At 42.6% G+C, this 66,787-nt stretch overlaps 6 protein-coding genes and 4 pseudogenes across 10 annotated transcripts; all 10 read left to right on the top strand.

Moving 5' to 3' along the window:
- Positions 1 to 10,562: 10,562 nt before the first annotated feature.
- Positions 10,563 to 12,046, top strand: LOC308296107 (zinc finger protein ZIC 2-A-like; the record flags this gene model as incomplete). Its single annotated transcript, XM_080739234.1, has 3 exons — positions 10,563 to 11,400; positions 11,521 to 11,684; positions 11,870 to 12,046. The coding sequence occupies 3 exons, from the start codon at positions 10,563 to 10,565 to the stop codon at positions 12,044 to 12,046; spliced, it is 1,179 nt and encodes a 392-aa protein (XP_080595360.1).
- Positions 12,047 to 31,059: 19,013 nt separating this feature from the next.
- LOC308296098 (uncharacterized protein) lies at positions 31,060 to 32,112 on the top strand (the record flags this gene model as incomplete). Its single annotated transcript, XM_080739225.1, has 3 exons — positions 31,060 to 31,438; positions 31,593 to 31,756; positions 31,945 to 32,112. 3 exons carry the CDS (start codon positions 31,060 to 31,062, stop codon positions 32,110 to 32,112), a joined length of 711 nt encoding a protein of 236 aa, XP_080595351.1.
- A 2,782-nt stretch (positions 32,113 to 34,894) lies between these two features.
- Positions 34,895 to 36,372, top strand: LOC308296089 (zinc finger protein ZIC 1-like; annotated as a pseudogene). The gene is made up of 3 exons: positions 34,895 to 35,732; positions 35,853 to 36,015; positions 36,196 to 36,372. The product of its transcript is annotated as a zinc finger protein ZIC 1-like (transcript).
- A 1,357-nt stretch (positions 36,373 to 37,729) lies between these two features.
- Positions 37,730 to 39,207, top strand: LOC308296080 (zinc finger protein ZIC 1-like; annotated as a pseudogene). Its single transcript has 3 exons — positions 37,730 to 38,567; positions 38,688 to 38,850; positions 39,031 to 39,207. The product of its transcript is annotated as a zinc finger protein ZIC 1-like (transcript).
- Positions 39,208 to 41,996: 2,789 nt separating this feature from the next.
- On the top strand, positions 41,997 to 43,474 carry LOC308296071 (zinc finger protein ZIC 1-like; annotated as a pseudogene). Its single transcript has 3 exons — positions 41,997 to 42,834; positions 42,955 to 43,117; positions 43,298 to 43,474. The product of its transcript is annotated as a zinc finger protein ZIC 1-like (transcript).
- Positions 43,475 to 46,880: 3,406 nt separating this feature from the next.
- LOC308296060 (zinc finger protein ZIC 1-like) lies at positions 46,881 to 48,358 on the top strand (annotated as a pseudogene). Its single transcript has 3 exons — positions 46,881 to 47,718; positions 47,839 to 48,001; positions 48,182 to 48,358. The product of its transcript is annotated as a zinc finger protein ZIC 1-like (transcript).
- Positions 48,359 to 51,147: 2,789 nt separating this feature from the next.
- LOC308296050 (zinc finger protein ZIC 1-like) lies at positions 51,148 to 52,629 on the top strand (the record flags this gene model as incomplete). The annotated part of the gene is made up of 3 exons (XM_080739167.1): positions 51,148 to 51,985; positions 52,106 to 52,269; positions 52,453 to 52,629. 3 exons carry the CDS (start codon positions 51,148 to 51,150, stop codon positions 52,627 to 52,629), a joined length of 1,179 nt encoding a protein of 392 aa, XP_080595293.1.
- A 2,766-nt stretch (positions 52,630 to 55,395) lies between these two features.
- LOC308296040 (zinc finger protein ZIC 1-like) lies at positions 55,396 to 56,877 on the top strand (the record flags this gene model as incomplete). The annotated part of the gene is made up of 3 exons (XM_080739156.1): positions 55,396 to 56,233; positions 56,354 to 56,517; positions 56,701 to 56,877. 3 exons carry the CDS (start codon positions 55,396 to 55,398, stop codon positions 56,875 to 56,877), a joined length of 1,179 nt encoding a protein of 392 aa, XP_080595282.1.
- A 2,766-nt stretch (positions 56,878 to 59,643) lies between these two features.
- On the top strand, positions 59,644 to 61,124 carry LOC308296030 (zinc finger protein ZIC 1-like; the record flags this gene model as incomplete). The annotated part of the gene is made up of 3 exons (XM_080739144.1): positions 59,644 to 60,481; positions 60,602 to 60,765; positions 60,948 to 61,124. The coding sequence occupies 3 exons, from the start codon at positions 59,644 to 59,646 to the stop codon at positions 61,122 to 61,124; spliced, it is 1,179 nt and encodes a 392-aa protein (XP_080595270.1).
- Positions 61,125 to 63,890: 2,766 nt separating this feature from the next.
- Positions 63,891 to 65,372, top strand: LOC308296021 (zinc finger protein ZIC 1-like; the record flags this gene model as incomplete). Its single annotated transcript, XM_080739132.1, has 3 exons — positions 63,891 to 64,728; positions 64,849 to 65,012; positions 65,196 to 65,372. The coding sequence occupies 3 exons, from the start codon at positions 63,891 to 63,893 to the stop codon at positions 65,370 to 65,372; spliced, it is 1,179 nt and encodes a 392-aa protein (XP_080595258.1).
- Positions 65,373 to 66,787: the final 1,415 nt, after the last annotated feature.

Here is a 66,787-nt window from a genome sequence, read left to right as displayed (position 1 = left end):
GACAGAGAGTCCGGCGTCTTCATGGATTTTAACATGCCGCTTCACATGGGTGCCGCGCCTGCCTTCAAACTCAGCCCCGAGCACCACATGATCTCCCCCCAGGACCACAGCGCAGCAGCGTTTGCGGCCCAGGGCACATCGTACGCGGCCTCATACGCGAGCTCCGCTCGGGATTTCCTGATGAGGAACCACCGTGGCTTTGTGGGCGAGTCCTATGCAGCGGGACCGGCTGGTGACCACCAGGTCCACCAGCAACACCTCTTCAGGACCATGGCGGGCTCTCTGCAGCAGCACCACCACACTGGCGCAGACGCCCAGGGCCATGGGCACCTCATGTATCCCGGTCACCACGAGCAAGCACTTGGAGGCAGGCTCGCCGGAGTGGGAGAACAGTTCCACCATGGAGCGAGAGGCGACCCTTATTGCCAGTACGGTGTGGCCAACATGGGGACAGGCATGGCCCACCACCACCCCGAGACCTTCTTCCGCTACACCCGGCAACAGTGCATCAAGCAGGAGATGGTGTGCAAGTGGATCGACCCAGAGCAGAGCGACCAGAGGATCTGCGGCCAGACCTACGGCACCATGCACGAGCTGGTCGCGCACGTCTCGGTGGAGCACGTGGGGGGTCCGGAACATAGCAGACATGTGTGCAGCTGGGAGGAATGCCCGCGTGAAACCAAGCCCTTCAAGGCCAAATACAAGCTGGTCAACCACATGGTGCTCAGTAGTTTTCATGGAGCCAACTTCAGTGAATGGTACGTCTGAAACGACACCAGCGAAGGGAAGGACAGCGCAAGTGATTCTCGGAACCCAGAGACAATTAGGAGTGACGACTGCTGCGCCAAATGCAGACAAAAGCCTTATTTATTTTTTACACTGGAGAGGCAGACTTCTTCAGCCAAACGGATGCTTCACGCGGTGTTGATAGCAATTATTTCCAATAAGCCATGTAAAAAAATAACCATAGTGTGTTTTATAATGTTCTGTTATAAAACACATCTGTCAGTATTATTAGCTATAGTCCAAATTTTGGCCAAGCATGTTGTGACAGAGCATTGTTATATATATATATATTTGTAACTGTATTATGATTCACAGTGTAAATAAAAGGAATTTACTGAATTCATCTGTTCTTGTTTGCTTCTCTTGCATTTGCAATGTTCTATTGATTGGGCTTGTTTATCACACCACATTTGAAAAGAGAAATAGGCCTAGTATAAATACATTTCAGCCATGCTGGTTATTATTTCCCCAGTACACGATTGTGTCCTAAAATGGATTCAAGGTTTTGTTTTTGGGGAGTAAACATATTTGGTTTTGGTAATCACTGTATCCTCATTGTGTAATATAAAACAGACAAATATTCTACAAGTTTTAAATAGGTTGCAATAGAAAAGTGTAATTCTATTCTAACTATTTGTAAGCAAAACATATTCAACTGGCAGCCTCAAATTGTGTGTAGCCTAATGTATAGGATATAGGTCAACACAATTAGATGTGGGAGTCCATGACAAAGCGCATAATGTCCTGTCTGGTCACACAAACTTTCGCACTTATAGGCTATTTATATGTAAAGCATGTAGGCTAATTGTTTGAAAACAAACAAAAAACTAAACAATTAGAACTTCAAATCTACAGTGTTCCAGGTTATAGCTTTTTTTTTTTTTCATCTCTTCCAATTTAATTTATTGTATGTAGTCCTATATGGTATATAGTCCTATGTACATAGTAATACAGTCAAGCCCCACAGTTATTGTGGGGAAAGTAAACAACTTAAATAGTTAAAGGAGGTGAACCACATGTAGTTTGATAACTGTCCTGTAAGGACAGGGTTTTCAGAGAGTTATCAATCCTCAAATCAATATATTTATTGTCCCCCTGTATGACTCCTCATGTGTCTATTCAGATTACCTTTGTTAATATAGCCTTTGCCACAAACCATATATGTAAAGCGTGTATGTGTTTTTAGATGACTAATTTGACCGCAGCCTCTACCACAAACTGTACAAGTAAAGGGTTTTTCCCCTGTATGTTTCATCATGTGTATTTTAGATGACTATTTTGACTACAGCCTTTGCCACACAGTGTACAGGTAAATGGGTAATTCCCCTGTATGTATCATCATTTGTGTTCTAAGATTACTAATTTGACCAAAACCGTTGCTTCAAACCACTTCCTAACCAGTACAAAATAATAATTTTTACTGTGTAGCATCATGGGAAAGTAAAGTTTCAGAAAGATATTGCATGCATTGATTATAAACATATTTTAGCACATCTAAGCTTCTTAAAGAAAGAGATGGGAACCGTAACCCTAACCGCCTTCAGCCCAATCTGAAGATTTCCCAACAAACCAAACAAAAGGTGTTAACAATGCATTGTGTCCAATGTCTACCTATTAACACGCTCACCCATGTTAACATGCACACTCACTGTCTGATGGTCAGGTTTAGCATACTAAAAGTGGGTTATTATCATATGGATGGAATGGAATGTTTCTCTCATTCCATTGCCTGTCTGAGATTCTTCCAAAACCAGCACTGCCATGAGCTGAACATCCCCTGTGGCATCAATATGCATCAATATGCCACGGGGGATAAACATGCATGTGTTGTGCATGTCAACATGGGCGTGCATGTTAATAAGTAGAGATATTGGACACAATGCATTGTTAACACCTTACGTTTTGCTTGTTAGTCCAGGGATTTTATGCAAAAATGGGTGCAACAAATTGCAACAAAACCAAACTCAGTTGATGTTGTATCCTTAATATGTCCCGAATGACAAATAAAAAGTCGCAAAGAATCTTATGAAGGGAAAGTTTAGAAAATAGCCTAAGTATGGCCCTACCAGATAGCCTATACCAGATATATGTTTTGCGAGGGACCCCTGTTTATAGGCTACGTATATATGCCTACAAAACATTGCAACTTTGATTAATAACTTGCAACTAAGTAGCCTAGTGTGTGACTCAAAACAATCACACACATTCCCAACTTTGTAAAACCTTGCATTTATTTGCTGACCTTTTCTTTAAAAGAGCCTAGAAATTGTTCCTAATTTCATAGGCTATATTAAGTATATTGTTATTGTTTGTAGTAGCTAGTCTATACATTAATGCCTTAACAGTTATTGATTGATTGATTGAAGGCTTTATTAGAAGTTTGCATAGGAAAATGTACAGATTCATGACGGTACAGTTCACTGGTACAAGGTCTACTAAAAGGAGATCCATGAAAAGACTAAGCTTATTTCAACAGGAAACCATTAAAGTATCTCATATAACATTGAATGACAGACAAATAGAACACAGTACTATGCAGTAGATATGTAAAGAAAAAAAGAAAACAGTAGGTCTATACAATCAGTAAGTACAGTATATACAATATATACAAGGAAGGGGCAGGTAACAGTAAGTCTAAACAATCAGTATGTACAGTATATACAAGGAAGGGGCAGGGAGGGTAGGGTTGGGCTAGGTTTTTACCAGTTGTGAACGGCTGCTGCCTGTAAGTGGTTTTTTAGGGCAATTTTAAAGGATGCTAGTGATCCACACTCCTTTATGGCCTTCGGTAAGGCATTCCACATTTTTGTGGTGTAGCAGAAGAACGAGTTCGACCCTTTCTTTGAGTTGACTCTGGGTTGAACGTGATCTGTGGCACTGCCTCTGGTGTTGTAATTATGGACATCCTTAACGTTTTTAAAGTATTTTGACAGGTACTTGGGTATCATAGTGGTGTAGTGTATCTTGTACACCAGGCCCATTGCAAGTTGCTGTACTCTGTCATCTACTCTGAGCCACCCCACTCTTAACTGGTGAGTAGCGGTGAGGTGAGTCTGATTGGGAAGGTTAAGCAGGACCCTAATTAGTTTATTTTGGGCTGTTTGGAGTTTAGTTTTTAGGGCTTGTGGGGCGTCACGATACCATACGTGGACTCCATAGTCAAAGAGGGGCTGGATTATTGCACCAGCTATGGTCTTCAGTGTGTTGAAGTTGACCATTGGGGCGATCCTCTGTAGGAAACGAGTTCGTTGGTTGATTTTTTGTATTACTTTTGAAGTCATCTTTTCGCTGGAAAGATTAGCTTCAAGGATACATCCTAAGTAGGAGATTTCGTTTTTTCGTGTTATGACCTTGTCACCCACTTTGATTGTGAAGTTCTCTACCTTTTTGAGGTTATGATTTGATCCAAAGAGGATGGACTCGGTTTTGCCCAGGTGAATTGATAATTTGTTGTCGTTAAGCCATGTGCAGATCTTACTCAGTTCAGAGTTAAGTGTCTTTTCAACCTGCAAGTGGTCCTTGCCCGAGACTAGGAGAGCCGAGTCATCCGCGAACAGGAACAGGTTGCAGTCGCAAGCAGATGCCATGTCGTTCACGTATATTAGGAACAACAGAGGTCCCAGTATGCTACCTTGGGGAACTCCACAGCTTACTGGGAGGGGGGGGGACAGGGTACCGTTAATCTCCACCACCTGTTCCCTCCCCACCAGGTAAGATTGCATCCAGCTCACTGCTGCGCTGTCAAGACCGATGGCTTTTAGTTTCTCAATCAGAATAGCATGATCCACGGTGTCAAATGCCTTCTGGAGGTCCATCATGACCATGCCACTATACTTGCCCTGATCCGCTTCGCGTTTGATTTGGTCAGTCAAATAGAGAAGGCATGTGTCAGTGGAATGGGATTTTCTGAATCCAGATTGGAACTCGTAAATCAGATTATTCTCATCGAGATATCTTGCAATCTGTTCGTAGACTATTTTCTCCATGACTTTGGATATGGAGCTAAGAATGGAAACGGGGCGGTAGTTTCCAGGGTCTAGTTTGCTACCTTTTTTATGCAGGGGGGTTACTTTTGCTAGTTTGAAGTCCTGGGGGACATGACCCTGTTCGATGGAAAGGTTAATTATGTGGGTAATGATTGGAGCAATGGTGGCGGCTGAATCTCTGAGAAATCTAGCTGGGATTTTATCAAGGCCAGTGGCCTTGTGTTGAGGTAGGGCGCTCAATTTTTTAAACACTTCATCAGTTGTCACTGTGGAAAGTTTAAAGCTGTCTTTACTGACGCCCAGTTTTTTGTAGAATGTATTAACAAATTCTTCACCATACCGCCCAGATGGGGCGACCAGTCTTTTGACCAGTGAACGGGCTGTGGTGGTAAAGGTTTTGTTAAAATGGGTAGCCACTTCACCTTTGTCAGAAATGAGAGCGGCGTCCGTTTTGATGTTTATGTTGTGGCATATGGTTTTTGATTTTAAGCCTAATTGGTTGTTAAGCAACTTCCATAGGTCTCGTGGGTTGTTTTTGTATTCATCGATTTTGTCGTCGATGTAGTTTTTTTTGGCGGATCTAACTAGGGCGGTTGTCTGGTTTCTAAGTCTCTTGCATTGAGCAGTAAGATGCTCAATGTGTTTTTTGAGGTCATGGTTGAATTTTTTCTTGAGCTTTTTGCAGCACTTTCGTTTTTCATCGTATTTTTTGTCTCTGAGTCTAGCTGATTCTGCAATATCTGAGTTATACCATGGCTCTTGGCGGGCTTTAACCCTGGTGGTATTCAAGGGGGCCACGTCGTCTAGAGCATCGGTCAATTTGGTTTTAAAACCGCACCATGCTTCCTCGACATCTGTACACTGCAGCTCTGGGGAAAAGTCTACACCCGCTAGTTTGATATTAAAAGCCTCACTGGAGTAGTTCTTCAGGCTTCTAGCAACGACAGTTCTGTGGCCACTAGCTTTGGGTTTGTGTATTTTTCGGGTAGAGTAGATCATATAATGATCACTAAGACCGCATACAATAGCCCCGCTAGCGGTGACTTTGGACTTGTCAGTGGTTACGACGAGATCTATGAGGGTTTGAGAGTGCTCTGTCACCCTGGTGGGTACTGTGACAAGCTGAGTGCGGCTGTATTGCTGCACTCAGCTTACACAATTTAAATGGTTTTCAGTAGACTAAAGAAGTCCTGATAAATTTGTGTTGCCGCTGAAATGTAAAATAGTTCTTGCCCAGGGCTTTTTCAGGTCATGAGGCTACTTTCCCTGTCCTCCAAAGTCACACTGGGCGGAGTTCTATGCTAATAACATAGTACACATACCTTATTGGCTCTCACAGACACAGGGCATTTGTGGGCATGGCCAATCAGACACGTCTGTGGGACCCCCGTTTGTTGTAAAAGGAGAGGACAGAGGTCCAAGAAGTTAGTTAATTACTCAAGCATAGACAGATATACACACAACTGAACTGAAGAGTATTCTCTGAGGCACACTGTGTTTTGTCTTGCCTTGATTTGATCTAGTAAACTTGAGTAACATCTTGATTTGGACTTGACACCTGCTTTTACCTTTTTTATTCGAGTTTTTATATTGCGACAGCTTTGTGCTGCGTAAGGCGCGGTTTACAGTAGGCCTACAGCTTAAACTAACCTCGGTATTTGAAGTAGGCCTACGATTCACGAGACAATGCAACACCAGATGGACAGAGAGTCCGGCGTCTTCATGGATTTTAACATGCCGCTTCACATGGGTGCCGCGCCTGCCTTCAAACTCAGCCCCGAGCACCACATGATCTCCCCCCAGGACCACAGCGCAGCAGCGTTTGCGGCCCAGGGCACATCGTACGCGGCCTCATACGCGAGCTCCGCTCGGGATTTCCTGATGAGGAACCACCGTGGCTTTGTGGGCGAGTCCCATGCAGCGGGACCGGCTGGTGACCACCAGGTCCACCAGCAACACCTCTTCAGGACCATGGCGGGCTCTCTGCAGCAGCACCACCACACTGGCGCAGACGCCCAGGGCCATGGGCACCTCATGTATCCCGGTCACCACGAGCAAGCACTTGGAGGCAGGCTCGCCGGAGTGGGAGAACAGTTCCACCATGGAGCGAGAGGCGACCCTTATTGCCAGTACGGTGTGGCCAACATGGGGACAGGCATGGCCCACCACCACCCCGAGACCTTCTTCCGCTACACCCGGCAACAGTGCATCAAGCAGGAGATGGTGTGCAAGTGGATCGACCCAGAGCAGAGCGACCAGAGGATCTGCGGCCAGACCTACGGCACCATGCACGAGCTGGTCGCGCACGTCTCGGTGGAGCACGTGGGGGGTCCGGAACATAGCAGACATGTGTGCAGCTGGGAGGAATGCCCGCGTGAAACCAAGCCCTTCAAGGCCAAATACAAGCTGGTCAACCACATGGTGCTCAGTAGTTTTCATGGAGCCAACTTCAGTGAATGGTACGTCTGAAACGACACCAGCGAAGGGAAGGACAGCGCAAGTGATTCTCGGAACCCAGAGACAATTAGGAGTGACGACTGCTGCGCCAAATGCAGACAAAAGCCTTATTTATTTTTTACACTGGAGAGGCAGACTTCTTCAGCCAAACGGATGCTTCACGCGGTGTTGATAGCAATTATTTCCAATAAGCCATGTAAAAAAGTGTGTTTTATAATGTTCTGTTGTCAGTATTATTAGCTATAGTCCAAATTTTGGCCAAGCATGTTGTGACAGAGCATTGTTATATATATATATATTTGTAACTGTATTATGATTCACAGTGTAAATAAAAGGAATTTACTGAATTCATCTGTTCTTGTTTGCTTCTCTTGCATTTGCAATGTTCTATTGATTTGGCTTGTTTTATCACACCACATTTGAAAAGAGAAATAGGCCTAGTATAAATACATTTCAGCCATGCTGGTTATTATTTCCCCAGTACACGATTGTGTCCTAAAATGGATTCAAGGTTTTGTTTTTGGGGAGTAAACATATTTGGTTTTGGTAATCACTGTATCCTCATTGTGTAATATAAAACAGACACATATTCTACAAGTTTTAAATAGGTTGCAATAGAAAAGTGTAATTCTATTCTAACTATTTGTAAGCAAAACATATTCAACTGGCAGCCTCAAATTGTGTGTAGCCTAATGTATAGGATATAGGTCAACACAATTAGATGTGGGAGTCCATGACAAAGCGCATAATGTCCTGTCTGGTCACACAAACTTTCGCACTTATAGGCTATTTATATGTAAAGCATGTAGGCTAATTGTTTGAAAACAAACAAAAAACTAAACAATTAGAACTTCAAATCTACAGTGTTCCAGGTTATAGCTTTTTTTTTTTTCATCTCTTCCAATTTAATTTATTGTATGTAGTCCTATATGGTATATAGTCCTACAATTTCGTATTTGATTGCTGCAATGTTTAGCACGTTATGTTGCACATATAGTATAATTAAACAAAACATAGATACATTATAAACTCAACCATGAGTACCCAGTTTGACTGGGTTTGCTGTTATATTGTTTAACGAAACAGAGCCAAACGCCTAACCATCTAAAAAACTCACTATACTTTCACATCATTGACAGGATAATTAATTAATAACTAATCCAATAATTAATTCAACAAAGTGAACATTCTGTTTAACAGAGTGACATTCAAAAGAATAAAAGTCTGCACAGTTCAAAAGAATAAAAGTCTGCACAACAGCATTGCTCCTAAATTGTTTAGTTTACTTTAAAACAGAACAAATTACAATGTTTGGCCACAGTTATTCATTGGTTGTCTGATTGGCCAGTCTTCACTTTTACTGGCAGTTCTGCCTTGGTGCCGTATGCCATGTACATAGTAATACAGTCAAGCCCCACAGTTATTGTGGGGAAAGTAAACAACTTAAATAGTTAAAGGAGGTGAACCACATGTAGTTTGATAACTGTCCTGTAAGGACAGGGTTTTCAGAGAGTTATCAATCCTCAAATCAATATATTTATTGTCCCCCTGTATGACTCCTCATGTGTCTATTCAGATTACCTTTGTTAATATAGCCTTTGCCACAAACCATATATGTAAAGCGTGTATGTGTTTTTAGATGACTAATTTGACCGCAGCCTCTACCACAAACTGTACAAGTAAAGGGTTTTTCCCCTGTATGTTTCATCATGTGTATTTTAGATGACTATTTTGACTACAGCCTTTGCCACACAGTGTACAGGTAAATGGGTAATTCCCCTGTATGTATCATCATTTGTGTTCTAAGATTACTAATTTGACCAAAACCGTTGCTTCAAACCACTTCCTAACCAGTACAAAATAATAATTTTTACTGTGTAGCATCATGGGAAAGTAAAGTTTCAGAAAGATATTGCATGCATTGATTATAAACATATTTTAGCACATCTAAGCTTCTTAAAGAAAGAGATGGGAACCGTAACCCTAACCGCCTTCAGCCCAATCTGAAGATTTCCCAACAAACCAAACAAAAGGTGTTAACAATGCATTGTGTCCAATGTCTACCTATTAACACGCTCACCCATGTTAACATGCACACTCACTGTCTGATGGTCAGGTTTAGCATACTAAAAGTGGGTTATTATCATATGGATGGAATGGAATGTTTCTCTCATTCCATTGCCTGTCTGAGATTCTTCCAAAACCAGCACTGCCATGAGCTGAACATCCCCCGTGGCATCAATATGCATCAATATGCCACGGGGGATAAACATGCATGTGTTGTGCATGTCAACATGGGCGTGCATGTTAATAAGTAGAGATATTGGACACAATGCATTGTTAACACCTTACGTTTTGCTTGTTAGTCCAGGGATTTTATGCAAAAATGGGTGCAACAAATTGCAACAAAACCAAACTCAGTTGATGTTGTATCCTTAATATGTCCCGAATGACAAATAAAAAGTCGCAAAGAATCTTATGAAGGGAAAGTTTAGAAAATAGCCTAAGTATGGCCCTACCAGATAGCCTATACCAGATATATGTTTTGCGAGGGACCCCTGTTTATAGGCTACGTATATATGCCTACAAAACATTGCAACTTTGATTAATAACTTGCAACTAAGTAGCCTAGTGTGTGACTCAAAACAATCACACACATTCCCAACTTTGTAAAACCTTGCATTTATTTGCTGACCTTTTCTTTAAAAGAGCCTAGAAATTGTTCCTAATTTCATAGGCTATATTAAGTATATTGTTATTGTTTGTAGTAGCTAGTCTATACATTAATGCCTTAACAGTTACACAATTTAAATGGTTTTCAGTAGACTAAAGAAGTCCTGATAAATTTGTGTTGCCGCTGAAATGTAAAATAGTTCTTGCCCAGGGCTTTTTCAGGTCATGAGGCTACTTTCCCTGTCCTCCAAAGTCACACTGGGCGGAGTTCTATGCTAATAACATAGTACACATACCTTATTGGCTCTCACAGACACAGGGCATTTGTGGGCATGACCAATCAGACACGTCTGTGGGACCCCCGTTTGTTGTAAAAGGAGAGGACAGAGGTCCAAGAAGTTAGTTAATTACTCAAGCATAGACAGATATACACACAACTGAACTGAAGAGTATTCTCTGAGGCACACTGTGTTTTGTCTTGCCTTGATTTGATCTAGTAAACTTGAGTAACATCTTGATTTGGACTTGACACCTGCTTTTACCTTTTTTATTCGAGTTTTTATATTGCGACAGCTTTGTGCTGCGTAAGGCGCGGTTTACAGTAGGCCTACAGCTTAAACTAACCTCGGTATTTGAGGTAGGCCTACGATTCACGAGACAATGCAACACCAGATGGACAGAGAGTCCGGCGTCTTCTTGGATTTTAACATGCCGCTTCACATGGGTGCCGCGCCTGCCTTCAAACTCAGCCCCGAGCACCACATGATCTCCCCCCAGGACCACAGCGCAGCAGCGTTTGCGGCCCAGGGCACATCGTACGCGGCCTCATACGCGAGCTCCGCTCGGGATTTCCTGATGAGGAACCACCGTGGCTTTGTGGGCGAGTCCCATGCAGCGGGACCGGCTGGTGACCACCAGGTCCACCAGCAACACCTCTTCAGGACCATGGCGGGCTCTCTGCAGCAGCACCACCACACTGGCGCAGACGCCCAGGGCCATGGGCACCTCATGTATCCCGGTCACCACGAGCAAGCACTTGGAGGCAGGCTCGCCGGAGTGGGAGAACAGTTCCACCATGGAGCGAGAGGCGACCCTTATTGCCAGTACGGTGTGGCCAACATGGGGACAGGCATGGCCCACCACCACCCCGAGACCTTCTTCCGCTACACCCGGCAACAGTGCATCAAGCAGGAGATGGTGTGCAAGTGGATCGACCCAGAGCAGAGCGACCAGAGGATCTGCGGCCAGACCTACGGCACCATGCACGAGCTGGTCGCGCACGTCTCGGTGGAGCACGTGGGGGGTCCGGAACATAGCAGACATGTGTGCAGCTGGGAGGAATGCCCGCGTGAAACCAAGCCCTTCAAGGCCAAATACAAGCTGGTCAACCACATCCGCACGCACACAGGGGAGAAGCCGTTCGCATGCCCGTTCCCCGGCTGCTGCAATGTGTTCGCCCGCTCGGAGAACCTCAAGATACACAAGCGAACGCATACAGGTGAGCACAGTTCTGATGCAGCCTCATTGTTTATTGCAATATATTTTGGATGCATATTTGGTCATTCATAAAAATTTTGAGCTTGCTGCATGATTCTAATGTTCTGTGTTTCTGTCTCAGGGGAAAAAACGTTTGTGTGTGACTACTTCAGCTGTGAGAGACGCTTCGCCAACAGCAGTGACCGCAAGAAACACATGCATGTTCATTCGTCTGAAAAGCCCTATGTGTGCAAGATGTGTGACAATTCCTACACCCATCCCAGCTCCCTCCGAAAACACATGAAGGTAAACAAGCTTTTTTTTTCTCTTTTACGCACAAGTTTCATCATTACGCACGGTTGTTCCGTAAGACAACTTAGACTTAACAGGACTGATGTATTGAACAGGGCTCCACTGCTGAACCTCAGTGTTCATTTAACTCTGATTGTGTACAAATAAACTAATCCGACTTCCTTCATTCTTTCACATAGCTTCACGACTCCACGTCCTCGAGGTCAATCTCTGATGCTTCTCCGGCGGCCAGCAGTGGCTACGATTCTTCCACTCCCACGGTGTCCCCGGGTTCGGACACGCATGGCGAAATGTCACCAGATTCTGTGGTGCTCAGTAGTTTTCATGGAGCCAACTTCAGTGAATGGTACGTCTGAAACGACACCAGCGAAGGGAAGGACAGCGCAAGTGATTCTCGGAACCCAGAGACAATTAGGAGTGACGACTGCTGCGCCAAATGCAGACAAAAGCCTTATTTATTTTTTACACTGGAGAGGCAGACTTCTTCAGCCAAACGGATGCTTCACGCGGTGTTGATAGCAATTATTTCCAATAAGCCATGTAAAAAAATAACCATAGTGTGTTTTATAATGTTCTGTTGTCAGTATTATTAGCTATAGTCCAAATTTTGGCCAAGCATGTTGTGACAGAGCATTGTTATATATATATTTTTGTAACTGTATTATGATTCACAGTGTAAATAAAAGGAATTTACTGAATTCATCTGTTCTTGTTTGCTTCTCTTGCATTTGCAATGTTCTATTGATTGGGCTTGTTTTATCACACCACATAGTTTGAAAAGAGAAATAGGCCTAGTATAAATACATTTCAGCCATGCTGGTTATTATTTCCCCAGTACATGATTGTGTCCTAAAATGGATTCAAGGTTTTGTTTTTGGGGAGTAAACATATTTGGTTTTGGTAATCACTGTATCCTCATTGTGTAATATAAAACAGACAAATATTCTACAAGTTTTAAATAGGTTGCAATAGAAACGTGTAATTCTATTCTAACTATTTGTAAGCAAAACATATTCAACTGGCAGCCTCAAATTGTGTGTAGCCTAATGTATAGGATATAGGTCAACACAATTAGATGTGGGAGTCCATGACAAAGTGCATAATGTCCTGTCTGGTCACACAAACTTTCGCACTTATAGGATATTAATATGTAAAGCATGTAGGCTAATTGTTTGAAAACAAACAAAAAACTAAACAATTAGAACTTCAAATCTACAGTGTTCCAGGTTATAGCTTTTTTTTTTTCATCTCTTCCAATTTAATTTATTGTATGTAGTCCTATATGGTATATAGTCCTACAATTTCGTATTTGATTGCTGCAATGTTTAGCACGTTATGTTGCACATATAGTATGATTAAACAAAACATAGATACATTATAAACTCAACCATGAGTACCCAGTTTGACTGGGTTTGCTGTTATATTGTTTAACGAAACAGAGCCAAACGCCTAACCATCTAAAAAACTCACTATACTTTCACATCATTGACAGGATAATTAATTAATAACTAATCCAATAATTAATTAAACAAAGTGAACATTCTGTTTAACAGAGTGACATTCAAAAGAATAAAAGTCTGCACAGTTCAAAAGAATAAAAGTCTGCACAACAGCATTGCTCCTAAATTGTTTAGTTTACTTTAAAACAGAACAAATTACAATGTTTGGCCACAGTTATTCATTGGTTGTCTGATTGGCCAGTCTTCACTTTTACTGGCAGTTCTGCCTTGGTGCCGTATGCCATGTACATAGTAATACAGTCAAGCCCCACAGTTATTGTGGGGAAAGTAAACAACTTAAATAGTTAAAGGAGGTGAACCACATGTAGTTTGATAACTGTCCTGTAAGGACAGGGTTTGCAGAGAGGTATCAATCCTCAAATCAATATATTTATTGTCCCCCTGTATGACTCCTCATGTGTCTATTCAGATTACCTTTGTTAATATAGCCTTTGCCACAAACCATATATGTAAAGCGTTTATGTGTTTTTAGATGACTAATTTGACCGCAGCCTCTACCACAAACTGTACAAGTAAAGGGTTTTTCCCCTGTATGTTTCATCATGTGTATTTTAGATGACTATTTTGACTACAGCCTTTGCCACACAGTGTACAGGTAAATGGGTAATTCCCCTGTATGTATCATCATTTGTGTTCTAAGATTACTAATTTGACCAAAACCGTTGCTTCAAACCACTTCCTAACCAGTACAAAATAATCATTTTTACTGCGTAGCATCATGGGAAAGTAAAGTTTCAGAAAGATATTGCATGCATTGATTATAAACATATTTTAGCACATCTAAGCTTCTTAAAGAAAGAGATGGGAACCGTAACCCTAACCGCCTTCAGCCCAATCTGAAGATTTCCCAACAAACTAAACAAAAGGTGTTAACAATGCATTGTGTCCAATGTCTACCTATTAACACGCTCACCCATGTTAACATGCACACTCACTGTCTGATGGTCAGGTTTAGCATACTAAAAGTGGGTTATTATCATATGGATGGAATGGAATGTTTCTCTCATTCCATTGCCTGTCTGAGATTCTTCCAAAACCAGCACTGCCATGAGCTGAACATCCCCCGTGGCATCAATATGCATCAATATGCCACGGGGGATAAACATGCATGTGTTGTGCATGTCAACATGGGCGTGCATGTTAATAAGTAGAGATATTGGACACAATGCATTGTTAACACCTTACGTTTTGCTTGTTAGTCCAGGGATTTTATGCAAAAATGGGTGCAACAAATTGCAACAAAACCAAACTCAGTTGATGTTGTATCCTTAATATGTCCCGAATGACGAATAAAAAGTCGCAAAGAATCTTATGAAGGGAAAGTTTAGAAAATAGCCTAAGTATGGCCCTACCAGATAGCCTATACCAGATATATGTTTTGCGAGGGACCCCTGTTTATAGGCTACGTATATATGCCTACAAAACATTGCAACTTTGATTAATAACTTGCAACTAAGTAGCCTAGTGTGTGACTCAAAACAATCACACACATTCCCAACTTTGTAAAACCTTGCATTTATTTGCTGACCTTTTCTTTAAAAGAGCCTAGAAATTGTTCCTAATTTCATAGGCTATATTAAGTATATTGTTATTGTTTGTAGTAGCTAGTCTATACATTAATGCCTTAACAGTTACACAATTTAAATGGTTTTCAGTAGACTAAAGAAGTCCTGATAAATTTGTGTTGCCGCTGAAATGTAAAATAGTTCTTGCCCAGGGCTTTTTCAGGTCATGAGGCTACTTTCCCTGTCCTCCAAAGTCACACTGGGCGGAGTTCTATGCTAATAACATAGTACACATACCTTATTGGCTCTCACAGACACAGGGCATTTGTGGGCATGACCAATCAGACACGTCTGTGGGACCCCCGTTTGTTGTAAAAGGAGAGGACAGAGGTCCAAGAAGTTAGTTAATTACTCAAGCATAGACAGATATACACACAACTGAACTGAAGAGTATTCTCTGAGGCACACTGTGTTTTGTCTTGCCTTGATTTGATCTAGTAAACTTGAGTAACATCTTGATTTGGACTTGACACCTGCTTTTACCTTTTTTATTCGAGTTTTTATATTGCGACAGCTTTGTGCTGCGTAAGGCGCGGTTTACAGTAGGCCTACAGCTTAAACTAACCTCGGTATTTGAAGTAGGCCTACGATCCACGAGACAATGCAACACCAGATGGACAGAGAGTCCGGCGTCTTCATGGATTTTAACATGCCGCTTCACATGGGTGCCGCGCCTGCCTTCAAACTCAGCCCCGAGCACCACATGATCTCCCCCCAGGACCACAGCGCAGCAGCGTTTGCGGCCCAGGGCACATCGTACGCGGCCTCATACGCGAGCTCCGCTCGGGATTTCCTGATGAGGAACCACCGTGGCTTTGTGGGCGAGTCCCATGCAGCGGGACCGGCTGGTGACCACCAGGTCCATCAGCAACACTTCTTCAGGACCATGGCGGGCTCTCTGCAGCAGCACCACCACATTGGCGCAGACGCCCAGGGCCACGGGCACCTCATGTATCCCCAAATACAAGCTGGTCAACCACATCCGCACGCACACCGGGGAGAAGCCGTTCGCATGCCCGTTCCCCGGCTGCTGCAAAGTGTTCGCCCGCTCGGAGAACCTCAAGATACACAAGCGAACGCATACAGGTGAGCACAGTTCTGATGCAGCCTCATTGTTTAATGCAATATATTTTGGATGCATATTTGGTCATTCATATAAATGTTGAGCTTGCCGCATGGTTCTAATGTTCTGTGTTTCTGTCTCAGGGGAAAAAACGTTTGTGTGTGACTACTTCAGCTGTGAGAGACGCTTCGCCAACAGCAGTGACCGCAAGAAACACATGCACGTTCATTCGTCTGAAAAGCCCTATGTGTGCAAGATGTGTGACAATTCCTACACCCATCCCAGCTCCCTGCGAAAACACATGAAGGTAAACAAGCTTTTTTTTTTGCTCTTTTACGCACAAGTTTCATCATTACGCACGGTTGTTCCGTAAGACAACTTAGACTTAACGGGACTGATGTATTGAACAGGGCTCCACTGCTGAACCTCAGTGTTCATTTAACTCTGATTGTGTACAAATAAACTGATCCGACTTCCTTCATTCTTTCACATAGCTTCACGACTCCACGTCCTGGAGGTCAATCTCCGATGCTTCTCCAGGGGCCAGCAGTGGTTACGATTCTTCCACTCCCACGGTATCCCCAGGTTCGGACACGCATGGTGAAATGTCACCAGATTCTGTGGTGCTCAGTAGTTTTCATGGAGCCAACTTCAGTGAATGGTACGTCTGAAACGACACCAGCAAAGGGAAGGACAGCACAAGTGATTCTTGGAACCCAGAGACAATTAGGAGTCAGGACTGCTGCGCCAAATGGAGACAAAAGCCTTATTTATTTTTTACACTGGAGAGGCAGACTTCTTCAGCCAAACGGATGCTTCACGCGGTGTTGATAGCAATTATTTCCAATAAGCCATGTAAAAAAATAACCATAGTGTGTTTTATAATGTTCTGTTGTCAGTATTATTAGCTATAGTCCAAATTTTGGCCAAGCATGTTGTGACAGAGCATTGTTATATATATTTTTTGTAACCGTATTATGATTCACTGTGTAAATAAAAGTAATTTACTTCATTCATCTGTTCTTGTTTGCTTCTCTTGCATTTGCTGGAATGTTCTATTGATTGGGCTTGTTTTATCACACCAATTAGTTTGAAAAGAGAAATAGGCCAAGTATAAATACATTTCGGCCAAGCTGGTTATTTTTTTCCCCATTGGCTATATTGCGGGCCACAAACGTAACAGGTCTACACGATTGTGTCCTAAAATGGATTCAAGGTTTACATGTTTTCGGGAGTAAATATATTTGGTTGTGGTAATCACTGTATCCATAGTGTATATATACAACAGACAAATATTCTACAAGTTTTAAATAGGTTGCAATAGAATAGTGTAATTCTATTCTAACTATTTGTAAGCAAAACATATTCAACTGGCAGCCTCAAATTATGTGTAGCCTAATGTAGAGGTTATGTGTCAACACAATTAGATTTGGGAGTCCATGACAAAGCGCATAATGTCCTGTCTGGTCACACAAACGTTCACACTTACAGGCTAGATGTAAAGCATGTAGGCTAATTGTTTGAAAACAAACAAAAAACTTAACAATTAGAGCTTCAAATCTACAGTGTTCCAGGTTATAGCTTTTTTTGTTTTTGTTTTTTCCCGTTTCATCTCTTCCAATTTAATTTATTGTATGTAGTCCTATATGAGATCGAGATCTCCCCTGATTGGATAAAGTTTCCACCAGGAATCCGGACCCATTATGATGTTATTTCTGCTTATATTATTGTCCAATTTGTTTGTGCTTACCATATTAACATTGTTTCTGTTCAATTATGTTACATGTGCTACAAATGACCAAGAAAATCTGCAAAGCTTTTATTAACTAATTTATAAAAGGTGAGACCAACACCCAGTGATGTTCCATTCTCTGGCCATAAATATTTGGAAGGCAGTGAGATGTCATGCTTCTCATCCAACTATTGAATGTTGATTATACACCAACCTACATTAAAATTGTTGTTGTGAGTGACTCTAATCAAATTCAATAAGATTATTATTTCATGAAAGGTCAGACATCCCTGTTGAAGACCCCTACATTATACCGATGATCAGAATATTCAGAATGTGAATGTGGCTTTCTGAGAAAGTTTATAATGTTTTTTTCTCCAGTATTTAGCCACCATGTGGAGCTATTTCATTTTAATAACACAGGGCAAGAAATGTACATTTTGAATAAAACCTTAAAATAAGATTTACTTTGAAAACAACAATGGAACATGGAATTGCTGAGTCTTGGCCATGTAATCAAGACTGAACTTTTTCAAAATTCTACGACAGACAAACACAGATACACACATTTTTGGAATTGGACATGCAATTGTAGGTTATCAGGGTTTTATATTATATTTATCATTATATTAAAAAAATTACAAAACATAAAGACAAATATATATTTCTACATACATATACACAAACACAGACACACGTGACACACACACTTAATGCACCATGCAAGCAACTATATGTCGGGACTTACAACATACAGTACGCAAGCACAGCTTTCACGAGTGCATACATGGAAATTATTATTTTTCTCACTTTGTACCACAGACAAGTCTGATTGGTCATGCCCACAAATGCCCTGTGAGCCAATAAGGTATGTCTACTATGTTATTAGCATACAACTCCTCCCAGTGTGACTTTGGAGGACAGGGAAAATAGCCTCATGCATAACCTTAAATAATCCCCTGGGCAAGAACTATTTTTCATTTCAGCTGCAAAACAACATTATCAGGCCTTCTTTAGTCTATTGAAAACCATGTAAATGTTGTAATAGTTAAGGCATTAATTTATAGATTAGCTACTGCAAACAATAATAACAATAGGCCTAATATAGCCTAAGGAACTAGGAACAATTTCTAGGCTATTTTAAAGAAAAAGCCAGCAAATCAATGCAAGGTTTTTCTAAGTTGCGAATGTGTGTGAGTGTTGTGAGATGCACTAGGCTACTTAGTTGCAAGTTATTAATCAACGTTGCAGTGTTTTGTAGGCATATATAACCTATAAACAGGGATCCCTCGTAAAAAATATATATCTCAGTGGAGCTGAGACATAAAAAAACACACAAAGAAGATTGATTGATTGGTTGATTGAGTACTTTATTAGACAGAAATGTAAACACAACAGCATGCATGCGGTAGGCCTATACAGTCAGACATTTGGGCTAAAAGATAACACAAAAAAGTCCTGGGGACTTGTTTCCTTAATTGTGTTCCTATCAATTCATCAACATAGCATAACAATGACACCAAAATACATATCATCAACAAATGAAAGTTTAGGAAAAGGAAGTGACATCTCCTTTTTATGGATAAGTGGCAGGCCTGCTTGTATAGCCTATACAAAATACCTGTGGTGTTTTAGACCCAAGGCTACATGTCATTTTAAGACATTCTACACAGGGAGGGAAATGCAGTGTTGTTTTTTTATTTTATTGTTATTATTTTAGCATGCTGAAATCCTAGTACTACAATGATTTTGTGCAGAATGCAGATGGCAACATGTTAGGTCATTGGCAGTGCCATCTACCTTTGAAATCAGTATAGGCCTAATCTCTTTATATCTACCATGAACATACCGGGTATCATTCTTTAGATTGTTGCATGTTACATACCTAATTGGATTGGAATATCAAGGAAGTGTGTGTCACATTTTCACAGCTGTGGTGTTTTTGTAGGCATGTTGCCCTGAGGCGTCTTAATAGTAATACATATATTTCTGCCATGGACGGATTAACCCCCGCGAGGGCCCCTGGCCGCTAATTTTTTAGGGGCCCCCCACCCCCCACCATAACCCCTCCTCCCTCCTGACGCGCACTATCCAGCTTGAATTTTAAGCCATGATGATCATCCGTGGACAAAGAAAGCACCTGTAGACAACAAAGAAGGGGCCCACACATTTGTTTTTTGATTAAAATATACATTAATTTTTTGTAAATTGTCATTGACCACGCGGGCTAGTTCCCCCAAGGGCCCCTGGCAACGGCCCCACCGGCCCAATGGTTAATACAGCCCTGATTTCTGCTAACTCCTCCTAACTCCAAAAAGTTCATTTTCTGGAAAATTAGTTCAAGTGGAGTTAGGAGGTTTTGACCGAAGGGCTTTTTTACTACTTTTCATTGGTTCAATATTATTTTAACCAACACACAGACGTAAAGGGTGTTCAATAGCACATATTTATGAAAAAAGAGAGGGCCAATCGGGTGGAGTTAGCTGGTTTGGCAGAAAGTGTGGAGTTTGGAATTTTTGTCCCAAGCATTTTTTACTACTTTCCATCGTTTCAATATTATTTTGACCAACACTCAGATGTAAAGGGTTTTCAATAGCGTGACAATATAAATATTTGTTGCAACCCTCTTGGACATTGCTTATTGTGGGTTTTAAGAACTCACATTGTGTACAGTGATGTTAGTTGTTTGTAGTAACATTTATTATATTAATATTTAATATTTTGTGAAATTTGTGTATGAGAAATATTACGTCTCTGTACAACCAAAGCATTCACAGTATGTCCCCTATATGTTTTAATATAGTTCAGTATAGTGTGGCCACCATCTTTAAATGGTCAATGTTGAGGCATTAACATCTATGACCTAATTGGCACAATTTTCCTTCAGCACTTTAACCCTTAAGTGCTGTTCGGGTCATTTTGACCCGTTTTACATTTTCATTTGGAAAAAAAAGGTAGAAGTTAAAAATGTTTCCACCTGAAACTCACTGGCCTTAAAGATTCTTCTGAGATGAACATGTAAAAAAAATATTTTTGCACTACACCCATGCTACACCCCCCTCATATTTTTTGAACCTTAAGTGCTGTTCGGGTCATTTTGACCCGGAAGCACAGAAATACACAGTATTATGCCAAAACACAGACACACAGTCACCCCCACTTCTAACACCCCCCTTCCGAAGCCCCATTCCGAACCCTCCCCCCCTTCCTATAAGCATTGAGCAATATTGCCCAGTATTAAATGAAGTAGTTTTTTTACATGGATTTCAGCTAAATCAGTAAAAACGCCTAGCTCTTTCAGTGTTTAATGTGATATAGCAAAGCAGAAATGCAAACATTTACCAAATATATCATATGAATTGTTTGGTATTGAGTCAAAGTCAATGTATCATGATGATTTGTTAAGTTAAAATTTATATTAGTGTTGTTTTTTTTAAACCAAATATCCACCGGGTCAAAATGACCCGAACAGAACGAAGGTGTAGTGAATCTGAACAGAACTTAAGGGTTAAATAAGCAGGTCTGAAATTCTGCACTGACTAAAGCCAAAGGGGATAAAAAGCGTTTTTGGTAGGGTCATACTTAGGCCATTTTCGAAACTTTCCCTTCATACAATATTATTTCTGTCTTTTTATCTGTCATTCAGGAAATATTAAAGATACAAAATCAACTGAGTTCGGTTTTGTTGCAATTTGTTGCACCCATTTTTGCATAAAATTCCTGGACTAATAAGCAAAACGAAAGGTGTTAACAATGCATTGTGTCCAATACCTCTACCTATTAACATGCACACCCATGTTGACATGCACAACACATGCATGTTTATCTGTAGAAGAACCGCTTTCAACCCAATCTGAAGCTTTCCCAACAAACAAAACAAAGGTGTTAACGCATTGTGTCCAATATCTACCTATTAACACGCACACCCATGTTAACATGCACAACCACTGTCTGATGGATTAGCATTCTAAAAGTGGGCAATTATCATATGTAAGGAATGGAATGTGCCTTGCATTCCATTGCCTGTCTGAGATTTTTCCAAAACCAGCACTGCCATGAGCTAAACATCCCCGTGGCATCAATATGCCACGGGGATAAACATGCATGTATTGTGCATGTCAACATGGGTGTGCATGTTAATAAGTAGAAACACAATGCATTGTTAACACCTTTCGTTTTGCTTGTTAGTCCAGGACTTTTATGCAAAAATGGGTGCAACAAATTGCAACAAAACCAAACTCAGTTGATGTTGTATCCTTATGTCCTGAATGACAGATAAAATGTCGCAAAGAATTGTATGACAGGAAAGTTTAGAAAATGGCCTAAGTATGACCCTACCAGATAACCTATACAATATATGTATGTTTTACGAGGGACCCCTGTTTATAGGCTACGTATGCCTACAAAACATTGCAACTTTGATTAATAACTTGCAACTAAGTAGCCTAGTCTGTGTCTCACAACACTCACACATTCACAACTTTGTAAAACCTTGCATTTATTTGCTGACCTTTTCTTGTTTGTTCCTAAATTCATATGCTATATTAAGCCTATTGTTATATACATTAATGCCTTAACAGTTACACAATTTAAATGGTTTTCAGTAGACTAAAGAAGTCCTGATAATTTTTTTTGCAGCTGAAATGTAAAATAGTTCTTGCCCAGGGACTTTTTTCAGGTCAGGAGGCTACTTTCCCTGTCCTCCAAAGTCACACTGGGCGGAGTTCTATGCTAATAAAATAGTAAACATACCTTATTGGCTCTCACAGTCACAGGGCATTTGTGGGCATGACCAATCAGACACGTCTGTGGGACCTCCGTTTGTTGTAAAAGGAGAGTACAGAGGTCCAAGAAGTTAGTTAATTACTCGAGCATAGACAGACATACACACAACTGAACTGAAGAGTATTCTCTGAGGCAAACAGACCGGAAGTACCCCGTCCGCCATTGATGCTGTGGGACTCTGCTGCAGACAACAACAGAGCAGGAGCAGACTGCAGCAGCAGCTTTGCACTGTTAACGAAATTCACCCACGGAATTCAACCTTTCTGTTTTCTTTTTCTGCAAATATTTTTTTTCATGATGTCGAGTGGATATACATGTTCCGCCATAAACTGTGCCAACAATAGCGTGAAAATCCTACAATGGAAGAAGAAAGTTTGTGAAATACACAAGCCTTCACTGCACGAAGATTGCCCCTGTCTTTTGCCATACAGTTTGCATCGATTTCCTGGACGCGCAGAGGACCAAGAAGTTAAGAAAACGTGGGTGAAAAATATCAACAGAAAGGACTTTGTTCCAAATCAACACAGCAGGGTGAGTTTTGGTTAACAAAATTGAATCTCGTTATCTCGTAGCAGTCCTGGACCTGCTGGAACAAAAGCCCTGGCAAGGACAGGAAGGTCGACTCGTAGTAAGGTGTAGATATAATGTAAGATACATAACAAATAAACATCTACGTGGATCGTCATTTGTCTCATTGATTGTTCTTTATTAATTATCAAGCACACCAGCAGTAGCCACCAGCAGTAGCTGTAAACGCAGGTAGGCTACTGCTCTTGTGCTTAATATTTAATAAAATGAACAATAACTGAGACGATCCAGCATGTGCAGATGTTTATTTGTTGTGCAACATTGAATCTCATAATTGCCTAACGCTACAAATTGTATTTCTCAGTGTGGGCACCTAACGTGGAGGCTAACGCCATTAGCCAGCTAGCTAGGCTACCCAGCTTGCTGCTAACGTCAGCTAACCTTTTGCTAACGTTATTGCAAAGCAATGTCGAGTCAACATGAAACACAGTAGCACGCATAATGTAATGTAGCCTAATCATGGATAATGGTGTATTGTTGGGTAACTTATGTACTATTGTATTATTATTTCCTCTTCAAGGTGTGTGGAATACATTTCATTGATGGCAGACCAACCAAAGAGCATCCCTACCCAGTATTGCACATGGGATATAAACATCATCATATTGTAAGTTTTATTCCTTTTCCTGGCATATTCCTATCTGGGGCAGTGGGGCACAAGGAACATTATGGGATGGGGCAGGGATCTTGCAGGGAATTGTCTGGCAATACCAGACAATTCCTGCCAGCCTAGCAAGAAATGCAGTTTGAAAATTAATGCCATATTTCTTTCTTCTTATGTCTCTTTACACAGGGGGTTGTGACATCTGTCCGTGCCCCGCCCAAAAGAAGATGTCTCGCACCCTATACAGTCAACGCCTCGAAGGTTAACAGATGTGCTGCTGAACCTACTCATGCAGAAGAGGATCTCAATAACCTGGAGAATATTCATCCGCAGAAGTGTGATGTCGGCATCCAGTGGCCAGATCTCACAGACCACAACTACTATTCCACAAAGTCAACAAAGGACAGCGCAACACAAACAGATCCTACACCGTCAGTCTCAGCCTATGATTTAGATGACAATGACTGTAGGTTTTTCACAGGCATAGGTATTGCCAGTTTTTGGCAGCTTTTGTATGCTGTCACAGCTTTTCTCCCACACTCAAAGACCTTCAAGTTGGCAGTGCATGACCAACTGTTATTAGTTCTAATGAGGCTCCGTCTTAGTTTGATGTTCACAGACTTGGGAAAAAGGTTTGGAATAAGTAGGACCACAGCCTGTGATATATTTGCTGTCTGGAGATCAATACTAGCAAGGTTTATGAATGAAAAGATAATTGCTTGGTTGCCTAGATATACTCTGAAAAGAATAAGGCCTCATAGTTTCAGTATGAATTATCCCAAAGCAACCTGCATCATAGACTGTACTGAAATATTTGTGCAGAGGCCAAAGAACTTCATGAAGCGATCACAAACATATAGCAATTACAAATCTCACAACACATACAAAGCCCTTTATTGCATTGCTCCCAATGGTTTTGTGATGTTTGTATCTAAATTGTTTGGTGGGAGGGCCAGTGATACTTTTATCACAAAGAACAGCGGTCTTATCGGCAACCTGCTTCCTGGTGATCAAGTTTTAGCGGACCATGGGTTCACTATTACCGATGTTTTGCCTCCAGGAGTGACTTTGGCCATGCCTGCCTTTACACGTGGCTGTAAAGTACTACCTGAGCATGAAGTTTCACAAACGCGTCGCTTAGCAAATGTCAGAATTCATGTGGAGAGAGCTATTAGGAGGTTAAAGGGTTTTAAAATTTTGAGTAATGTAATCCCTGGTAGGGTACAACATGTTGATGACATAGTAGCTATTTGTGCAGGTCTTTGTAACTTGCAACCTCAGTTAATCCAACCTTAAGTGGTTGGAGGTGAGGATATTGATGATCAAGAAGGTGATGCATATTCGTGGGATATGGCAGAGGAGATTGAGTGGAACTAGGTTTAGTGGTACATTATTCTTAAATGATATAGTTGATCACCATACAAGGAAAATAATTAAATTTTGTCTGCAATTTTATTTAACACATATTGTGTATGCTTGAACTGTGAACAGCATGAAATGAAAGATAACCCATAAACCTGAATTATTTTCAGTTCACCTTCATTAAAGTCCAGACTGGTACTTCACTTGGGTCCACACACTGTCATTACTCCATGTGATATTCTGGTTGCAATTGCTGGTAGCAGGTGCTCAAAGTAAACCACCTTCAGATGGCAGATGTGTTCTTCAGTCCACTTCTGATTGTATGGCACATCTGCGATAACCTGTTCATTTGGGGTCCATACCAGGAATTTACAAATTGTTTTGTTTGCACAATGCATTGCAACTTGGACTTGATACTAGTAGCCTAATCCAGATGCAGTTTCTTTAAGGATGTACTTTCCATTAACATACTTCACATCATATTTGTTTGATTCAATCATTTTCTGCAGACTGCCATCATGTGCTTCAAGCTTCTTTGCTGTAGGACACTTAATCTCAAGGATGGTATTGGCATCAATAATTCCATCAAGGCTTGCACCAAGCCAGTTTTCATTCTCATGTACAATGAGACCCGTGGTCTCCACTGTCTGCCCTGTGGTCTCTTCAAACCATTTTCTAGCCAAAGGCTCAGCTGATTGACCATACCTGGTAGCTGCACAACCTCCAAATACAGCATTTAGTTTTCTTTCCACCCACTTACTTGGGTCTGTTTTTTTAGGCACATCGGATGCTTCACTACTGGTTATCCTAACCTTTCTCTGGTCTAGCCAAAATTGTCCATCTTGGCCCCTTGATTTTAATTCAATTTTCTCTCTCTGATCTTCCCCACATTTCACATATGTTTCAAACACTACATTGCAGAGTGCATTTACGCTCAGCACATTGGAAATGCTCTTTGGGTAGTTCAGTTTGTGGGTCAGTTGTTTTCCTCTGTGGCTGTGCTGTCAATATGTGATGTAAAATGCTGCCAGGTATCATTGCTAATCCAGCCAACTCAGGGGATGAGAAGTGTTGAATGACATCTGCATCACTCTCAAATGCCAAGGATGTAACTTTCATACTTTTCTTGGGTGCATGCTCTGGCCCTTGAATGTTTTCAATTGTGTCCGGTATCACATTTTTCCAAGTGGATTGATTCCAAGCACACAGCTTGTCAGTGCAGGATACTCCTGTCAGGCCTTGGGTCACTGCATATTTAAACTTGTACAGTACACCTGCTGTGTGACTGCAACACTTCCCTTTGTTAGCCATACAATCACAGTACACATTTACAACTCTTCCATCCAGTCTTTGCAGAGTCAATTCAACATTATGTTGGCTGTTAATTGTCTGTGAGAATCGAACAGGTGCTCTTAGAGTTATGTGTTCATCATCAGGTAGATTGTGCAGTATTTGACCAATCCATCCAGAGCTCAGATAATTTTGACCCTCAATGAGTGACCTGTAGTTGGCATTTTGTTGATCATCAGATGCCAGACGATGAAGGAAATACTCTTGAATGCCTATGAAACAATGCATACAGTGTATTGTTACAATTAGATAACGTAACTAGCGTGCCCGTTTTTCCATGTTTTCCCACAGTTTTTAGTGTTTGGTTATGGAAATAGAGCATGCTATTTCCATAACCAATAACTAAAATCACCGATAAGCTACCTTCATCTGTAACTGAAGGCCACTGTCTAACATCATCAATCCAACTTGACATGTCTGCGTTGACTGTGTCCCCGACGCTGGGCTGCTGCTTGCGTTGATCGATCACTGACGCTGGGCTGTGCTGATGTGTGTAAACACATCAGTAATGTTGCTGCCACTAGGTGGCGACATACACAAAGCTCTACTCGGATTAGTGTATAGGCCTAGTCAAAGTTTTGTCTACGCATGTTGTGACAAAGCATTGTTATAATATTTTATCGTGATTCATATGATGTAACTGTATTATGATTCACAGTGTAAATAAAAGGAATTTACTGAATTCATCTGTTCTCATTTGCTTCTCTTGCATTTGCTGGATTGGGCTTGTTTTATCACACCACATAGTTTGAAAAGAGAAATAGGCCTAGTATAAATACATTTCAGACATGCTGGTTATTATTTCCCCAGTACATGATTGTGTCCTAAAATGGATTCAAGGTTTTGTTTTGGGGAGTAAACATATTTGGTTTTGGTAATCACTGTATCTGATACACTGTGTTTTTGTCTTGCCTTGATTTGATCTAGTAAACTTGAGTAACATCTTGATTTGGACTTGACACCTGCTTTTACCTTTTTTATTCGAGTTTTTATATTGCGACAGCTTTGTGCTGCGTAAGGTGCGGTTTACAGTAGGCCTACAGCTTAAAGGTCCTACAGCATGCATTTAAAAATAATTTATATAACACTGTTTGTGTCCCAAAAACGTTTTTGAAAAGGTTTGAGGCTAAATTACCACTTCTGAATACAGAGCCCCTGTCATTTCTGCCTGGCTTTCAGAGCATTTTCAGCTGCAGTACCACCTTGTCCTGAGTGGGAGGACTGTGCTATTGAGCCAGTTTTGGCCCCACACTCCTCCCCACCTCCTGCTCAGCAGGCCTGCCCACCCCTCCCCAACCCTCTCGCTTCGCCAACAGCAGTGACCGCAAGAAACACATGCATGTTCATTCGTCTGAAAAGCCCTATGTGTGCAAGATATGTGACAATTCCTACACCCATCCCAGCTCCCTGCGAAAACACATGAAGGTAAACAAGCTTTTTTTTTTTGCTCTTTTACGCACAAGTTTCATCATTACGCACGGTTGTTCCGTAAGACAACTTAGACTTAACTGGACTGATGTATTGAACAGGGCTCTACTGCTGAACCTCAGTGTTCATTTAACTCTGATTGTGTACAAATAAACTGATCCGACTTCCTTCATTCTTTCACATAGCTTCACGACTCCACGTCCTGGAGGTCAATCTCCGATGCTTCTCCAGGGGCCAGCAGTGGTTACGATTCTTCCACTCCCACGGTGTCCCCGGGTTCGGACACGCATGGTGAAATGTCACCAGATTCTGTGGTGCTCAGTAGTTTTCATGGAGCCAACTTCAGTGAATGGTACGTCTGAAACGACACCAGCGAAGGGAAGGACAGCGCAAGTGATTCTCGGAACCCAGAGACAATTAGGAGCCAGGACTGCTGCGCCAAATGCAGACAAAAAGCCTTATTTTAATGTATTTTTTTACACTGGAGAGGCAGGCCTCTTCAGCCAAACGGACGCTTCACGCGGTGTTGATAGCAATTATTTAATCTCAGACAGGCAATGGAATGCAAGGCACATTCCATCCATATGATAATAACCCTCTTTTAGTATGCTAAACCTGACCATCAGACAGTGAGCGTGCATGTTGACACGCGCATGCGTGTTAATAGGTAGATATTGGACACAATGCGTTAACACCTTTTGTTTTGTTTGTTGGGAAAGCTTCAGATTGGGCTGAAGGCGGTTCATCTACAGATACACATGCATGTGTTGTGCATGTCAACATGGGCGTGCATGTTCATAGGTAGATGTATTGGACACAATGCATTGTTAACACCTTTGGTTTTGCTTGTTAGTCCAGGAATTTTATGCAAAAACGCGTGCAACAAATTGCAACAAAACCAAACTCAGTTGATTGTGTATCCTTAATATGTCCTACATCACAGATTAAAAGTCACAAAGAATTGTATGAAGGGAAAGTTTAGTCCTAATGGCCTAAGTATGACCCTACCAAAAAAACGCTTTTTATCTCCTTTAGTCTGTACAGAATTTCAGAAAATCTGCTTATTTAAAGTGCTGAAGGAAAATTGTGCCAATTAGGTCATACATGTTAATGCCTCAACATTGAACATTTAAAGATCGGGGCCACACTATACTGAACAATATTAAAACATATAGGGGACATACTGTGAATACTTTGGTTGTACAGAGACGTAATATTTCTCATACACAAATTTCACAAAATATGAAATATTAATGTAATAAATGTTACTACAAACAACTAACATTACTGTACATAATGTGAGTTCTTAAAACCCACAATAAGTCCAAGAGGGTTGCAACAAAGATCTCATCACTGTCTGGCCAAAACCTTTTAACCTCAATTTTTTTTAAATATAAATCAGGGCTATTGAACACCCTTCACATCTGAGTGTTGGTTAAAATAATATTGAAACGATGGAAAGTAGTAAAAAATGCTTGGGACAAAACCTCGTAACTCCACACTTTCTGCCAAACCAGCTAACTCCACGCTATTGGCACTCTCTTTTTTCATAAATATGTGCTATTGAACACCCTTTACGTATGTGTGTTGGTTAAAATAATATTGAACCAATGGAAAGTAGTAAAAAGCTCTTTGGTCAAAACCTCCTAACTCCACTTGAGCTAATTTTACAGAAAATGAACTTTTTGGAGTTAGGAGGTTTCTGCCCAACGGCAGATATTACTATTAAGACGCCTCAGGGCAACATGCCTACAAAAACACCACAGCTGTGAAAATGTGACACACACTTCCTTGATATTCCAATCCAATTAGGTATGTAACATGCAACAATCTAAATAATGATATGTTCATGGTAGATAGAGAGAATGTTACAAGGTAGGCTATATAGGCCTATACTGACAGGGAAAAAAAGAACTTCTGGGAACTCAGAATAGGCCTATACTGATTTCAAAGGTAGATGGCACTGCCAATGACCTATCTGCATTCTGCACAAAATATTGTAATACTATGATTGCAGCATGCTAAAATAATAATAAAAAAAAAACAACACTGCATTTCCCTCCCTGTGTACAATGTCTTGTGGCAGAGGCCCTTCACTGAAATAAAAGGACATGTAGCCTTGGGTCTAAAAACACCACAGGTATTTTGTATAGGCTACACAAGCAGGCCTGCCACCCATGAAATGGAGATGTCACTTCCTTTTCCTAAACTTTCATTTGTTGATGAAATGTGTGTTGGTGTCATTGTTATGCTATGTTGATGAATTGATAGGAACACAATTAAGGAAACAAGTCCAGAGGACTTTTTTGTGTTATCCTTTTAGCCCAAATGTCTGACTGTATAGGCCTACCGCATGCATGCTGTTGTGTTTACATTTCTGTCTGATAAAGTACTCAATCAATCAATCAAATATTCTTTGTGTTTTTTATGTATTTTTTATTTGACCCGTATTATTATACAGGCAGCCCCACTGAGATATTTTACGAGGGATCCCTGTTTAAAGGCCATATATGCCTACAAAACATTGCAACTTTGATTAATAACTTGCAACTAAGTAGCCTAGTGTGTGTCTCACACTCACGCATTATTGTTTGTAGTAGCTAGCTTATACATTAATCGCTTAACGGTTACACAGTTTAAATGGTTTTCAATAGACCTAAATAGGTTTGATAATTTTGTTTTGCAGCTGAAATGTAAACTAGTTCTTGCCCAGGTTATGCATGAGGCTATTTTCCCTGTCCTCCAAAGTCACACTGGGCGGAGTTCTATGCTAATAACATAGTACACATACCTTATTGGCTCTAAAAGACACAGGGCATTTTTGGGCATGACCAATCAGACACATCTGTGGGACGCCCGTTTGTTGTAAAAGGAGAGGACAGAGGTCCAAGAAGTTAGTTAATTACTCGAGCATAGACAGACATACACACAACTGAACTGAAGAGTATTCTCTGAGGCACACTGTGTTTTGTCTTGATTTGACCTAGTACAACTTGAGTAACATCTTGATTTGGACCTGCTTTTAACTTTTTTATCTGAGTTTTTACATTGCGACAGCTTCGTGCTACGTAAAGCGCGGTTTACAGTACAGCTTAAACTAACCTCTGAATTTGAAGTAGCCGTGGCTTTGTGGGCGAGTCCCATACAGCGGGACCGGCTGGTGACCACCAGGTCCACCAGCATCACCTCTTCAGGACCATAGCGGGCTCTCTGCAGCAGCACCACCACGCTGGCACAGACGCCCAGGGCCACGGACACCTCATGTATCCCGGTCTCCACGAACAGGCGCTTGGAGGCAGGCTCGCCGGAGTGGGAGAACAGTTCCACCATGGAGCGAGAGGCGGCCCTTATTGCCAGTATGGCGTGGCCAACATGGGGACGGGCATGGCCCACCACCACCCCGAGACCTTCTTCCGCTACACCCGGCAACAGTGCATCAAACAGGAGATGGTCTGCAAGTGGATCGACCCGGAGCAGAGCGACCAGAGGATCTGCGGCCAGACCTACGGTACCATGCACGAGCTGGTCGTGCACGTCTCGGTGGAGCACGTGGGGGGTTCGGAACAGAGCAGACATGTGTGCAGCTGGGAGGAATGCCCGCGTGAAACCACGCCCTTCAAGGCCAAATACAAGCTGGTCAACCACATCCGCACGCACACCGGGGAGAAGCCCTTCGCATGCCCGTTCCCTGGCTGCTGCAAAGTGTTCGCCCGCTCAGAGAACCTCAAGATACACAAGCGAACGCATACAGGTGAGCACAGTTCTGATGCAGCCTCATTGTTTAATGCAGTGTATTTTGGATGGTTATTTGATTTAAAGCTATGATCGTTGGTTTAAAGCTATTGATCATTCATATAAATGTTGAGTTTGCCACATGATTCTAATGTTCTGTGTTTCTGTCTCAGGGGAAAAACCGTTCGTGTGTGACTACTTGGGCTGTGACAGACGCTTCGCCAACAGCAGTGACCGCAAGAAACACATGCACGTTCATTTGTCTGAAAAGCTCTATGTGTGCAAGATGTGTGACAAGTCCTACACCCATCCCAGCTCCCTGCGAAAACACATGAAGGTAAACAATCTTTTTTTTTTTGCTCTTTTACGCACAAGTTTCATCATTACGCACGGTTGTTCCGTAAGACAACTTAGACTTAACAGGACTGATGTATTGAACAGGGCTCCACTGCTGAACCTCAGTGTTCATTTAACTCTGATTGTGTACAAATAAACTGATCTGACTTCCTTCATTCTTTCACATAGCTTCACGACTCCACGTCCTCGATGTCAATCACCGATGCTTCTCCAGGGGCCAGCAGTGGTTACGATTCTTCCACTCCCACGGTGTCCCCGGGTTCGGACATGCATGGCGAAATGTCACCAGATTCTGTGGTGCTCAGTAGTTTTCACGGAGCCAACTTCAGTGAATAGTACGTCTGAAACGACACCAGCGATGGGAAGGACAGCGCAAGTGTTTCTCAGAACCCAGAGACAATTAGGAGCCAGGACTGCTGCGCCAAATGCAGACAAAAAGCCTTATTTTAATGTATTTTTTTACACTGGAGAGGCAGGCCTCTTCAGCCAAACGGACGCTTCACGCGGTGTTGATAGCAATTATTTACAATAAGCCATGTAAAAAAAATCATAAAGTTATGTTGTCAGTATTATTAGCTATAGTCCAAAGTTTTGTCTATACATGTTGTGACAGAGCATTGTTATATTTTTTATCGTGATTCATATGATGTTTTTTTTTAACTGTATTATGATTCACAGTGTAAATAAAAGGAATTTACTGAATTCATCTGTTCTCGTTTGCTTCTCTTGCATTTGCTGGAATGTTCTATTGATTGGGCTTGTTTTATCACACCAAATAGTTTGAAAAGAGAAATAGGCCAAGTTATACCAAGGCCTGAAATCATAAAAACAAACACACACCATGAGTCATCACACAGGGAAGCTGTACATTTGTAGAAACGGTTTAGTTGTACATTTGGTGTTAAAGACTTCATTAGGATGGCTGGTCTGAAAAGACATGATGATTTGTACAGGGGAAACGCCATTTGTTTTTTCAGGCTGTGCCAAAGGCTTTGTTCAATTCGGTCACCTAAATACTCATGAGGACTCATACTGGGGGAAAACCCTTTACTTGCACAGTTTGTGGTAAAGGCTGTGTTCACAGGGCTACTCTTAACACTCATACAAGGACTCACATGGGAATGCCCTTTATTTGTACAGTTTGTGATAAAGTCTTCGGTCAAATGGCTGTGCTAAAACACACGAGAACATGAGGTGCTTTAGTTGGTTGCTAAATAGTTGCACATTCTTTTGTCAGAATTCATGCTGGGGAGAAGCTATCAGGTGAACAATAAAAACACCTAAATCATTGATACTAAAGCACTAGGAATCACTTAATCTGGCAATACCAATGTACCTCAATATAATAAACAATATGTTTATACGATGTATTTGTGTATGTATGAGATCGGTCATTATAGAATTGTGCATGTACAAGATAAACCAATATGCACTTCTATAATGTCCCATTTGTTTGTGCTTACCATATTAACATTGTTTCTGGTCAATTGTTACATGTGCTACAAATGACCAAGAACATCTGCAAAGCTTGTATTAACTCATTTATAAAAGGTAAAAGGTAAGACCAACACCCAGTGATGTTCCATTCTCTGGCCATAAATATTTGGAAGGCAGTGAAATTGCATGCTTCTTATCCAACTATTGAATACAAAATGTTGATTATACACCAACCCAAATTGGTTTTGTTGCACCCATTTTTTGCAAAAATATCCTGGACTAACAAGCACAACGAAAGGTGTTAACAATGCATTGTGTCCGATATCTCTACCTATTAACATGCACACCCATGTTGACATGCACAACATATGCATGTTTATCTGTAGAAGAACCGCCTTCAGCCCAATCTGAAGCTTTTCCAACAAACAAAACAAAAGGTGTTAACAATGCATCGTGTCCAATGTTTACCTATTAACACGCTCACCCATGTTAACATGCACACTCACTGTCTGATGGTCAGGTTTAGCATACTAAAAGTGGGTTATTATCATATGGATGGAATGGAATGTTTCTCTCATTCCATTGCCTGTCTGAGATTCTTCCAAAAACAGCAACTGCCATGAGCTGAACATCCCCCGATGCATATGTTGTGCATTTCAACATGGGCGTGCATGTTAATAAGTAGAGATATTGGACACAATGCATTGTTAACACCTTACGTTTTGCTTGTTAGTCCAGGAATTTTATGCAAAAATGGGTGCAACAAATTGCAACAAAACCAAACTCAGTTGATGTTGTATCCTTAATATGTCCTGAATGACAGATAAAAAGTCGCAAAGAATCTTATGAAGGGAAAGTTTAGAAAATAGCCTAAGTATGACCCTACCAGATAGCCTATACAAGATATATATGTTTCACGAGGGACCCCTGTTTATAGGCTACGTATAATGCCTACAAAACATTGCAACTTTGATTAATAACTTGCAACTAAGTAGCCTATAGTGTCTCACAACACTCACACACATTCCCAACTTTGTAAAACCTTGCATTTATTTGCTGACCTTTTCTTTAAAATAGCCTAGAAATTGTTCCTTTCATAGGCTACATTAAGCCTATTGTTATTGTTTGTAGTAGCTAGCCTATACATTAATGCCTTAACAGTTACACAATTTAAATGGTTTTCAGTAGACTAAAGAAGTCCTGATAATTTTCCTTTGCCGCTGAAATGTAAAATAGTTCTTGCCCAGGGGACTTTTTCAGGTCATGAGGCTACTTTCCCTGTCCTCCAAAGTCACACTGGGCGGAGTTCTATGCTAATAACATAGTACACATACCTTATTGGCTCACACAGACACAGGGCATTTGTGGGCATGACCAATCAGACACGTCTTTGGGACCTCCGTTTGTTGTAAAAGGAGAGGACAGAGGTCCAAGAAGTTAGTTAATTACTCGAGCATAGACAGACATACACACAACTGAACTGAAGAGTATTCTCTGAGGCACACTGTGTTTTGTCTTGATTTGACCTAGTACAACTTGAGTAACATCTTGATTTGGACCTGCTTTTAACTTTTTTATTGGAGTTTTTATATTGCGACAGCTTTGTGCTGCGTGAGGCGTTGTTTACTGTACAGCTTAAACTAACCTCTGAATTTGAAGTAGGCCTACTATTCACGAGACAATGCAACACCAGATGGACCGAGAGTCCAGCGTCTTCATGGATTTTAACATGCCGCTTCACATGGGTGCCACACCTGCCTTCAAACTCAGCCCCGATCACCACATGATCCCCCCCCAGGGCCACAGCGCAGCAGCGTTCGCGGCCCAGGCCACATCTTGCGCGGACTCATACGCGAGCTCCGCTCGGGATTTCCTGATGAGGAACCACTGTGGCTTTGTGGGCGAGTCCCATGCAGCGGGACCAGCCAGTGACCACCAGGTCCACCAGCACCACCTCCTCAGGACCATGGCGGGCTCTCTGCAGCAGCACCACCACGCTGGCACAGACACCCAGGACCACAGGCACCTCATGTATCCTGGTCACCACAAGCAGGCGCTTGGAGGCAGGCTCGCCGGAGTGGGAGAACAGTTCCACCATGGAGCGAGAGGCGACCCTTATTGCCAGTACGGCGTGACCAACATGGGGACGGGCATGACCCACCACCACCCCGAGACCTTCTTCCGCTACACGCGGCAACAGTGCATCAAACAGGAGATGGTCTGCAAGTGGATCGACCCGGAGCAGAGCGACCGGCGGATCTGCGGCCAGACCTTCGGCACCATGCACGAGCTGGTCACGCACGTCTCGGTGGAGCACGTGGGGGGTCCGGAGCAGAGCAGACATGTGTGCAGCTGGGAGGAATGCCCGCGTGAAACCACGCCCTTCAAGGCCAAATACAAGCTGGTCAACCACATCCGCACGCACACCGGGGAGAAGCCGTTCGCATGCCCGTTCCCCGGCTGCTGCAAAGTGTTCGCCCGCTCGGAGAACCTCAAGATACACAAGCGAACGCATACAGGTGAGCACAGTTCTGATGCAGCCTCATTGTTTAATGCAGTGTATTTTGGATGCATATTTGGTCATTCATATAAATGTTGAGTTTGCCATGTGATTCTAATTTTCTGTGTTTCTGTCTCAGGGGAAAACCGTTTGTGTGTGACTACTTGGGCTGTGAGAGACGTTTCGCCAACACCAGTGACCGCAAGAAACACATGCACGTTCATTCGTCTGAAAAGCCCTATGTGTGCAAGATGTGTGACAATTCCTACACCCATCCCAGCTCCCTGCGAAAACACATGAAGGTAAACAACCATTTTTTTGTGCTATTTTACGCACAAGTTTGGTCATTTCTAACAGCTTGTTCCATGACACAACTTAGACTTAACAGGACTGATGTATTGAACAGGGCTCCACTGCTGAACCTCAGTGTTCATTTAACTCTGATTGTGTGCAAATAAACTGATCTGACTTCTTTCACATAGGTTCACGACTCCACCTCCTCAAGGTCAATCTCCGATGCTTCTCCAGGGGCCAGCAGTGGTTACGATTCTTCCACTCCCACGGTGTCCCCGGGTTCGGACACGCATGGCGAAATGTCACCAGATTCTGTGGTGCTCAGGAGTTTTCACGGAGCCAACTTCAGTGAATGGTACGTCTGAAACGACACCAGCGATGGGAAGGACAGAGCAAGTGATTCTCGGAACCCAGAGACAATTAGGAGTCGGGACTGCTGCGCCAAATGCAGACTAAAAGCCTTATTTTATTTTTTTACACTGGAGAGGCAGGCTTCTTCAGCCAAACGGATGCTTCACACGGTGTTTATAGCAATTATTTCCAATAAGCCATGTAAAAAAATTATATATATATAAAGTTCTATTGTCGGTATTATTGGATATAGTAAAAATTCTGGCTATGCATGTTGTGACAGCATTGTTATAATTGTTTTATTGTGATTCATATGATGTTTTTTTGTAACTGTATTATGATTCACAGTGTAAATAAAAGGAATTCACCCAATTCATCTGTTCTCGTTTGCTTCTCTTGCATTTGCTGGAATGTTCTATTGATTGGGTTTGTTTTATCACACCAAATATATTTAGTTTGAAAGGAGAAATAGGCCAAGTTATCCTACAACCTGAAATCATCAAAACAAACACACACCATGAGTCATCACACAGGGAAGTTGTACAGTTGTACAAACGGTTTAGTTTGTACAAATTTGGTGGTAAAGACTTCAGTAGGATATGTTTCACGAGGGACCCCTGTTTATAGGCTACGTATAATGCCTACAAAACATTGCAACTTTGATTAATAACTTGCAACTAAGTAGCCTATAGTGTCTCACAACACTCACACACATTCCCAACTTTGTAAAACCTTGCATTTATTTGCTGACCTTTTCTTTAAAATAGCCTAGAAATTGTTCCTTTCATAGGCTACATTAAGCCTATTGTTATTGTTTGTAGTAGCTAGCCTATACATTAATGCCTTAACAGTTACACAATTTAAATGGTTTTCAGTAGACTAAAGAAGTCCTGATAATTTTCCTTTGCCGCTGAAATGTAAAATAGTTCTTGCCCAGGGGACTTTTTCAGGTCATGAGGCTACTTTCCCTGTCCTCCAAAGTCACACTGGGCGGAGTTCTATGCTAATAACATAGTACACATACCTTATTGGCTCACACAGACACAGGGCATTTGTGGGCATGACCAATCAGACACGTCTTTGGGACCTCCGTTTGTTGTAAAAGGAGAGGACAGAGGTCCAAGAAGTTAGTTAATTACTCGAGCATAGACAGACATACACACAACTGAACTGAAGAGTATTCTCTGAGGCACACTGTGTTTTGTCTTGATTTGACCTAGTACAACTTGAGTAACATCTTGATTTGGACCTGCTTTTAACTTTTTTATTGGAGTTTTTATATTGCGACAGCTTTGTGCTGCGTGAGGCGTTGTTTACTGTACAGCTTAAACTAACCTCTGAATTTGAAGTAGGCCTACTATTCACGAGACAATGCAACACCAGATGGACCGAGAGTCCAGCGTCTTCATGGATTTTAACATGCCGCTTCACATGGGTGCCACACCTGCCTTCAAACTCAGCCCCGATCACCACATGATCCCCCCCCAGGGCCACAGCGCAGCAGCGTTCGCGGCCCAGGCCACATCTTGCGCGGACTCATACGCGAGCTCCGCTCGGGATTTCCTGATGAGGAACCACTGTGGCTTTGTGGGCGAGTCCCATGCAGCGGGACCAGCCAGTGACCACCAGGTCCACCAGCACCACCTCCTCAGGACCATGGCGGGCTCTCTGCAGCAGCACCACCACGCTGGCACAGACACCCAGGACCACAGGCACCTCATGTATCCTGGTCACCACAAGCAGGCGCTTGGAGGCAGGCTCGCCGGAGTGGGAGAACAGTTCCACCATGGAGCGAGAGGCGACCCTTATTGCCAGTACGGCGTGACCAACATGGGGACGGGCATGACCCACCACCACCCCGAGACCTTCTTCCGCTACACGCGGCAACAGTGCATCAAACAGGAGATGGTCTGCAAGTGGATCGACCCGGAGCAGAGCGACCGGCGGATCTGCGGCCAGACCTTCGGCACCATGCACGAGCTGGTCACGCACGTCTCGGTGGAGCACGTGGGGGGTCCGGAGCAGAGCAGACATGTGTGCAGCTGGGAGGAATGCCCGCGTGAAACCACGCCCTTCAAGGCCAAATACAAGCTGGTCAACCACATCCGCACGCACACCGGGGAGAAGCCGTTCGCATGCCCGTTCCCCGGCTGCTGCAAAGTGTTCGCCCGCTCGGAGAACCTCAAGATACACAAGCGAACGCATACAGGTGAGCACAGTTCTGATGCAGCCTCATTGTTTAATGCAGTGTATTTTGGATGCATATTTGGTCATTCATATAAATGTTGAGTTTGCCATGTGATTCTAATTTTCTGTGTTTCTGTCTCAGGGGAAAACCGTTTGTGTGTGACTACTTGGGCTGTGAGAGACGTTTCGCCAACACCAGTGACCGCAAGAAACACATGCACGTTCATTCGTCTGAAAAGCCCTATGTGTGCAAGATGTGTGACAATTCCTACACCCATCCCAGCTCCCTGCGAAAACACATGAAGGTAAACAACCATTTTTTTGTGCTATTTTACGCACAAGTTTGGTCATTTCTAACAGCTTGTTCCATGACACAACTTAGACTTAACAGGACTGATGTATTGAACAGGGCTCCACTGCTGAACCTCAGTGTTCATTTAACTCTGATTGTGTGCAAATAAACTGATCTGACTTCTTTCACATAGGTTCACGACTCCACCTCCTCAAGGTCAATCTCCGATGCTTCTCCAGGGGCCAGCAGTGGTTACGATTCTTCCACTCCCACGGTGTCCCCGGGTTCGGACACGCATGGCGAAATGTCACCAGATTCTGTGGTGCTCAGGAGTTTTCACGGAGCCAACTTCAGTGAATGGTACGTCTGAAACGACACCAGCGATGGGAAGGACAGAGCAAGTGATTCTCGGAACCCAGAGACAATTAGGAGTCGGGACTGCTGCGCCAAATGCAGACTAAAAGCCTTATTTTATTTTTTTACACTGGAGAGGCAGGCTTCTTCAGCCAAACGGATGCTTCACGCGGTGTTTATAGCAATTATTTCCAATAAGCCATGTAAAAAAATTATATATATATAAAGTTCTATTGTCGGTATTATTGGATATAGTAAAAATTCTGGCTATGCATGTTGTGACAGCATTGTTATAATTGTTTTATTGTGATTCATATGATGTTTTTTTGTAACTGTATTATGATTCACAGTGTAAATAAAAGGAATTCACCCAATTCATCTGTTCTCGTTTGCTTCTCTTGCATTTGCTGGAATGTTCTATTGATTGGGTTTGTTTTATCACACCAAATATATTTAGTTTGAAAGGAGAAATAGGCCAAGTTATCCTACAACCTGAAATCATCAAAACAAACACACACCATGAGTCATCACACAGGGAAGTTGTACAGTTGTACAAACGGTTTAGTTTGTACAAATTTGGTGGTAAAGACTTCAGTAGGATGGCTGGTCTGAAAAGACACATGATGATTTGTACAGGGGAAACGCCATTTGTTTGTTTAGTCTGTGCCAAAGGCTTTGTTCAATTGGGTCACCTAAATACTCATGAGGACTCATACTGGGGGAAAACCCTTTACTTGCACAGTTTGTGGTAAAGGCTGTGTTCACAGGGCTACTCTTAACACTCATACAAGGACTCATATGGGAATGCCCTTTATTTGTACAGTTTGTTGTGATAAAGTCTTTGGTCAAATGGCTGTGCTAAAAACACACGAGAACATGAGGTGCTTTAGTTGGTTGCTAAATAGTTGCACATTCTTTTGTCAGAATTCATGCTGGGGAGAAGCTATCAGGTGAACAATAAAAACACCTAAATCATTGATACTAAAGCACTAGGAATCACTTAATCTGGCAATACCAATGTACCTCAATATAATAAACAATATGTTTATACAATGTATTTGTGTATGTATGAGATCGGTCATTATAGAATTGTGCATGTACAAGATAAACCAATATGCACTTCTAGAATGTCCCATTTGTTTGTGCTTACCATATTAACATTGTTTCTGGTCAATTGTTACATGTGCTACAAATGACCAAGAACATCTGCAAAGCTTGTATTACCTCATTTATAAAAGGTAAAAGGTAAGACCAACACCCAGTGATGTTCCATTCTCTGGCCATAAATATTTGGAAGGCAGTGAAATTGCATGCTTCTTATCCAACTATTGAATACAAAATGTTGATTATACACCAACCCAAATTGGTTTTGTTGCACCCATTTTTTGCAAAAATATCCTGGACTAACAAGCACAACGAAAGGTGTTAACAATGCATTGTGTCCGATATCTCTACCTATTAACATGCACACCCATGTTGACATGCACAACATATGCATGTTTATCTGTAGAAGAACCGCCTTCAGCCCAATCTGAAGCTTTCCCAACAAACAAAACAAAAGGTGTTAACAATGCATTGTGTCCAATGTTTACCTATTAACACGCTCACCCATGTTAACATGCACACTCACTGTCTGATGGTCAGGTTTAGCATACTAAAAGTGGGTTATTATCATATGGATGGAATGGAATGTTTCTCTCATTCCATTGCCTGTCTGAGATTCTTCCAAAACCAGCAACTGCCATGAGCTGAACATCCCCCGATGCATATGTTGTGCATTTCAACATGGGCGTGCATGTTAATAAGTAGAGATATTGGACACAATGCATTGTTAACACCTTACGTTTTGCTTGTTAGTCCAGGAATTTTATGCAAAAATGGGTGCAACAAATTGCAACAAAACCAAACTCAGTTGATGTTGTATCCTTAATATGTCCTGAATGACAGATAAAAAGTCGCAAAGAATCTTATGAAGGGAAAGTTTAGAAAATAGCCTAAGTATGACCCTACCAGATAGCCTATACAAGATATATATGTTTCACGAGGGACCCCTGTTTATAGGCTACGTATAATGCCTACAAAACATTGCAACTTTGATTAATAACTTGCAACTAAGTAGCCTATAGTGTCTCACAACACTCACACACATTCCCAACTTTGTAAAACCTTGCATTTATTTGCTGACCTTTTCTTTAAAATAGCCTAGAAATTGTTCCTTTCATAGGCTATATTAAGCCTATTGTTATTGTTTGTAGTAGCTAGCCTATACATTAATGCCTTAACAGTTACACAACTTAAATGGTTTTCAGTAGACTAAAGAATTCCTGATAATTTTCCTTTGCCGCTGAAATGTAAAATAGTTCTTGCCCAGGGGACTTTTTCAGGCCATGAGGCTACTTTCCCTGTCCTCCAAAGTCACACTGGGCGGAGTTCTATGCTAATAACATAGTGCACATACCTTATTGGCTCACACAGACACAGGGCATTTGTGGGAATGACCAATCAGACACATCTGTGGGACGCCCGTTTGTTGTAAAAGGAGAGGACAGAGGTCCAAGAAGTTAGTTAATTACTCGAGCATAGACAGACATACACACAACTGAACTGAAGAGTATTCTCTGAGGCACACTGTGTTTTGTCTTGATTTGACCTAGTACAACTTGAGTAACATCTTGATTTGGACCTGCTTTTAACTTTTTTATTGGAGTTTTTATATTGCGACAGCTTTGTGCTGCGTGAGGCGTTGTTTACTGTACAGCTTAAACTAACCTCTGAATTTGAAGTAGGCCTACTATTCACGAGACAATGCAACACCAGATGGACCGAGAGTCCAGCGTCTTCATGGATTTTAACATGCCGCTTCACATGGGTGCCACACCTGCCTTCAAACTCAGCCCCGATCACCACATGATCCCCCCCCAGGGCCACAGCGCAGCAGCGTTCGCGGCCCAGGCCACATCTTGCGCGGACTCATACGCGAGCTCCGCTCGGGATTTCCTGATGAGGAACCACTGTGGCTTTGTGGGCGAGTCCCATGCAGCGGGACCAGCCAGTGACCACCAGGTCCACCAGCACCACCTCCTCAGGACCATGGCGGGCTCTCTGCAGCAGCACCACCACGCTGGCACAGACACCCAGGACCACAGGCACCTCATGTATCCTGGTCACCACAAGCAGGCGCTTGGAGGCAGGCTCGCCGGAGTGGGAGAACAGTTCCACCATGGAGCGAGAGGCGACCCTTATTGCCAGTACGGCGTGACCAACATGGGGACGGGCATGACCCACCACCACCCCGAGACCTTCTTCCGCTACACGCGGCAACAGTGCATCAAACAGGAGATGGTCTGCAAGTGGATCGACCCGGAGCAGAGCGACCGGCGGATCTGCGGCCAGACCTTCGGCACCATGCACGAGCTGGTCACGCACGTCTCGGTGGAGCACGTGGGGGGTCCGGAGCAGAGCAGACATGTGTGCAGCTGGGAGGAATGCCCGCGTGAAACCACGCCCTTCAAGGCCAAATACAAGCTGGTCAACCACATCCGCACGCACACCGGGGAGAAGCCGTTCGCATGCCCGTTCCCCGGCTGCTGCAAAGTGTTCGCCCGCTCGGAGAACCTCAAGATACACAAGCGAACGCATACAGGTGAGCACAGTTCTGATGCAGCCTCATTGTTTAATGCAGTGTATTTTGGATGCATATTTGGTCATTCATATAAATGTTGAGTTTGCCACGTGATTCTAATTTTCTGTGTTTCTGTCTCAGGGGAAAACCGTTTGTGTGTGACTACTTGGGCTGTGAGAGACGTTTCGCCAACACCAGTGACCGCAAGAAACACATGCACGTTCATTCGTCTGAAAAGCCCTATGTGTGCAAGATGTGTGACAATTCCTACACCCATCCCAGCTCCCTGCGAAAACACATGAAGGTAAACAACCATTTTTTTGTGCTATTTTACGCACAAGTTTGGTCATTTCTAACAGCTTGTTCCATGACACAACTTAGACTTAACAGGACTGATGTATTGAACAGGGCTCCACTGCTGAACCTCAGTGTTCATTTAACTCTGATTGTGTGCAAATAAACTGATCTGACTTCTTTCACATAGGTTCACGACTCCACCTCCTCAAGGTCAATCTCCGATGCTTCTCCAGGGGCCAGCAGTGGTTACGATTCTTCCACTCCCACGGTGTCCCCGGGTTCGGACACGCATGGCGAAATGTCACCAGATTCTGTGGTGCTCAGGAGTTTTCACGGAGCCAACTTCAGTGAATGGTACGTCTGAAACGACACCAGCGATGGGAAGGACAGAGCAAGTGATTCTCGGAACCCAGAGACAATTAGGAGTCGGGACTGCTGCGCCAAATGCAGACTAAAAGCCTTATTTTATTTTTTTACACTGGAGAGGCAGGCTTCTTCAGCCAAACGTATGCTTCACGCGGTGTTTATAGCAATTATTTCCAATAAGCCATGTAAAAAAATTATATATATATAAAGTTCTATTGTCGGTATTATTGGATATAGTAAAAATTCTGGCTATGCATGTTGTGACAGCATTGTTATAATTGTTTTATTGTGATTCATATGATGTTTTTTTGTAACTGTATTATGATTCACAGTGTAAATAAAAGGAATTCACCCAATTCATCTGTTCTCGTTTGCTTCTCTTGCATTTGCTGGAATGTTCTATTGATTGGGTTTGTTTTATCACACCAAATATATTTAGTTTGAAAGGAGAAATAGGCCAAGTTATCCTACAACCTGAAATCATCAAAACAAACACACACCATGAGTCATCACACAGGGAAGTTGTACAGTTGTACAAACGGTTTAGTTTGTACAAATTTGGTGGTAAAGACTTCAGTAGGATGGCTGGTCTGAAAAGACACATGATGATTTGTACAGGGGAAATGCCATTTGTTTGTTTAGTCTGTGCCAAAGGCTTTGTTCAATTGGGTCACCTAAATACTCATGAGGACTCATACTGGGGGAAAACCCTTTACTTGCACAGTTTGTGGTAAAGGCTGTGTTCACAGGGCTACTCTTAACACTCATACAAGGACTCATATGGGAATGCCCTTTATTTGTACAGTTTGTTGTGATAAAGTCTTTGGTCAAATGGCTGTGCTAAAAACACACGAGAACATGAGGTGCTTTAGTTGGTTGCTAAATAGTTGCACATTCTTTTGTCAGAATTCATGCTGGGGAGAAGCTATCAGGTGAACAATAAAAACACCTAAATCATTGATACTAAAGCACTAGGAATCACTTAATCTGGCAATACCAATGTACCTCAATATAATAAACAATATGTTTATACAATGTATTTGTGTATGTATGAGATCGGTCATTATAGAATTGTGCATGTACAAGATAAACCAATATGCACTTCTAGAATGTCCCATTTGTTTGTGCTTACCATATTAACATTGTTTCTGGTCAATTGTTACATGTGCTACAAATGACCAAGAACATCTGCAAAGCTTGTATTACCTCATTTATAAAAGGTAAAAGGTAAGACCAACACCCAGTGATGTTCCATTCTCTGGCCATAAATATTTGGAAGGCAGTGAAATTGCATGCTTCTTATCCAACTATTGAATACAAAATGTTGATTATACACCAACCCAAATTGGTTTTGTTGCACCCATTTTTTGCAAAAATATCCTGGACTAACAAGCACAACGAAAGGTGTTAACAATGCATTGTGTCCGATATCTCTACCTATTAACATGCACACCCATGTTGACATGCACAACATATGCATGTTTATCTGTAGAAGAACCGCCTTCAGCCCAATCTGAAGCTTTCCCAACAAACAAAACAAAAGGTGTTAACAATGCATTGTGTCCAATGTTTACCTATTAACACGCTCACCCATGTTAACATGCACACTCACTGTCTGATGGTCAGGTTTAGCATACTAAAAGTGGGTTATTATCATATGGATGGAATGGAATGTTTCTCTCATTCCATTGCCTGTCTGAGATTCTTCCAAAACCAGCAACTGCCATGAGCTGAACATCCCCCGATGCATATGTTGTGCATTTCAACATGGGCGTGCATGTTAACCCTTAAGTTCTGTTCAGATTCACTACACCTTTGTTCTGTTCGGGTCATTTTGACCCGGTGGATATTTGGTTTAAAAAAAACAACACTAATATAAATTTTAACTTAACAAATCATCATGATACATTGACTTTGACTCAATACCAAACAATTCATATGGTATATTTGGTAAATGTTTGCATTTCTGCTTTGCTATATCACATTAAACACTGAAAGAGCTAGGCGTTTTTACTGATTTAGCTGAAATCCATGTAAAAAAAACGACTTCATTTAATACTGGGCAATATTGCTCATGCTTATAGGAAGGGGGGGAGGGTTCGGAATGGGGCTTCGGAAGGGGGGTGTTAGAAGTGGGGGTGACTGTGTGTCTGTGTTTTGGCATAATACTGTGTATTTCTGTGCTTCCGGGTCAAAATGACCCGAACAGCACTTAAGGTTCAAAAAATATGAGGGGGGTGTAGCATGGGTGTAGTGCAAAAATATTTTTTTTACATGTTCATCTCAGAAGAATCTTTAAGGCCAGTGAGTTTCAGGTGGAAACATTTTTAACTTCTACCTTTTTTTTCCAAATGAAAATGTAAAACGGGTCAAAATGACCCGAACAGCACTTAAGGGTTAATAAGTAGAGATATTGGACACAATGCATTGTTAACACCTTACGTTTTGCTTGTTAGTCCAGGAATTTTATGCAAAAATGGGTGCAACAAATTGCAACAAAACCAAACTCAGTTGATGTTGTATCCTTAATATGTCCTGAATGACAGATAAAAAGTCGCAAAGAATCTTATGAAGGGAAAGTTTAGAAAATAGCCTAAGTATGACCCTACCAGATAGCCTATACAAGATATATATGTTTCACGAGGGACCCCTGTTTATAGGCTACGTATAATGCCTACAAAACATTGCAACTTTGATTAATAACTTGCAACTAAGTAGCCTATAGTGTCTCACAACACTCACACACATTCCCAACTTTGTAAAACCTTGCATTTATTTGCTGACCTTTTCTTTAAAATAGCCTAGAAATTGTTCCTTTCATAGGCTATATTAAGCCTATTGTTATTGTTTGTAGTAGCTAGCCTATACATTAATGCCTTAACAGTTACACAACTTAAATGGTTTTCAGTAGACTAAAGAATTCCTGATAATTTTCCTTTGCCGCTGAAATGTAAAATAGTTCTTGCCCAGGGGACTTTTTCAGGCCATGAGGCTACTTTCCCTGTCCTCCAAAGTCACACTGGGCGGAGTTCTATGCTAATAACATAGTGCACATACCTTATTGGCTCACACAGACACAGGGCATTTGTGGGAATGACCAATCAGACACATCTGTGGGACGCCTGTTTGTTGTAAAAGGAGAGGACAGAGGTCCAAGAAGTTAGTTAATTACTCGAGCATAGACAGACATACACACAACTGAACTGAAGAGTATTCTCTGAGGCACACTGTGTTTTGTCTTGATTTGACCTAGTACAACTTGAGTAACATCTTGATTTGGACCTGCTTTTAACTTTTTTATTGGAGTTTTTATATTGCGACAGCTTTGTGCTGCGTGAGGCGTTGTTTACTGTACAGCTTAAACTAACCTCTGAATTTGAAGTAGGCCTACTATTCACGAGACAATGCAACACCAGATGGACCGAGAGTCCAGCGTCTTCATGGATTTTAACATGCCGCTTCACATGGGTGCCACACCTGCCTTCAAACTCAGCCCCGATCACCACATGATCCCCCCCCAGGGCCACAGCGCAGCAGCGTTCGCGGCCCAGGCCACATCTTGCGCGGACTCATACGCGAGCTCCGCTCGGGATTTCCTGATGAGGAACCACTGTGGCTTTGTGGGCGAGTCCCATGCAGCGGGACCAGCCAGTGACCACCAGGTCCACCAGCACCACCTCCTCAGGACCATGGCGGGCTCTCTGCAGCAGCACCACCACGCTGGCACAGACACCCAGGACCACAGGCACCTCATGTATCCTGGTCACCACAAGCAGGCGCTTGGAGGCAGGCTCGCCGGAGTGGGAGAACAGTTCCACCATGGAGCGAGAGGCGACCCTTATTGCCAGTACGGCGTGACCAACATGGGGACGGGCATGACCCACCACCACCCCGAGACCTTCTTCCGCTACACGCGGCAACAGTGCATCAAACAGGAGATGGTCTGCAAGTGGATCGACCCGGAGCAGAGCGACCGGCGGATCTGCGGCCAGACCTTCGGCACCATGCACGAGCTGGTCACGCACGTCTCGGTGGAGCACGTGGGGGGTCCGGAGCAGAGCAGACATGTGTGCAGCTGGGAGGAATGCCCGCGTGAAACCACGCCCTTCAAGGCCAAATACAAGCTGGTCAACCACATCCGCACGCACACCGGGGAGAAGCCGTTCGCATGCCCGTTCCCCGGCTGCTGCAAAGTGTTCGCCCGCTCGGAGAACCTCAAGATACACAAGCGAACGCATACAGGTGAGCACAGTTCTGATGCAGCCTCATTGTTTAATGCAGTGTATTTTGGATGCATATTTGGTCATTCATATAAATGTTGAGTTTGCCATGTGATTCTAATTTTCTGTGTTTCTGTCTCAGGGGAAAACCGTTTGTGTGTGACTACTTGGGCTGTGAGAGACGTTTCGCCAACACCAGTGACCGCAAGAAACACATGCACGTTCATTCGTCTGAAAAGCCCTATGTGTGCAAGATGTGTGACAATTCCTACACCCATCCCAGCTCCCTGCGAAAACACATGAAGGTAAACAACCATTTTTTTGTGCTATTTTACGCACAAGTTTGGTCATTTCTAACAGCTTGTTCCATGACACAACTTAGACTTAACAGGACTGATGTATTGAACAGGGCTCCACTGCTGAACCTCAGTGTTCATTTAACTCTGATTGTGTGCAAATAAACTGATCTGACTTCTTTCACATAGGTTCACGACTCCACCTCCTCAAGGTCAATCTCCGATGCTTCTCCAGGGGCCAGCAGTGGTTACGATTCTTCCACTCCCACGGTGTCCCCGGGTTCGGACACGCATGGCGAAATGTCACCAGATTCTGTGGTGCTCAGGAGTTTTCACGGAGCCAACTTCAGTGAATGGTACGTCTGAAACGACACCAGCGATGGGAAGGACAGAGCAAGTGATTCTCGGAACCCAGAGACAATTAGGAGTCGGGACTGCTGCGCCAAATGCAGACTAAAAGCCTTATTTTATTTTTTTACACTGGAGAGGCAGGCTTCTTCAGCCAAACGTATGCTTCACGCGGTGTTTATAGCAATTATTTCCAATAAGCCATGTAAAAAAATTATATATATATAAAGTTCTATTGTCGGTATTATTGGATATAGTAAAAATTCTGGCTATGCATGTTGTGACAGCATTGTTATAATTGTTTTATTGTGATTCATATGATGTTTTTTTGTAACTGTATTATGATTCACAGTGTAAATAAAAGGAATTCACCCAATTCATCTGTTCTCGTTTGCTTCTCTTGCATTTGCTGGAATGTTCTATTGATTGGGTTTGTTTTATCACACCAAATATATTTAGTTTGAAAGGAGAAATAGGCCAAGTTATCCTACAACCTGAAATCATCAAAACAAACACACACCATGAGTCATCACACAGGGAAGTTGTACAGTTGTACAAACGGTTTAGTTTGTACAAATTTGGTGGTAAAGACTTCAGTAGGATGGCTGGTCTGAAAAGACACATGATGATTTGTACAGGGGAAACGCCATTTGTTTGTTTAGTCTGTGCCAAAGGCTTTGTTCAATTGGGTCACCTAAATACTCATGAGGACTCATACTGGGGGAAAACCCTTTACTTGCACAGTTTGTGGTAAAGGCTGTGTTCACAGGGCTACTCTTAACACTCATACAAGGACTCATATGGGAATGCCCTTTATTTGTACAGTTTGTTGTGATAAAGTCTTTGGTCAAATGGCTGTGCTAAAAACACACGAGAACATGAGGTGCTTTAGTTGGTTGCTAAATAGTTGCACATTCTTTTGTCAGAATTCATGCTGGGGAGAAGCTATCAGGTGAACAATAAAAACACCTAAATCATTGATACTAAAGCACTAGGAATCACTTAATCTGGCAATACCAATGTACCTCAATATAATAAACAATATGTTTATACAATGTATTTGTGTATGTATGAGATCGGTCATTATAGAATTGTGCATGTACAAGATAAACCAATATGCACTTCTAGAATGTCCCATTTGTTTGTGCTTACCATATTAACATTGTTTCTGGTCAATTGTTACATGTGCTACAAATGACCAAGAACATCTGCAAAGCTTGTATTAACTCATTTATAAAAGGTAAAAGGTAAGACCAACACCCAGTGATGTTCCATTCTCTGGCCATAAATATTTGGAAGGCAGTGAAATTGCATGCTTCTTATCCAACTATTGAATACAAAATGTTGATTATACACCAACCCAAATTGGTTTTGTTGCACCCATTTTTTGCAAAAATATCCTGGACTAACAAGCACAACGAAAGGTGTTAACAATGCATTGTGTCCGATATCTCTACCTATTAACATGCACACCCATGTTGACATGCACAACATATGCATGTTTATCTGTAGAAGAACCGCCTTCAGCCCAATCTGAAGCTTTCCCAACAAACAAAACAAAAGGTGTTAACAATGCATTGTGTCCAATGTTTACCTATTAACACGCTCACCCATGTTAACATGCACACTCACTGTCTGATGGTCAGGTTTAGCATACTAAAAGTGGGTTATTATCATATGGATGGAATGGAATGTTTCTCTCATTCCATTGCCTGTCTGAGATTCTTCCAAAACCAGCAACTGCCATGAGCTGAACATCCCCCGATGCATATGTTGTGCATTTCAACATGGGCGTGCATGTTAATAAGTAGAGATATTGGACACAATGCATTGTTAACACCTTACGTTTTGCTTGTTAGTCCAGGAATTTTATGCAAAAATGGGTGCAACAAATTGCAACAAAACCAAACTCAGTTGATGTTGTATCCTTAATATGTCCTGAATGACAGATAAAAAGTCGCAAAGAATCTTATGAAGGGAAAGTTTAGAAAATAGCCTAAGTATGACCCTACCAGATAGCCTATACAAGATATATATGTTTCACGAGGGACCCCTGTTTATAGGCTACGTATAATGCCTACAAAACATTGCAACTTTGATTAATAACTTGCAACTAAGTAGCCTATAGTGTCTCACAACACTCACACACATTCCCAACTTTGTAAAACCTTGCATTTATTTGCTGACCTTTTCTTTAAAATAGCCTAGAAATTGTTCCTTTCATAGGCTATATTAAGCCTATTGTTATTGTTTGTAGTAGCTAGCCTATACATTAATGCCTTAACAGTTACACAACTTAAATGGTTTTCAGTAGACTAAAGAATTCCTGATAATTTTCCTTTGCCGCTGAAATGTAAAATAGTTCTTGCCCAGGGGACTTTTTCAGGCCATGAGGCTACTTTCCCTGTCCTCCAAAGTCACACTGGGCGGAGTTCTATGCTAATAACATAGTGCACATACCTTATTGGCTCACACAGACACAGGGCATTTGTGGGAATGACCAATCAGACACATCTGTGGGACGCCCGTTTGTTGTAAAAGGAGAGGACAGAGGTCCAAGAAGTTAGTTAATTACTCGAGCATAGACAGACATACACACAACTGAACTGAAGAGTATTCTCTGAGGCACACTGTGTTTTGTCTTGATTTGACCTAGTACAACTTGAGTAACATCTTGATTTGGACCTGCTTTTAACTTTTTTATTGGAGTTTTTATATTGCGACAGCTTTGTGCTGCGTGAGGCGTGGTTTACTGTACAGCTTAAACTAACCTTTGAATTTGAAGTAGGCCTACTATTCACGAGACAATGCAACACCAGATGGACCGAGAGTCCAGCGTCTTCATGGATTTTAACATGCCGCTTCACATGGGTGCCACACCTGCCTTCAAACTCAGCCCCGATCACCACATGATCTCCCCCCAGGGCCACAGCGAAGCAGCGTTCGCGGCCCAGGGCACATCTTGCGCGGACTCATACGCGAGCTCCGCTCGGGATTTCCTGATGAGGAACCACTGTGGCTTTGTGGGGGAGTCCCATGCAGCGGGACCGGCCGGTGACCACCAGGTCCACCAGCACCACCTCCTCAGGACCATGGCGGGCTCTCTGCAGCAGCACCACCACGCTGGCACAGACACCCAGGGCCACGGGCACCTCATGTATCCTGGTCACCACGAGCAGGCGCTTGGAGGCAGGCTCGCCGGAGTGGGAGAACAGTTCCACCATGGAGCGAGAGGCGACCCTTATTGCCAGTACGGCGTGACCAACATGGGGACGGGCATGGCCCACCACCACCCCGAGACCTTCTTCCGCTACACGCGGCAACAGTGCATCAAACAGGAGATGGTCTGCAAGTGGATCGACCCGGAGCAGAGCGACCGGCGGATCTGCGGCCAGACCTACGGCACCATGCACGAGCTGGTCGCGCACGTCTCGGTGGAGCACGTGGGGGGTCCGGAGCAGAGCAGACATGTGTGCAGCTGGGAGGAATGCCCGCGTGAAACCATGCCCTTCAAGGCCAAATACAAGCTGGTCAACCACATCCGCACGCACACCGGAGAGAAGCCGTTCGCATGCCCGTTCCCCGGCTGCTGCAAAGTGTTCGCCCGCTCAGAGAACCTCAAGATACACAAGCGAACGCATACAGGTGAGCACCGTTCTGATGCAGCCTCATTGTTTAATGCAATGTATTTTGGATGGTTATTTGATTATTCATATAAATGTTGAGTTTGCCGCATGATTCTAATTTTCTGTGTTTCTGTCTCAGGGGAAAAACCGTTTGTGTGTGAATACTTCAACTGTGAGAGACGCTTCGCCAACAGCAGTGACCGCAAGAAACACATGCACGTTCATTCGTCTGAAAAGCCCTATGTGTGCAAGATGTGTGACAATTCCTACAGCCATCCCAGCTCCCTGCGAAAACACATGAAGGTAAACAACCTTTTTTTTTTTTTGCTATTTTACGCACAAGTTTCGTCATTTCTAACAGCTTGTTCCATGATACAACTTAGACTTAACAGGACTGATGTATTGAACAGGGCTCCACTGCTGAACCTCAGTGTTCATTTAACTCTGATTGTGTGCAAATAAACTGATCTGACTTCTTTCACATAGGTTCACGACTCCACGTCCTCAAGGTCAATCTCCGATGCTTCTCCGGCGGCCAGCAGTGGCTACGATTCTTCCACTCCCACGGTGTCCCCGGGTTCGGACACGCATGGCGAAATGTCACCAGATTCTGTGGTGCTCAGGAGTTTTCACGGAGCCAACTTCAGTGAATGGTACGTCTGAAATGACACCAGCGATGGGAAGGACAGAGCAAGTGATTCTCGGAACCCAGAGACAATTAGGAGTTGGGACTGCTGCGCCAAATGCAGAATAAAAGCCTTATTTAGTTTTTTTACACTGGAGAGGCAGGCTTCTTCAGCCAAACGGACGCTTCACGCGGTGTTTATAGCAATTATTTCCAATAAGCCATGTAAAAAATATATATATATAAAGTTCTATTGTCAGTATTATTGTATATAATAAAAATTCTGGCTATGCATGTTGTGACAGCATTGTTATAATTGTTTTATTGTGATTCATATGATGTTATTTTGTAACTGTATTATGATTCACAGTGTAAATAAAAGGAATTCACTGAATTCATCTGTTCTCGTTTGCTTCTCTTGCATTTGCTGGAATGTTCTATTGATTGGGTTTGTTTTATCACACCAAATATATTTAGTTTGAAAAGAGAAATAGGCCAAGTTATCCCAAGACCTGAAATCATCAAAACAAACACACACCATGAGTTATCACACAGGGAACGGTTTAGTTTGTACAAATTTGGTGGTAAAGACTTCAGTAGGATGGCTGGTCTGAAAAGACACATGATGATTTGTACAGGGGAAATGCCATTTGTTTGTTTAGTCTGTGCCAAAGGCTTTGTTCAATTGGGTCACCTAAATACTCATGAGGACTCATACTGGGGGAAAACCCTTTACTTGCACAGTTTGTGGTAAAGGCTGTGTTCACAGGGCTACTCTTAACACTCATACAAGGACTCACATGGGAATGCCCTTTATTTGTACAGTTTGTTGTGATAAAGTCTTTGGTCAAATGGCTGTGCTAAAAACACACGAGAACATGAGGTGCTTTAGTTGGTTGCTAAATAGTTGCACATTCTTTTGTCAGAATTCATGCTGGGGAGAAGCTATCAGGTGAACAATAAAAACACCTAAATCATTGATACTAAAGCACTAGGAATCACTTAATCTGGCAATACCAATGTACCTCAATATAATAAACAATATGTTTATACGATGTATTTGTGTATGTATGAGATCGGTCATTATAGAATTGTGCATGTACAAGATAAACCAATATGCACTTCTATAATGTCCCATTTGTTTGTGCTTACCATATTAACATTGTTTCTGGTCAATTGTTACATGTGCTACAAATGCCCAAGAACATCTGCAAAGCTTGTATTAACTCATTTATAAAAGGTAAAAGGTAAGACCAACACCCAGTGATGTTCCATTCTCTGGCCATAAATATTTGGAAGGCAGTGAAATTGCATGCTTCTTATCCAACTATTGAATACAAAATGTTGATTATACACCAACCCAAATTGGTTTTGTTGCACCCATTTTTTGCAAAAATATCCAGCACTAACAAGCACATCGAAAGGTGTTAACAATGCATTGTGTCCGATATCTCTACCTATTAACATGCACACCCATGTTGACATGCACAACATATGCATGTTCATCTGTAGAAGAACCGCCTTCAGCCCAATCTGAAGCTTTCCCAACAAACAAAACAAAAGGTGTTAACAATGCATTGTGTCCAATGTGTACCTATTAACACGCTCACCCATGTTAACATGCACACTCACTGTCTGATGGTCAGGTTTAGCATACTAAAAGTGGGTTATTATCATATGGATGGAATGGAATGTTTCTCTCATTCCATTGCCTGTCTGAGATTCTTCCAAAACCAGCAACTGCCATGAGCTGAAATCCCCCGATGCATGTTGTGCATTTCAACATGGGCGTGCATGTTAATAAGTAGAGATATTGGACACAATGCATTGTTAACACCTTACGTTTTGCTTGTTAGTCCAGGAATTTTATGCAAAAATGGGTGCAACAAATTGCAACAAAACCAAACTCAGTTGATGTTGTATCCTTAATATGTCCTGAATGACAGATAAAAAGTCGCAAAGAATCTTATGAAGGGAAAGTTTAGAAAATAGCCTAAGTATGACCCTACCAGATAGCCTATACAAGATATATATGTTTCATGAGGGACCCCTGTTTATAGGCTACGTATAATGCCTACAAAACATTGCAACTTTGATTAATAACTTGCAACTAAGTAGCCTATAGTGTCTCACAACACTCACACACATTCCCAACTTTGTAAAACCTTGCATTTATTTGCTGACCTTTTCTTTAAAATAGCCTAGAAATTGTTCCTTTCATAGGCTATATTAAGCCTATTGTTATTGTTTGTAGTAGCTAGCCTATACATTAATGCCTTAACAGTTACACAACTTAAATGGTTTTCAGTAGACTAAAGAATTCCTGATAATTTTCCTTTGCCGCTGAAATGTAAAATAGTTCTTGCCCAGGGGACTTTTTCAGGCCATGAGGCTACTTTCCCTGTCCTCCAAAGTCACACTGGGCGGAGTTCTATGCTAATAACATAGTACACATACCTTATTGGCTCACACAGACACAGGGCATTTGTGGGAATGACCAATCAGACACATCTGTGGGACACCCGTTTGTTGTAAAAGGAGAGGACAGAGGTCCAAGAAGTTAGTTAATTACTCGAGCATAGACAGACATACACACAACTGAACTGAAGAGTATTCTCTGAGGCACACTGTGTTTTGTCTTGATTTGACCTAGTACAACTTGAGTAACATCTTGATTTGGACCTGCTTTTAACTTTTTTATTGGAGTTTTTATATTGCGACAGCTTTGTGCTGCGTGAGGCGTGGTTTACTGTACAGCTTAAACTAACCTTTGAATTTGAAGTAGGCCTACTATTCACGAGACAATGCAACACCAGATGGACCGAGAGTCCAGCGTCTTCATGGATTTTAACATGCCGCTTCACATGGGTGCCACACCTGCCTTCAAACTCAGCCCCGATCACCACATGATCTCCCCCCAGGGCCACAGCGAAGCAGCGTTCGCGGCCCAGGGCACATCTTGCGCGGACTCATACGCGAGCTCCGCTCGGGATTTCCTGATGAGGAACCACTGTGGCTTTGTGGGGGAGTCCCATGCAGCGGGACCGGCCGGTGACCACCAGGTCCACCAGCACCACCTCCTCAGGACCATGGCGGGCTCTCTGCAGCAGCACCACCACGCTGGCACAGACACCCAGGGCCACGGGCACCTCATGTATCCTGGTCACCACGAGCAGGCGCTTGGAGGCAGGCTCGCCGGAGTGGGAGAACAGTTCCACCATGGAGCGAGAGGCGACCCTTATTGCCAGTACGGCGTGACCAACATGGGGACGGGCATGGCCCACCACCACCCCGAGACCTTCTTCCGCTACACGCGGCAACAGTGCATCAAACAGGAGATGGTCTGCAAGTGGATCGACCCGGAGCAGAGCGACCGGCGGATCTGCGGCCAGACCTACGGCACCATGCACGAGCTGGTCGCGCACGTCTCGGTGGAGCACGTGGGGGGTCCGGAGCAGAGCAGACATGTGTGCAGCTGGGAGGAATGCCCGCGTGAAACCATGCCCTTCAAGGCCAAATACAAGCTGGTCAACCACATCCGCACGCACACCGGAGAGAAGCCGTTCGCATGCCCGTTCCCCGGCTGCTGCAAAGTGTTCGCCCGCTCAGAGAACCTCAAGATACACAAGCGAACGCATACAGGTGAGCACCGTTCTGATGCAGCCTCATTGTTTAATGCAATGTATTTTGGATGGTTATTTGATTATTCATATAAATGTTGAGTTTGCCGCATGATTCTAATTTTCTGTGTTTCTGTCTCAGGGGAAAAACCGTTTGTGTGTGAATACTTCAACTGTGAGAGACGCTTCGCCAACAGCAGTGACCGCAAGAAACACATGCACGTTCATTCGTCTGAAAAGCCCTATGTGTGCAAGATGTGTGACAATTCCTACAGCCATCCCAGCTCCCTGCGAAAACACATGAAGGTAAACAACCTTTTTTTTTTTTTGCTATTTTACGCACAAGTTTCGTCATTTCTAACAGCTTGTTCCATGATACAACTTAGACTTAACAGGACTGATGTATTGAACAGGGCTCCACTGCTGAACCTCAGTGTTCATTTAACTCTGATTGTGTGCAAATAAACTGATCTGACTTCTTTCACATAGGTTCACGACTCCACGTCCTCAAGGTCAATCTCCGATGCTTCTCCGGCGGCCAGCAGTGGCTACGATTCTTCCACTCCCACGGTGTCCCCGGGTTCGGACACGCATGGCGAAATGTCACCAGATTCTGTGGTGCTCAGGAGTTTTCACGGAGCCAACTTCAGTGAATGGTACGTCTGAAATGACACCAGCGATGGGAAGGACAGAGCAAGTGATTCTCGGAACCCAGAGACAATTAGGAGTTGGGACTGCTGCGCCAAATGCAGAATAAAAGCCTTATTTAGTTTTTTTACACTGGAGAGGCAGGCTTCTTCAGCCAAACGGACGCTTCACGCGGTGTTTATAGCAATTATTTCCAATAAGCCATGTAAAAAATATATATATATAAAGTTCTATTGTCAGTATTATTGTATATAATAAAAATTCTGGCTATGCATGTTGTGACAGCATTGTTATAATTGTTTTATTGTGATTCATATGATGTTATTTTGTAACTGTATTATGATTCACAGTGTAAATAAAAGGAATTCACTGAATTCATCTGTTCTCGTTTGCTTCTCTTGCATTTGCTGGAATGTTCTATTGATTGGGTTTGTTTTATCACACCAAATATATTTAGTTTGAAAAGAGAAATAGGCCAAGTTATCCCAAGACCTGAAATCATCAAAACAAACACACACCATGAGTTATCACACAGGGAACGGTTTAGTTTGTACAAATTTGGTGGTAAAGACTTCAGTAGGATGGCTGGTCTGAAAAGACACATGATGATTTGTACAGGGGAAATGCCATTTGTTTGTTTAGTCTGTGCCAAAGGCTTTGTTCAATTGGGTCACCTAAATACTCATGAGGACTCATACTGGGGGAAAACCCTTTACTTGCACAGTTTGTGGTAAAGGCTGTGTTCACAGGGCTACTCTTAACACTCATACAAGGACTCACATGGGAATGCCCTTTATTTGTACAGTTTGTTGTGATAAAGTCTTTGGTCAAATGGCTGTGCTAAAAACACACGAGAACATGAGGTGCTTTAGTTGGTTGCTAAATAGTTGCACATTCTTTTGTCAGAATTCATGCTGGGGAGAAGCTATCAGGTGAACAATAAAAACACCTAAATCATTGATACTAAAGCACTAGGAATCACTTAATCTGGCAATACCAATGTACCTCAATATAATAAACAATATGTTTATACGATGTATTTGTGTATGTATGAGATCGGTCATTATAGAATTGTGCATGTACAAGATAAACCAATATGCACTTCTATAATGTCCCATTTGTTTGTGCTTACCATATTAACATTGTTTCTGGTCAATTGTTACATGTGCTACAAATGCCCAAGAACATCTGCAAAGCTTGTATTAACTCATTTATAAAAGGTAAAAGGTAAGACCAACACCCAGTGATGTTCCATTCTCTGGCCATAAATATTTGGAAGGCAGTGAAATTGCATGCTTCTTATCCAACTATTGAATACAAAATGTTGATTATACACCAACCCAAATTGGTTTTGTTGCACCCATTTTTTGCAAAAATATCCTGGACTAACAAGCACATCGAAAGGTGTTAACAATGCATTGTGTCCGATATCTCTACCTATTAACATGCACACCCATGTTGACATGCACAACATATGCATGTTCATCTGTAGAAGAACCGCCTTCAGCCCAATCTGAAGCTTTCCCAACAAACAAAACAAAAGGTGTTAACAATGCATTGTGTCCAATGTGTACCTATTAACACGCTCACCCATGTTAACATGCACACTCACTGTCTGATGGTCAGGTTTAGCATACTAAAAGTGGGTTATTATCATATGGATGGAATGGAATGTTTCTCTCATTCCATTGCCTGTCTGAGATTCTTCCAAAACCAGCAACTGCCATGAGCTGAAATCCCCCGATGCATGTTGTGCATTTCAACATGGGCGTGCATGTTAATAAGTAGAGATATTGGACACAATGCATTGTTAACACCTTACGTTTTGCTTGTTAGTCCAGGAATTTTATGCAAAAATGGGTGCAACAAATTGCAACAAAACCAAACTCAGTTGATGTTGTATCCTTAATATGTCCTGAATGACAGATAAAAAGTCGCAAAGAATCTTATGAAGGGAAAGTTTAGAAAATAGCCTAAGTATGACCCTACCAGATAGCCTATACAAGATATATATGTTTCATGAGGGACCCCTGTTTATAGGCTACGTATAATGCCTACAAAACATTGCAACTTTGATTAATAACTTGCAACTAAGTAGCCTATAGTGTCTCACAACACTCACACACATTCCCAACTTTGTAAAACCTTGCATTTATTTGCTGACCTTTTCTTTAAAATAGCCTAGAAATTGTTCCTTTCATAGGCTATATTAAGCCTATTGTTATTGTTTGTAGTAGCTAGCCTATACATTAATGCCTTAACAGTTACACAACTTAAATGGTTTTCAGTAGACTAAAGAATTCCTGATAATTTTCCTTTGCCGCTGAAATGTAAAATAGTTCTTGCCCAGGGGACTTTTTCAGGCCATGAGGCTACTTTCCCTGTCCTCCAAAGTCACACTGGGCGGAGTTCTATGCTAATAACATAGTACACATACCTTATTGGCTCACACAGACACAGGGCATTTGTGGGAATGACCAATCAGACACATCTGTGGGACACCCGTTTGTTGTAAAAGGAGAGGACAGAGGTCCAAGAAGTTAGTTAATTACTCGAGCATAGACAGACATACACACAACTGAACTGAAGAGTATTCTCTGAGGCACACTGTGTTTTGTCTTGATTTGACCTAGTACAACTTGAGTAACATCTTGATTTGGACCTGCTTTTAACTTTTTTATTGGAGTTTTTATATTGCGACAGCTTTGTGCTGCGTGAGGCGTGGTTTACTGTACAGCTTAAACTAACCTCTGAATTTGAAGTAGGCCTACTATTCACGAGACAATGCAACACCAGATGGACCGAGAGTCCAGCGTCTTCATGGATTTTAACATGCCGCTTCACATGGGTGCCACACCTGCCTTCAAACTCAGCCCCGATCACCACATGATCTCCCCCCAGGGCCACAGCGAAGCAGCGTTCGCGGCCCAGGGCACATCTTGCGCGGACTCATACGCGAGCTCCGCTCGGGATTTCCTGATGAGGAACCACTGTGGCTTTGTGGGGGAGTCCCATGCAGCGGGACCGGCCGGTGACCACCAGGTCCACCAGCACCACCTCCTCAGGACCATGGCGGGCTCTCTGCAGCAGCACCACCACGCTGGCACAGACACACAGGGCCACGGGCACCTCATGTATCCTGGTCACCACGAGCAGGCGCTTGGAGGCAGGCTCGCCGGAGTGGGAGAACAGTTCCACCATGGAGCGAGAGGCGACCCTTATTGCCAGTACGGCGTGACCAACATGGGGACGGGCATGGCCCACCACCACCCCGAGACCTTCTTCCGCTACACGCGGCAACAGTGCATCAAACAGGAGATGGTCTGCAAGTGGATCGACCCGGAGCAGAGCGACCGGCGGATCTGCGGCCAGACCTACGGCACCATGCACGAGCTGGTCGCGCACGTCTCGGTGGAGCACGTGGGGGGTCCGGAGCAGAGCAGACATGTATGCAGCTGGGAGGAATGCCCGCGTGAAACCATGCCCTTCAAGGCCAAATACAAGCTGGTCAACCACATCCGCACGCACACCGGAGAGAAGCCGTTCGCATGCCCGTTCCCCGGCTGCTGCAAAGTGTTCGCCCGCTCAGAGAACCTCAAGATACACAAGCGAACGCATACAGGTGAGCACCGTTCTGATGCAGCCTCATTGTTTAATGCAATGTATTTTGGATGGTTATTTGATTATTCATATAAATGTTGAGTTTGCCGCATGATTCTAATTTTCTGTGTTTCTGTCTCAGGGGAAAAACCGTTTGTGTGTGAATACTTCAACTGTGAGAGACGCTTCGCCAACAGCAGTGACCGCAAGAAACACATGCACGTTCATTCGTCTGAAAAGCCCTATGTGTGCAAGATGTGTGACAATTCCTACAGCCATCCCAGCTCCCTGCGAAAACACATGAAGGTAAACAACCTTTTTTTTTTTTGCTATTTTACGCACAAGTTTCGTCATTTCTAACAGCTTGTTCCATGATACAACTTAGACTTAACAGGACTGATGTATTGAACAGGGCTCCACTGCTGAACCTCAGTGTTCATTTAACTCTGATTGTGTGCAAATAAACTGATCTGACTTCTTTCACATAGGTTCACGACTCCACGTCCTCAAGGTCAATCTCCGATGCTTCTCCGGCGGCCAGCAGTGGCTACGATTCTTCCACTCCCACGGTGTCCCCGGGTTCGGACACGCATGGCGAAATGTCACCAGATTCTGTGGTGCTCAGGAGTTTTCACGGAGCCAACTTCAGTGAATGGTACGTCTGAAATGACACCAGCGATGGGAAGGACAGAGCAAGTGATTCTCGGAACCCAGAGACAATTAGGAGTTGGGACTGCTGCGCCAAATGCAGAATAAAAGCCTTATTTAGTTTTTTTACACTGGAGAGGCAGGCTTCTTCAGCCAAACGGACGCTTCACGCGGTGTTTATAGCAATTATTTCCAATAAGCCATGTAAAAAATATATATATATAAAGTTCTATTGTCAGTATTATTGTATATAATAAAAATTCTGGCTATGCATGTTGTGACAGCATTGTTATAATTGTTTTATTGTGATTCATATGATGTTATTTTGTAACTGTATTATGATTCACAGTGTAAATAAAAGGAATTCACTGAATTCATCTGTTCTCGTTTGCTTCTCTTGCATTTGCTGGAATGTTCTATTGATTGGGTTTGTTTTATCACACCAAATATATTTAGTTTGAAAAGAGAAATAGGCCAAGTTATCCCAAGACCTGAAATCATCAAAACAAACACACACCATGAGTTATCACACAGGGAACGGTTTAGTTTGTACAAATTTGGTGGTAAAGACTTCAGTAGGATGGCTGGTCTGAAAAGACACATGATGATTTGTACAGGGGAAATGCCATTTGTTTGTTTAGTCTGTGCCAAAGGCTTTGTTCAATTGGGTCACCTAAATACTCATGAGGACTCATACTGGGGGAAAACCCTTTACTTGCACAGTTTGTGGTAAAGGCTGTGTTCACAGGGCTACTCTTAACACTCATACAAGGACTCACATGGGAATGCCCTTTATTTGTACAGTTTGTTGTGATAAAGTCTTTGGTCAAATGGCTGTGCTAAAAACACACGAGAACATGAGGTGCTTTAGTTGGTTGCTAAATAGTTGCACATTCTTTTGTCAGAATTCATGCTGGGGAGAAGCTATCAGGTGAACAATAAAAACACCTAAATCATTGATACTAAAGCACTAGGAATCACTTAATCTGGCAATACCAATGTACCTCAATATAATAAACAATATGTTTATACGATGTATTTGTGTATGTATGAGATCGGTCATTATAGAATTGTGCATGTACAAGATAAACCAATATGCACTTCTATAATGTCCCATTTGTTTGTGCTTACCATATTAACATTGTTTCTGGTCAATTGTTACATGTGCTACAAATGCCCAAGAACATCTGCAAAGCTTGTATTAACTCATTTATAAAAGGTAAAAGGTAAGACCAACACCCAGTGATGTTCCATTCTCTGGCCATAAATATTTGGAAGGCAGTGAAATTGCATGCTTCTTATCCAACTATTGAATACAAAATGTTGATTATACACCAACCCAAATTGGTTTTGTTGCACCCATTTTTTGCAAAAATATCCTGGACTAACAAGCACATCGAAAGGTGTTAACAATGCATTGTGTCCGATATCTCTACCTATTAACATGCACACCCATGTTGACATGCACAACATATGCATGTTCATCTGTAGAAGAACCGCCTTCAGCCCAATCTGAAGCTTTCCCAACAAACAAAACAAAAGGTGTTAACAATGCATTGTGTCCAATGTGTACCTATTAACACGCTCACCCATGTTAACATGCACACTCACTGTCTGATGGTCAGGTTTAGCATACTAAAAGTGGGTTATTATCATATGGATGGAATGGAATGTTTCTCTCATTCCATTGCCTGTCTGAGATTCTTCCAAAACCAGCAACTGCCATGAGCTGAAATCCCCCGATGCATGTTGTGCATTTCAACATGGGCGTGCATGTTAATAAGTAGAGATATTGGACACAATGCATTGTTAACACCTTACGTTTTGCTTGTTAGTCCAGGAATTTTATGCAAAAATGGGTGCAACAAATTGCAACAAAACCAAACTCAGTTGATGTTGTATCCTTAATATGTCCTGAATGACAGATAAAAAGTCGCAAAGAATCTTATGAAGGGAAAGTTTAGAAAATAGCCTAAGTATGACCCTACCAGATAGCCTATACAAGATATATATGTTTCATGAGGGACCCCTGTTTATAGGCTACGTATAATGCCTACAAAACATTGCAACTTTGATTAATAACTTGCAACTAAGTAGCCTATAGTGTCTCACAACACTCACACACATTCCCAACTTTGTAAAACCTTGCATTTATTTGCTGACCTTTTCTTTAAAATAGCCTAGAAATTGTTCCTTTCATAGGCTATATTAAGCCTATTGTTATTGTTTGTAGTAGCTAGCCTATACATTAATGCCTTAACAGTTACACAACTTAAATGGTTTTCAGTAGACTAAAGAATTCCTGATAATTTTCCTTTGCCGCTGAAATGTAAAATAGTTCTTGCCCAGGGGACTTTTTCAGGCCATGAGGCTACTTTCCCTGTCCTCCAAAGTCACACTGGGCGGAGTTCTATGCTAATAACATAGTACACATACCTTATTGGCTCACACAGACACAGGGCATTTGTGGGAATGACCAATCAGACACATCTGTGGGACACCCGTTTGTTGTAAAAGGAGAGGACAGAGGTCCAAGAAGTTAGTTAATTACTCGAGCATAGACAGACATACACACAACTGAACTGAAGAGTATTCTCTGAGGCACACTGTGTTTTGTCTTGATTTGACCTAGTACAACTTGAGTAACATCTTGATTTGGACCTGCTTTTAACTTTTTTATTGGAGTTTTTATATTGCGACAGCTTTGTGCTGCGTGAGGCGTGGTTTACTGTACAGCTTAAACTAACCTTTGAATTTGAAGTAGGCCTACTATTCACGAGACAATGCAACACCAGATGGACCGAGAGTCCAGCGTCTTCATGGATTTTAACATGCCGCTTCACATGGGTGCCACACCTGCCTTCAAACTCAGCCCCGATCACCACATGATCTCCCCCCAGGGCCACAGCGAAGCAGCGTTCGCGGCCCAGGGCACATCTTGCGCGGACTCATACGCGAGCTCCGCTCGGGATTTCCTGATGAGGAACCACTGTGGCTTTGTGGGGGAGTCCCATGCAGCGGGACCGGCCGGTGACCACCAGGTCCACCAGCACCACCTCCTCAGGACCATGGCGGGCTCTCTGCAGCAGCACCACCACGCTGGCACAGACACCCAGGGCCACGGGCACCTCATGTATCCTGGTCACCACGAGCAGGCGCTTGGAGGCAGGCTCGCCGGAGTGGGAGAACAGTTCCACCATGGAGCGAGAGGCGACCCTTATTGCCAGTACGGCGTGACCAACATGGGGACGGGCATGGCCCACCACCACCCCGAGACCTTCTTCCGCTACACGCGGCAACAGTGCATCAAACAGGAGATGGTCTGCAAGTGGATCGACCCGGAGCAGAGCGACCGGCGGATCTGCGGCCAGACCTACGGCACCATGCACGAGCTGGTCGCACACGTCTCGGTGGAGCACGTGGGGGGTCCGGAGCAGAGCAGACATGTGTGCAGCTGGGAGGAATGCCCGCGTGAAACCATGCCCTTCAAGGCCAAATACAAGCTGGTCAACCACATCCGCACGCACACCGGAGAGAAGCCGTTCGCATGCCCGTTCCCCGGCTGCTGCAAAGTGTTCGCCCGCTCAGAGAACCTCAAGATACACAAGCGAACGCATACAGGTGAGCACCGTTCTGATGCAGCCTCATTGTTTAATGCAATGTATTTTGGATGGTTATTTGATTATTCATATAAATGTTGAGTTTGCCGCATGATTCTAATTTTCTGTGTTTCTGTCTCAGGGGAAAAACCGTTTGTGTGTGAATACTTCAACTGTGAGAGACGCTTCGCCAACAGCAGTGACCGCAAGAAACACATGCACGTTCATTCGTCTGAAAAGCCCTATGTGTGCAAGATGTGTGACAATTCCTACAGCCATCCCAGCTCCCTGCGAAAACACATGAAGGTAAACAACCTTTTTTTTTTTTTGCTATTTTACGCACAAGTTTCGTCATTTCTAACAGCTTGTTCCATGATACAACTTAGACTTAACAGGACTGATGTATTGAACAGGGCTCCACTGCTGAACCTCAGTGTTCATTTAACTCTGATTGTGTGCAAATAAACTGATCTGACTTCTTTCACATAGGTTCACGACTCCACGTCCTCAAGGTCAATCTCCGATGCTTCTCCGGCGGCCAGCAGTGGCTACGATTCTTCCACTCCCACGGTGTCCCCGGGTTCGGACACGCATGGCGAAATGTCACCAGATTCTGTGGTGCTCAGGAGTTTTCACGGAGCCAACTTCAGTGAATGGTACGTCTGAAATGACACCAGCGATGGGAAGGACAGAGCAAGTGATTCTCGGAACCCAGAGACAATTAGGAGTTGGGACTGCTGCGCCAAATGCAGAATAAAAGCCTTATTTAGTTTTTTTACACTGGAGAGGCAGGCTTCTTCAGCCAAACGGACGCTTCACGCGGTGTTTATAGCAATTATTTCCAATAAGCCATGTAAAAAATATATATATATAAAGTTCTATTGTCAGTATTATTGTATATAATAAAAAATCTGGCTATGCATGTTGTGACAGCATTGTTATAATTGTTTTATTGTGATTCATATGATGTTATTTTGTAACTGTATTATGATTCACAGTGTAAATAAAAGGAATTCACTGAATTCATCTGTTCTCGTTTGCTTCTCTTGCATTTGCTGGAATGTTCTATTGATTGGGTTTGTTTTATCACACCAAATATATTTAGTTTGAAAAGAGAAATAGGCCAAGTTATCCCAAGACCTGAAATCATCAAAACAAACACACACCATGAGTTATCACACAGGGAACGGTTTAGTTTGTACAAATTTGGTGGTAAAGACTTCAGTAGGATGGCTGGTCTGAAAAGACACATGATGATTTGTACAGGGGAAATGCCATTTGTTTGTTTAGTCTGTGCCAAAGGCTTTGTTCAATTGGGTCACCTAAATACTCATGAGGACTCATACTGGGGGAAAACCCTTTACTTGCACAGTTTGTGGTAAAGGCTGTGTTCACAGGGCTACTCTTAACACTCATACAAGGACTCACATGGGAATGCCCTTTATTTGTACAGTTTGTTGTGATAAAGTCTTTGGTCAAATGGCTGTGCTAAAAACACACGAGAACATGAGGTGCTTTAGTTGGTTGCTAAATAGTTGCACATTCTTTTGTCAGAATTCATGCTGGGGAGAAGCTATCAGGTGAACAATAAAAACACCTAAATCATTGATACTAAAGCACTAGGAATCACTTAATCTGGCAATACCAATGTACCTCAATATAATAAACAATATGTTTATACGATGTATTTGTGTATGTATGAGATCGGTCATTATAGAATTGTGCATGTACAAGATAAACCAATATGCACTTCTATAATGTCCCATTTGTTTGTGCTTACCATATTAACATTGTTTCTGGTCAATTGTTACATGTGCTACAAATGCCCAAGAACATCTGCAAAGCTTGTATTAACTCATTTATAAAAGGTAAAAGGTAAGACCAACACCCAGTGATGTTCCATTCTCTGGCCATAAATATTTGGAAGGCAGTGAAATTGCATGCTTCTTATCCAACTATTGAATACAAAATGTTGATTATACACCAACCCAAATTGGTTTTGTTGCACCCATTTTTTGCAAAAATATCCTGGACTAACAAGCACATCGAAAGGTGTTAACAATGCATTGTGTCCGATATCT

This window comes from Nannobrachium achirus (genome assembly GCF_963921795.1).
Source record: "Nannobrachium achirus genome assembly, chromosome: 2".
Classification (NCBI taxonomy): Eukaryota; Metazoa; Chordata; class Actinopteri; order Myctophiformes; family Myctophidae; genus Nannobrachium; species Nannobrachium achirus.
The sequence above is the reverse complement of the archived record's forward strand: the minus strand, read 5'-3'. Positions and strand labels throughout refer to the sequence as shown.